We start from the raw sequence: 72089 nt of genomic DNA on the forward strand, positions 1-72089 counted from the left end.
AAAAGGAAAGCATAGTAAAATTGCAAGAAAAGTAAATCTACACTACTCAATTGCAAGGAATTAAACAACAACAGATCAAATGAACACAATTATTATGAATTACCTCTAATTGAATTGAAAGAGAATAGGAGAAACAAAAGTAGATCTACAACAAAACACAAGAACAACATAAAGGAAATTACAACAAAAGAATGGAAGAAGAATGAATGTAACAACAAGGAATTGAGAAGATAGAAGTAGAAGAAGATGAATTAAAATCTAGATCTAAGAACTAAACCTAATCCTAATCCTAGAGAGAAGTGAGAGCTTCTCTCTCTAGAAACTACTTCTAAAACTAAACTATGACTAATGGTAACTAACTTATCCATCCCTCTTCAATCCTTGACTTAAATAGTATCAGAAATGAGTTGGATTGGGCCCACAAGGCTTGTAAATTCGCTAGCCACGAGTTTGCATGAAGTGAATCACGTGCACCAACAGCGCGTACGCGTCCTTATACGTATAGCAACTATGGCAAATCTTATATCGTTTCGAAGCCCCGGATGTTAGCTTTCCAACCCAACTGAAACCGCATCATTTGGACCTCGGAAGCTCAAGTTATGGTTATTTAAGTGTGAAGAGGTCGGCTTGACAGCTTTCCGGTTCTTTCATTTCTTCATGAGTTCTCCAACTTTTCATGCTTTCTTTCTTCATTCCCTTGATCCAATCTTTGCCTCCTAAACCTTAAATCACTTAACAAACATATCAAGGCATCTAATAGAATCAAGGTGAATTAGATTTAGCTATTTTAAGTCCTAAAAAGCATGTTTTCACTCTTAAGCACAATTAAAGGAGAAGTTATAAAACCATGCTATTTCAATGAATAAATGTGGATAAAAGGTGATAAAATCCCCTAAAATCAATACAAGATAAACTCTACAAATGGGGTTTATCAAACGTCTGGAAGGTAATTGACTTATTGCTTGCTCCAATTGATGAAGGGTTGCATGAAATTGATCTACTGTTTCCTTGAAATGATCCCTTGACTCCTGCTCCTCCTTGATGATTACCTTTCCATGAAAACTCCCTTCACTTACTCCTTCACCTTCAAGGATCTCTTCTACCTTCACCTTTAGTGCCTCCTCTAGCTCCTTATGAGGTATGGGTTCGCGAAGACGATCCGCTCTCTCTTGTTCCATATCAATAGCATTATTGGGATCATCTTGCTCTTGGATTGATGGATGTGGGTGCTCTTCCATGGATGGTGGTGATGGGATGGGTGGATCATTATGTGGTTGAAAAGGAAGTGCACTAGAGCTTGAGGGTTGATTGTTGAAGGTATTTGGTGGTCTGAAGAACTGGAAGTCCTATCCTTATCAATTGTAATGAGAATTAGATTTTAATCCCACTTTGTTAACATTTACTAAACAAAGGAAAGTTAAGTGGACTGATTAGCTTGATTCTCAAGTCCTAGTCAACTCGTATGGAGAGACTAGCTTAAGAACAATCCTAGTGCAATCAGAATCTGCCCATTTCAATCACTGTTTTATTTGACAGCTCAAGCATTACCAATTACTTGACCCAAGCCAAAAGGGGAAAAAATCTAAATTAAATTAAAAGCATTCATATAAATAAAGCAAAGCAAAAGTAAATCTGAAGTACCTCAAATAATATTAATTAAGAAAATCATGAATGTAGCACAAACCAAATAGGCAACATAACTAATATAAGCATTAAAGTATCTGAAAGTAAGAGATAAATATAAAGTAAAAGGAATATTAAACCTGGGATCAAGAGTCACTCCTAAAACTAAGAGAAGTCCTAAATCCTAATCCTAAGAGAGAGAGAGAGAGAGGAGAGAACCTCTCACTCTAGAACTACATCTAAAACATAAAAAGTGAATTATGAAAAGCTTGATTATGAATGGATGCATTCCCCCACTTTATAGCCTCTAATCTGTGTTCTCTGGGTCAAAAACTGGGTCAGAAACAGCCCAGAAGTCACTTCCAGCGCTTTCTGGTCCGTACAGGTCGCGGAAAAGTGACGCGGCCGCATGGCTCACGCGGCCGCGCGGGTTGTGTTCCTGCCGAGTCACGCGTCCGCGTGACTCACGCGTTCGCGTCGCTTGGCGTCGAAGAAGCTATGGCAAATTATATATCAAATCGAAGCCCCGGATGTTAACTTTCCAACGCAACTGGAACCGCGTCGTTTGGACCTCTGTAGCTAAAGTTATAGCCGTTTGAGTGCGAAGAGGTCAGGCTGGACAGCTTAGCAATTTCTCCAACTTATTGTATTCCTTCCACTTTTGCATGCTTCCTTCCCATCCTCCAAGCCATTCCTGCCTTATAATATCTGAAAACACTTAACACACATATCAAGGCATCTAATGGTAATAAGAGAGGTTTAATAATAAGTAAATATAAGATCAAAGAAACATGTTTTTAATCATCGCACAAAATCAGGAAGGAAAATGTAAAACATGCGAATTGTATGAATAAGTGAGTAAAGAGTTGATAAAAACCACTCAATTGAGCATAAGATAAACCATAAAATAGTGGTTTATCAGTGATTTTTCTTGGTTTGGAGTTAAAGTGGTTTGATTTTGAGTCGGTCTGATTTTATAATTGATCTAATACTTGAACTGGTTTGATTTTAAAAAGAGTTTTATTATTGGAATTGGTCTGATTTGAAATAATTTGATATTGGAACTGGTTGAATTCTGGAAAAAGTTTGAGATTTGGAAATGGTTGAGAAAAGGCTTGAGAAATATTTAGATGGGACCCGAAAAGGGTGGCAGTGTTCGAGTTTTAGAGGAGATGCTGCCAAAATTTTATAAAATTGGAAGTTTTATTTTGAAGTAATTAGTTAAAAAGATTTGTTTTTAAACGTTATATGTTTTAAGATTAATTTATTTATCAAAGAAAGAATTATGTTTTGAATTGGGATTGTTGAAGGACGGAATGGAAAGAAGGATGATGAAAATTCTCTTTGAAATATGGTTTTTGAATGAATTTGGAAATGAGATTTGGATTGATGAATGATTGAGAATGATGAGATATGATCTTTGAGTTATTCATATGGCTTATGAATTTGAATTATCTGAGATACGAGGTTCCCTGGATAAAGTACCATGGCTTGCCACCACATGTACCAGGTTGAAAACTCGATACTCCGTTGACCCTACGACATAAATGTGACCGGGCACTATATAATTCCCGGGAATGTTACCCCTATTGAGCAATATTGATTATTTGAGAAAAAAGCTATGCATAGACTCTTGGAGATGCACGTCGGGGGACAGTCTAAGGACAATTCAGACTTGTCGGATTGGCTGGATAACCGACAGATGAGCTTCATCAGCCATAAGACAAGCATGCATCATATGCATTTGTATACTTTTTTTGGGTTTGAACTTATTTGGGTTTGCCTAATTGCTAAACTGTTCTTAACTGCTACTTAAACTATTTGCTGTAACTACTACCTACTTGTGCTTTCCTTGTCTGTCTTGCCTGTGTTTGTCCTGGCGTGCTACATTTGAGAATGAACTTTGGTGCTGAATTAATGATTGTGTTGTTAATTGAATTGTTGGTTTTTTATTGAGATTTTCTTTTAAGAAAGGAAAGGTTTCGTATTTCTGAAAGTTTAAACATTGTTTCTTTGAAAAGGTTTTGAACGATTACCTATTGGTTTTTAAAAGATTCATAAGGCAATAATAGTCACTGAACTTGAAAATAATTTTCTTATTAGATATCTTCTTATGACAACTTTGAAACTCCGTGGTGAGACCGTGTGGTTAGGTTCTCACCCCCCTACAGCTTTACCTTTTCAGGAACTGGATGAAGAAGCATTAAGAAGAGTTATACTGTGTTTGGTTTATATGTTGTTGTATTAATTAGATTATTTTCTTCCCTCGTCTTTGTTATTACAATTTTGTAAAAGGGATAAGAATTGTATGTATATATATATATATATATATATATATATATATATATATATATATATATTATAAGATATTATGTAAGAAGTCTTGTATATGAATTTATGCCTGCTTGTATTTTCTTAAGATATAGTATTTATTTCCGGTTTTCAAAGAAATAAGCGATACAGTGTCGAGTCACAAGCTCCTATTTTAATATTTAGTATATAAAGTAGTTGTAATACATCTTGCTATCAGAGTGGCGCAGCCGGAAGCGTGACTTCTGGTAGTGAGGGTGTTACACTGGTGGTTTACTAAATAGTAAATACAATGATGGAATTGAACTCCATGATATAATTTGAAGTGTGTGTCTTTTTGTGCTACATCTATGGGTTTAATTTTCCAAAAAAAGGTTGCTTCGGCAGATCAAGTTTTTTTGGGTAGTGTATTTTACTGGTATCACTTTATTCATGCAATGTGTACTCTTTTTGGTTAATGGGAGTCTCATGTTATATTTAATATAATAAGTTAATAACCATTATTTAAGATTTTTCCAAGTTAGCAAATCACTAATGATGGTTTCTAGGTGTTTGTTTAAATGCAATCGTATATGGCAAATTTTTCATCCAATTTTCTGTTGTCGGTTTTTCAACTGCATTAATTGGTTAAAAAATTGCTTTGGTTCATTTTTCTCTTTTATGGTTGTCCCTTCCTATTTTATTTGTTGCTCTGTTTAGTCTTGCTTTCTTTTCAGTTACTGGCTAAATGAATTTATATGTGTCTTTAAGGTTTTCTTAGGTGTAGTGTTTCATGATTTTAGTGACCTGAAGGTTTTATGGCATTATATATTTCAAGTGGAAAAAGATAAATGAGAATATGTTAAGAGAAAGGGAAATCTTTAATTTGAGTTTGTATATGGTGGTGTTTACTACTTGTTATTTTGTTGATACCTCGAAGTTGTGCACCGTGTGTTTGAGTTAAGCCCCAAATGATACCACTCCATTGTTTTCTTGTCTACAATTACTACTTTAGGAGGATATATTGAGTTACATGTAGTTTTATCGTTATTTTTTTCTTTGATTGTCAACAATGTAGCTTTTCTTTAACGATTTTATGCTCATTTAAATCAATCTTATGACTTGATTGTTGTTAGTGTATGCTTTGTATTTAGGGTGGTTGGAAAATTCCATTTCATTAATGATATAGCACATTTCTATTTTGACAGAGAAGGCAAACATAAAAATTGAGATTTATGTGTCATAATTTAGTATATGGAGTATATGATTGCATTTGTAATGAAATAGTCACCCATATAGTGCCAATGACTTCTATTTCCTTGAGTCCATCTTTTATAGAGTGTACTTATTTGTTCTAATTACTGTTCTAACTCACCTCCTGTCTTTTACTTCTTTTGTTTTTATATATATTTCTGTCTTGGAGAGAAGAAGAGGAGTGGAAAGACAGTGAGGGTCAAACTCATATCTACAGAGTGGACTTCTTCTGTGGTGTTTTTCTCCTATTATTGTTCCAATTCTCGCTCCTACTAATCAGACTAACCTTGGTTTTTTGTACTATGAAAATCTCAGAAATTGGACAAAACTTCACAATAGCCAGAAGCTCATGAAAATACTATTGTTATATGATGATATGATACCTATAGTATCATATCATATACCCTTAGTATTCTCGGGGGATTATAACCGGTGTGGAATTTTCTCTATCTTTTTAGATGTTCATAATATGAAAATTAGGGTTATTTTGATTGGTGGATTAGAGCTTCGAACAGTGACAGGATATGAAAAAGCAGACGAAAGTCAATGTTATTAACTTGCCACTGTTCATCGTGTATAATGGACGGTCCAAGTGAAGATGGTTGGAATAAAACTTCCGGTGGGAGGAGGATAATAATATTTTGCATAGAGAATTGAAATATGCTTTATATCCACTAGGATTATACTATTTTAAATAATTTATGTGTATCTACTTTTTTTTTATATTCATCATGTTTTTTTAAAAGAGATTAAGTTATATTTTTTATTGGAAATATACTTATTTCTTATATTTTTGGGGTACAATTGTTTGAGTTGTTTCTCTGAGTTATGCTGATGTATATATTTTGGTTTTTTTGTTTTTTGGTTGTGATTGGGCTGTCTCGTGAACGAAGAGATGCGCTGCACCACCTACAACCTCGCTCACTTTCTCAGAGAATCGCCCCTTTGTTTGGCCTACTTTCTCTCAAGCTCTCTATGATTTGCTTTGGTGCAAATCTTCGCGGTGGTAGTGTTGTCTCCAATGGTGAGGGGTTTAGTTGCGATGAAGTCTATTACAAATGTTCATTCAGCTAAACAGGTTCAGATGACTCATCATCATATTTTTCTATGGTTTCTTTGAGTTTATTTCGAATAACTAGAATTTACTATTTTTTGACTTGTCATCTATTAGTATTTGAAGATGATGATTCATCAGAGTATTTTTTATGTGTTCTTTGATTTTGTTTCAAAAAATATTAATTTACTTTTTTTTAATTGTGATGTGTCACGAAAAAAATTTGAAATCTTTTAATTGTGAAAAGATAAATCGAAACCTTTTTTTCCATGAATCTTTATGAATTTGTGAGTGTTCTTTGTGTGTTTTAAAGTATTTATTTTTTAATTGAGATACTTGTGTATATTTTATTCCGCTGGGTGATACTAATACTAATAATAGTATTAGTAAAATATTGGAAGTTGTCTGTGATAATGTTGTTTTAGCATAAGTTTATTGCAAATTGCTTCTGTTGTTTCAGTTATTTAAAGCACAAATATCCAATCTTAAGAGAACTCTCAAACCAGCAACTTCAATCCAGGATAAATAATGACGGACAATTAACAAATTTTCTTAAAAAATTGTGTTCTAAATCATAAGATTTTCCTTTTTTTAAAAATATCATATTTTATTTGTTGTATGCTACATAGTTATTTTTGAATTCTAATTCTAATTATAGTCTGCTATAAAGATAAAAATATGTATTGTTTAGGTAGATTACCGATATTTACAGTTTTTGGTTGCAGGAATTGTGTATTACTTAAGCAGCTTACCAAGCAACTTTAGCTCCAATAGGTCCTCAAATTTGTTATTAATGGCTAACTACTGGCTGGACATTGATTAGCTGGCTGAACTAGGCAGTCTGAAGAATCTTTGCTTCTCTCTGGGATAGCTGCTGGCCTGGCTTGGAAGAAGAAGCTCTTCTACCTTCAACTTAAGTTAAATAATTTTTCTTCTTACCTATTTTAAGGGAAATTGTTCAAACCTTGATATTTTGAATTGTATCCAATTTTATGGTGTCTTTTTTTTAAAAATGATACAGTGTATTGTTGAAAATGATATAATTAAGGTATTATTTATTTTTATGAATCAATATGTATTACATGTATTTTTTAATAAAATAACGATAGAGTCTTATTTATGAGAAGAATCGAATAAATGTGCCATACTATTCAATGTCTGTGAAAGTTTCTGTATTGGTTGTAACTGTGATTGGTTTATTGGCTTTTTGTTCCTTTCAGATCTTATTAAATTTTTTTATTTTTAACTTTATATTTTATCTTTTTTTTCTTGGTGGTTGTTTGATATTCCATATTTTGTATGTATTTTAATTTGAAAGGGTTTATTATTCGTGATTTTTGGTGTTACTGTTGGCATCAAGTTTATGTCTTTTTCTATCTTTAGATTTTTTTACAGTTGTGGTTTTTGTCTTAATTTTTATTTGGATATCTGTTTCTTTTTGTGTGTATTATTTAAGGCCATTGGAAAAAATTTGTTTTTCATCCATTTGTTTGAATTTTACTTTAAATTTTTTACTACATTATTTTGTTAATTTTGCATATGCTTTGGAATTAAGTAATTACCTGAATCAACCAATATTTTTTTCTTTTCAAATCTTATTCATTATTTCTTTTTTTTTATTACGTATTTTTCCTTTCCTTTTGTTTAAAGGCTTCTAATTTCTTCTTCTGCTTTTGGTTGATTTTGGATGGATATATTGGTTATGATGTTGATTGTAAAGATAAAGATTAATTATTACTCTCGTCTTTTGGATTTTTTAGAATTGTGGTTTTGACTTTATTTTTTATGGTATTTGTTTCTTTGAATTTACTACTGTGTAATTGTGTTTATTTTAGATTTATTATATATTTTGGTAATTAGCTTAATCATTTGATTTTTTTCCTTTTTAGATCTTATTAACTCCTTATGTATTTTTATTTTATATATTTTTTGTTTAAAAGCCTCTAATCTATCATTTTTCTTTGTTTAGTTTGTATGGATACACTAGCTATAATTGTGAAGATGAAGATGAATCATTGCTTCAACGGTAACCCTATCACTATTCAATATGTTCATTCTATCTTCATCATTTTGTATTATTTTTGCTCTAAAAATATTGAAAGAATTTGATTGAATGAATAAGAAGAGTTGATTTATATATGTGCTTTATTACAATATTGGTTGATGATTGATATTTTTATTGAATTGAATTAAATTAGGACAACGGTTAGTCGATAACTAATGTCTAATGTGGTTTCATTAGTGTGAGTGACTGATTTTGTGTCTTGGTCATGGTTGGAGATTTCAAATTTTGTTTGTATTTTAATTTCAAAAGGTTTTATTATTCGTGTTTTTTGATGTTACTATTAGTATGAAGTTCGTGCCTTTTTTTATTTTCAGATTTTTTGCAATCGTGGTTTTTGTCGTGCTTTTCTTGTGAGTAATTGCTTTTTTTTGTGTGGACTATTTTGGATAGTTGAAAAAAATTTCCTTTGCAACATCTTGGTTTAATTTTACTTTAAATTTGCTACTGTATAATTGTGCTAATTTTAGATATGCTCTCAATTTAAGTGATTAATTGAAAGAATTGAAATTTCTTTTTTTCCTCTAGAATCTATTTTATTAGTGTTATAAAATGCATGCTACTTTTTCTTTCATGGTGAGTATGATTAATTATATGCTGATTTTAATTTTTTTCTAATGCTTTAAGTTGTTATCTGGTATTATTTATAGTGTGATTTTTTGTCCTTTGTAGTTAGTGGGTCTAATACTACTCTTTGGTGTGGGCATTTTGTTTGAAGTATATTCTATCATAGTAGAATAGTCTTTTCTGAAGGATTTATAGCAATTGCAATGCTAAAGGTTCCGAATCATGCTGAACCTTTGTGATTTCAGTTTTTTTTTTTAAAGCTATGGGTTATGTTTGTAGAAGCCTTTAATTTGCTTCTCTATTTTGTGGTGCTTAATATGTTTCTTTTTGGTTTAATTTTTTGAAATGTCTAAATGGTTACCTTTTGTTATTAGTTATTTATTATTACTTTGCACACCAAATAACATAAAAAAGAAATAGGCAAACTTTCTATGAGATTTATTTATATTTTTACATGTTGGATCTAACCTTATTTTTCGTTGGCTTTTCAATTGTTGTTTGTTCTGACCATTTGAATGTAACAAGAGTTTGCATTTTTTGGTAATAAAGCAACTGACTTATAAAAATATATTATAATTTCGTAAATATTTAGTTACTCTAAATATATTTCATTCATTAACTAGTTTTGTAAATAGTTAATTGTTCAAAAGTAATATATAATAGGTGGAAGCTCAAGATTCCGTGCTATGACTTGTTTTCTGTTGTTATAAAATAAAATATTCTTATTGTTATTTTTTTGTTTTTATTGTTAATTAAGAAGGTATATTGGTGAAAGTATTTATTAATCTTATTATTTGTTAAAATTTTTTCTGTCAAATTGTTATTGCTATATTGGTATATTTGTTTTTTGTTTTTTTTTTTACTTTTAATTTAACATATCATTTTGCATTTATTAATTTTTTGCAGCATGTTTCTGCTTATCTTCCACATCATGCTATTTATAGCAAAAAATTATATACTCAATTTGATGATCTATCAACATCTACTAAAAAAGATTAGAAAGATGAATTCAGTACTTGGATGGACATAAGTGCTATTGACTACTATAAATCATATGTTGAAGACAACAAAAAAGATTGCATCTCCAACTATGTATTGTAACAAATTCAATAAATAAAAAATGACCAAGTGATTTCGAATATTTGCTTTTACGATTTTTTGGTTGTCGTCAATATGAAAAAGTTTACTCTTAATAATTATAACATTAATAGTAATGTGTTTTATGTGTTCAATGTTTTTAAAAAAATTTTTATGCATTATATTTGTCTGTAATTCTGTGTGATATATTCTACTGTTAGATGGGAAGAGATTATTTTGATTGTAACAAGAGTTTTCATAAGAAAAATCATTGAAAGTGAGGATATAAATTCTAATATATTGTACTAGTTTTAACGGTAGATTAAAGTACTCATTAATATTATTTCTTACCTGTTTATTTTACTTTAATTTTTTTATTCTTTCGAATATTCCTAGCAAAAATATATAATTCACTTAAATCAATACATCATGAAAAAGTTTATTCAAACACTGCAATATCAGAAGATTTTTTCCTGTCTCTTTACTTATTTTGTATATTTTTTTATTGTATGTTTCTTTTTAATATGCTTCTGTGATTATGGCTTACCATTTTATGAGATTTTATTTGTTTATAATGTGTTGTTGTTTTTTAACAAAATATTTTTTTCAAAGTATAGCAGTTTACTTATTTTATTTTATTTATTTTTTTTTAATCTTCCGTGGTGAATGATGTGTTGTTAATTTTTATAGGTCTCTCATGTTAGTTATCATGATTGATGTGATTGAGAGAGATATTTGGTATTCCCAATAAGATTTTATTTTTTATATGTTGTCTAACTCCTATATATATATATATATATATATATATATATATATATATATATATATATATATATATATAATTAAAATTTTAATAATTGTAGAATCTATTTCATAGGTTCAGTTTAGTGTACTATTTCTAATGCAATAATATGGGATACTTATATTGACTGATGTACTTTTGTTATATGAATTTGGTAGAAGTTCATAGTCTATGAGTTAAAAGTCTATGATGAGGTGGTATGGTTCAATTTGGTGTGGGTGGATTGTAGGATAATCTATGACTCTATAATAGCAGTAGATTTGTTGGATAATATCTTTTCCTATTGAATTAGTACTAAATAGTATATCAATATATTTTCTGTGTGTTCTTCCTTTTGTTTCAAATGAATATGAATTTAATTTAATTTAATTTTTATATTCTTCTTTAATTTATGGTGATTGCTCTCATACCCCAATATTTGGGATAAAACTCATACCCTGCATATGTGAACCAATACAATATAAACATGTGGCATCATTAATCCTAGTCAATTAATAATTAAAAAATTTTAAAAACTTAAAATTTAATGTATTTTAAAAGTGTATTGATTATTATTTGTATAAAAATATGAATACGCATATACTTTAATCATATATGATTAACTATGGTTAAGTATTTTTGTTTATTAAAATTAATATAAAATTAAAATAAAAAATCTCTTCCCATTCCCATCAGCGTTGTCTTCCTTCCAAAACACCCAGTAGTTATTGTTTTTTGTTCTAAGTTAGACTCCTAAACACCCAACCCTTCAGATCTGAACCTCTCCACCATCGTCGTTCACCGCCGCCGTTCACCATCGCTCACCGACACCGCCAGATCCCTTCTATCTCCCAGGCCTTTGTCTATCTCCATCTCCATCGCCCGTCGTTAGCCTCCGTGACCACGATTATAGCGCCCCCTATTTCCGCCTCCAACAGTAGTGTCGCTGCCGTCTCTCACATCCTGAGCCTCCGTGACCCCTGTGTTTGCCATCTCTGATCCATCAGCATAGTGGCGTTCTTCATTACCGTCGCTGACGTCCACACCCTTGACATTAGGTTAGGTGTTTATCTTCTAGTTCAAACAATAAATTTCATTTTTTTGGTTATCCGAGCTTGTTTCTTTGCATGTTCAAACCGTTAGTTTTATTTTGTTGATTTCTTTATGGAATAAATTTTCTGCCATTGATACAATTTCTCGAGCTCTATATCTACTATATAGATTGATCAATTAGATTAATTACACTATATGTTATAATTGACTCTGGAATCTGAAGTAATCACTCACCTAATTGGAATTATCTTTTCAGTTGTTGAGCCAGTATAAGTTCACTGTTTAATCCTAAAATTGCTATTTAAATTTTTCTTTAATTATCACCCCAAATTACAGAAGAAACAATAAATGATTAGCTCTGTGTATACCAATTCCATGAAAAGCATTTGCATTAGTCATTCCTAAAAAAGCATTTGCGAATTTAATATTTAATTTTCTCTTGAATGCAGCTGAGTTATGTTTGAGGTTTTGGAATTCGACCTATCATGAAGCTCGGTTAAGCTTTTTTTTGTTCATTTTTAATTGGAGTTTCGGAACTTGACAAATCATGGCTGTCTAATTCAATTTATTTTTTGTGTTTAAAGGCAGCTTCATCATTTACATTCTTAATTTTTTTATCTAATTTAATTTAGTTGTGTTTGTCTTCCATCTCTCATGTCTATAGGCATTTAAAATGTTTCATGTTCAGTTTAAGTGTATCTTTTCTTTGATTATCATGAGTTATGCAGAGATATTATTGGTTTCAATTCATCACATCTCCAATGCCAATCTACAAACTACACCCAAATAAAAAGGAGAGAGAATTAGCAAAATTGACCGTTTTCTTTTTAGTACTGTATAGAAGAATGCTGGTTTTACTTTCAGTCGGCCAAAATTGTCTACTTTTGTGAATTAGTCTGTATGCAAGACAGAAGGAGCATTGTGGGCTACGAGTTAGATTTGGAGAAAGAGAAGAAGTTGGGGATCAATTATTTTTTTGTAACGTATTTAAATGAGAAGTATTTGAAGTTATTCACTTTTAAAACTGATTAGTAACGTATTATTTATTTATTATATTATTTATTTATTATCATCATTATTATTAAGCACAATGATAAGGTAAAATATTATCTCATTTAAGAGTTTTTTCAAGTAACGTTGGAAAGTTAAATTGTATATTATTTACTTGAATAATAATACTAATAGTCAACAAATATTTTTAATATACGTGTAATTACTAACAAATATTTTTTATGTATTTATATTATTTTTTATATTTAACAAAAAAATTATCACATAATTTTACCAGTATTATTTTTTTGAAATCATTTTTTTGAAAAAGTATTCTAAAAACAAATAAATAATTTCTGTTTTAAAATTTGAATTGAACTTGATTAGTATCAGAATAATGACTGATTGTCATCATTCAAGTATAAAGGCAATAAATTAAATTAATGTAATAATTACAAATAAATAATCATTATTTAACATTTATTCTCACCATTCAAATATAAAGTGGTAACGTATTAATAATTTAATAAGGTATGTTTAAAAACAATAAATTAAATTAATGTATCTTTAAATGGAAATACTGAAATAGTTGTTTTTCAAAATCAAACAAATTATAGACATTAATTTGGGGCATAAAATCAAAGGCTTTAATTGTATTATGCCACTAAATATGCATGGATCATAATTTGAGAAAGGTGTGAATAGATTTAAAAAATTTTAATATTTGCATGCTTATCTAACTCATTATGAAATTGAATATGTATATATATTAATAAGTCATTCATTCAATTGAATGCATTCACGCATGAATCCATCATGATTTTGAGCCATTAATTGAATTGAATTTATTCACATGCATGAGTCTATCATAAAATTAAAATCGTACATGTATTAATAAGTCATAATTCATGAAAAGTAATACTCAAATTAAGCATTAATTTTTAAAAAAAATATTTATTAAAAACTTGCAAAATATAAAAATAAGGAAACTTAATTTCAAACTCCAAAAACAGATATTAAAAACTACACATAACAATCTCAACAATTCTACCACATTGTTCCAAAAAAATTTAAATTCAAATAAAATTACTTTTTAACTAAATTCTTATTTTTCTCTTCAATCTTCTTGTAGTTCTTTTCTGCCGCTTTCAAAATGATTCCTTGTTTTGTATTGTATGGTTTGATAACCAAATCAAGAGCAATGCTTATTCTTGTTGTGTCGTCAATCTAAAATTGAAATATAAAATAATAAGTAACAAATCATGAATTTAAAACTAATTAATAATTATTTAATAATATTAAAGTGTGCGTACCTTGATAGAATAATTGTCATTTTTAGTACAATCTTTCATCCAAGTTGCTACCTAAATTCCACAATCATTACTATTTTAATAGTGTAGAAAAAAAATCACATATAAGAAAGTAAACAACATAATATTAAGCGAAATAAAATAGAGATAAGACGTGATCATTACGAGCCAATTTTTTGTTCTCTTGTTTCTATATGCTTTGGATCAGCGAAACGAGAAACTTTAGGCCTAACAGTGGTTTTAAGATCATAAAATAAGTTATTTTGAAGCATCTCTTCAATGTACATAGCCTCTTAATTGGTTAAATTAAATTAGTTAAACACTACTCCTATATAAAAGCTTACATATGAATCATAGATGTTAACGTTGTAAATTTAAATAATTACCAGCTTCCTAATATTAAAATCCTTTCTCTCCATTTTTTCATAATTTGGCTTAGAATTCAACCAAATTATCTAACGTTCATGCATATCAAACACAACAAGATACCAATGAATGTTGTCTTTATTGACAGGCACAAATATCTAAATATAAAATCAAATTAAAAAAATTTTAATAGAAGTAAGTATTGAATATTGAGATTATATTTAGTTCAAGTTAAAGTATTTTTACCTTATGAAGAGTTTCTACCTTTTCCATAAAAGATTTTTGATACTGTACTATCATTTTGGAAGGAGGATTTTTTTCCATGAGTGCAAGTTTCTAAACAATAATAAAAATATATATTAACAATATGTAACATAATATATAAGAATAAAACAAGTTAATTACATGTAATTAATAATGAATTACTTACAGAAAACACAGTAGACATATACCAATGTCTTAGACACTCCAAATCTGACCTTTCCTCATTAGTTAGCATATGAGCATACACACATAGTATCTAAATAGAAATAGATCAGATTCAATTGGCTCATTTTTTTTAGACAATAAAACATGAAAATTAATATAATTATATTTATTTTTAAAAAAAAAGTGATAATTAAGAAAAAAATACTTACATCTTCGTCAATCCATCCCTTAGGAATTAAGTTGAAAAAACTGTCCCTATTTGCATCAAACTTGGAACCTCTTGCTAAAATTTCATGTCTGCCATGATTTTTTTGTAATAAAAAATGTAATTATTTAAAGTCTTATATATAATGTTATAAAACACTAAAAAAATGTAAATATATGTATGGTTGATATCATATCTACCTATTAATTTCATCTTCTTTGTCAGATCCAAATATCTATGTGGCCACTTGTATGTCTGTCTCATCTAATTCTATTCCAGCAGGTGGTCTAAATACAACTGGAAGCCATTGTAATTGAACTAATACATAAAAATAAATTAGGAAATTCTTATAACATTAAAATTTTAGAATGCAAGGGAGAGGTTCAGATCTGAAGGGTTGGGTGTTCAGGAGTCTAACTTAGAACAAAAAATAATAACTACTAGGTATTTTGGAAGGAAGACAACGCTGATGAGAATGGGAAGAGATTTTTTATTTTAATTTTGTATTAATTTTAATAAATAAAAATACTTAACCATAGTTAATCATATATGATTAACGTATATGCGTATTCGTATTTGTATACAAATAATAATTAATACACTTTTAAAATATATTACATTTTAAGTTTTTAAAATTTTTCAATTATTAATTGACTAGGATTAATGATGGCACATGTCTATATTGTATTGGTCTACATATCAAGGGTATGAGTTTTATCCCAAATGTTGGAGTATGAGAGCAATCACCTTTATTTATTCTACAGATTATTTTTTACCTTTTTTTTTGTATGTTGATTTTTTGTTGTATTTTTTTATATGCTCTTATAACTAGGACTTATCACCTTATAAAATTTTGTGTATAATGTATTATTGTTTTTAGAGAAAATATTATTTAAAAAATAGAGTAATTTATTTATTTTATTTTTTTCACATTACATTATGGATGATGTGTTGACTATTTTTTATAGGTGTTTGTTATATGTTGTGATGATTGATGTTATTGAGAGGAGTAGTTGGTATTTCTAAGTAGATTTTACTTTTTATATGTTTACTAGGTCCTATATGTATCAACTCAACTTTTTTTATGTAGAAAATTGGGACAGTTTGTGACTTTTCCTTCTTTGGACTATTTTAGATTTTAGTTATAGATTGCATCTATCAAATCGGTTAGGCAATGAACTATAATTTAGTTTATATATATAGTTACCATCTATACTGAAGATATGTTGTCCAAGAAATTATATTGAATTTGACTTCTAAATTAATATTAGTATTTAGCTATTTTCTATTGAGTGTTATATTTAGGTTGAATGATTAATTGGTTTTTTAAAAATATTAATAGTATTTTAATATTGCTACTCTTATATTTTTATTTTGTTTGTGATTGATTAATCTAACTGATTTGTTGGTTAATAATTATATTTATTATTTGTTGATTTCTTTTTTTTAATTTTTTTCTGTAATTGAAATTTTAAAATTTAGATGTTAATGGTTTATATTGAGTTAGTAGGCTCAGTTAGATATTAGTAGGTTATAAGATATTCTATATCTCTATGATAGTATGAGATTTATTAATCGGTTTTAGGAAATTCTATTATTGTATAATAGTATAATAGTATGAGATGAAATTTGCTAATACATGTCTTTTCTTATTCAGTTTGTTCCCAATGACTAGATTATAGGTGTTCTTGGTTGTGACTCATATGTATATGTACATGTTCAAGTAGATTAGATGTTACTGAATTGTAGGGTATTCTATTCTATTACTCTATAATGGTATGAAATTTATTAAAATCTATCTTTTCTTATTCAATTAGTGCTCAGCGAGTATAGCATAGTTGTTCTTGATTGTGGTAGCTACACATGTATGAATATGTATATGATAGATGATATATGATATGTGATACATATTTTTCCACCCTTTTTTTGAGGTATTCAAATTCAAATCTTTTGATGATTTCTTAACTTGTCTATAAAAAGGACTCATTAGTTGTATAGTCCATTGCATCTCTTTCCTTCTCTGAAATTTTTTGTTTTTGGTTTCTATTTATTGTTAGTTCTCTCTATTGTGTTTGGTGATTGAGCTAATGCCTCTTCCATTTGATTCTATATTTAAGATCCACCTTCCAAGAGAGACATGAAGACTTAAAGTTAGGGTACTAAGGACTTAGATTGTTCCTTCATTTGAAAATTATGATGTTGTAAATTCAATGAAAATTGTTCTTGTTGCTGGGTTGATTTTATTTATCATTTTCTTTCTTCGTGAATTCTAGTTATTGTAACTGTTTTTTTATGGTTATTTTTTTGCAGTCTAACAAAATAGATTTAAAGAAAATATTATTGAGGGTCAAACATACCAAATAGCATATTTTAGTGTTGTTCTAAATCAAGACAATTATAGGATAGCAGAACATGAGTTTAAGTTAATTTTTCTTAACCGTACAACTGTTGTTCCTATCCCTGATGATGCTATTCCCAAGACATGTTTCAGTTTATGTCTATTTGATGAGTTTTTGAAAATGACTGAAAATTATGTTTACTTAGTTGGTAGGTGACTTTGTATCTTCCTTATCCCCTTCATTTTCTATTTTTCTTTCAGTTTGTTGTTTTTTTTTTGTTAATGTTTTATAGAAATGTGCACTTTTGTACTATAATTTTATTGATGTTTGTTTTTTGATAGATGTTATTGGTTTGCTAACTTTTGTCGGTGAAGAGAAAGAGTATGTGAAAGACGGCAAAGTGATGAAGATGATCATTCTTGAATTATCTTCAAAAAAGTTTGTTTTATGCATCTTATCTTGATATTGATTATGTTTTTTGTTAGTTACCTATTATTTATGTTAGGCACTGTCCTGTGAGTTTTTTTGTGGTATTTTATATTGAATTGTTAATGAATCTAAGTTTTTAAAAATATTTTTTTCAGGTTGACATTACACTGTGCTCTATTTGGGGAGTACGTGGATGAAGTACATCATTTCTTAGGTTTTGGTTATATGGAGCAGCTAGTTGTTGTGATCCAACTTGTCAAAGTTAAATTCTTTAGGGTAGTGAATATTATGATGTTTAGACTTCTCAATTTCTTTTGAACTTTTTTTATTTTATATTTATTTTTTATTTTTTTCTCTTTTATTTATTCAGCTAGGTGTTTTGTAGGACAAGTCGGTCTCCAAAATGTTATGCATGCAACTCGCCTGTTCTTTAATTTTGATTTGGCTGAAGTTGTTGATTTCAAAAACAGGTTATTAGATAGTATCTTAATAAATGACATATTTTAGTTCATTGGTGTTCCTATTTATAGTTTTATATGATTTCATTTTATTCTCTTTATTTTTGTTTTAAGTTTAGTTGATCTTATTTTTGAGATTTTTTTCGATTTTTTTTAATTCTTCTATGATAATTAGTATGGTTGATCAAGGTATCAATAGAACACAACCATTGTTTATTGTTAATGAGGGCAAGGGTGTTTTTTTGGAAGATGATTTTATTCGACTTACTAGGAGATGCACTATTGAGGAACTCCATGATAACAATGAGGTTTATTAAGTTTTTGATGTCTTTAGTCAATTTTGACTTAGTTGTCTTTTGATGAAAAATTTATACAAAATTATGTTTTCCATTTGTGTCTGAAAGTTTATTTTTATGTTATAATAGGAAATGTCTTTTGTGATTTTTGGTATTATGAGATCTATTGTGGATGAAGGACCTTGGTGGTATTCAGCTTGTATTTGTGGGAAGTCAATTCAATCTCAAGGTGGTGCATATTATTGTAATTTTTGTCAGTAATATGTTACCAATGTGACTCCTACGTTTGTTGTGTTTATTTTTTTTGTGATCTTGTCTTTTTTTCCCTTTTTCCTTCTGTTGTTTCATTCTCCTTGTTCTATTTTTCTAATTATAGTTATTTTCTTGTGTTTCTTTTTTTTTTTGTTAAATTGCTTATTGGGTAATTGTTCTATGGTCAGATATAAGATCAAAATAGCCATTGAGGATGATAATGGACATGGTGTATTTGTCTTATTTGATCGTGAGGATGTTTATTTATTGAAAAAATCATGTGCTGACTTGTTTGGTGTGGTTAAAAAAGATGCAAGTATATGGTTTATTCTTTTTATCTGTTGTTAAGTTTAATAATGGATAAAGTCTCTTTTATTCTATATATAATTGTTTATTGACTGTGTTTGAATGTGTACTTGTTCCTTGATATTGCTAAGAACCATGTTTGAGTTGATGTTGACAAATATTTTGGAACTTTCTGTGTGAGAAGAGTTTGCGATGCTGCTGCTATTATTGCCATGTTTGAGTTGCCTAACTATGATCCAGATGATGAGTGTACTCCAGTCAAGGTTGCATTTTGATACTCGTGTATTTGATATTTACCTCTTTGATAATATTGTTTTAGTTTATTCTTTGCTTCTTCTTTGTTGGTTTCTTTTTATTTTTTTTATAAATTTTATTTAGGATGGTTATTTAGGAAAGATCCCTTCAAGTGACCATGAATATGTTGTTGACAAGAAGGATCTATGTCAGGTGCTGGTGACAAACCCCATTTTGACGGTTTGTCTTGCATTGATTCTAAGAGATTTTAATACCTTTTACCCTCATTTATCCATTGAAATAGCATGGTTTTATGATTGTCTCCTCATTTGTGCTTAGATGTGAAAACATGCTTTTCAACCCTTAATTTGATGGTTCTAATCTCCCTTTGATTCCACTAGATGCCTTGATATGTCTGTTAGTGATTTCAGATTGAAAAGGGCTAGGAATGGATCAAAGGAGTGAAGAGGGAAAGCATGCAAAGTGGAAAAATCATGAAAAGTCAAAGAAGTTGAATTCGCCCATGGACGCGCGCGCGCACCTGGCGCTTGCGCGCACCTGCGAATTACCCCATGGACGCGTACGCGTGATGTGCGCGTACGCGTCGGTGTTGGTTTATGATTTTTTAATGAAAATGTGGCCAACGAATTCTGGAGGGTTGTGGGGCCCAATCCTAACCAACTTTGGCGCCAAAGATGCTATTTAAAGCCAAGGATTGAAGAGCAAAGGGGATTCCAACTCATTAGTTCATACACACTCATTAGGATTAGTTTAGAGTTAGTTTCTAGAGAGAGAAGCTCTCACTTCTCTCTAGAATTAGGATTAGGATTAGGTTTAGTTCTTAGATCTAGATTTTAATCTTTGCTTGCTTCTACTTCTCCTTTTCAATTCCTTGTAGTTACATTCATCTTCTTCTATTCTTTTGTTATAATTTCCTTTATGTTGTTCTTACATTTTGTTGTAGATCTAGTATTGTTCCTTCTACATTCCTTCAATTCAATAAAAGGTAATTCTTAATAAATGTGTTTCTTTTGATTTGTTGTTGTTAATTCCTTGTAATTGAGTAGTGTAGATTTACTTTTCTTGCAATTTTACTATGCTTTCCTTTTATGCCTTCCAAGTGTTTGATGAAATGCTTGGTTGGATTTTAGAGTAGAATTTTATACTCTTGGCTTGGAAAGGTAACTTAGGAACTCTTGAGTTACTAATGTCCAAGTGATTGATGATTGGGAGCCATTGACTCTAGTTCTCACTAATTGAATTGGTGGAGAGTTAGGACTTATGGACTAGGATTGATATAGCTCATTTGACTTTCCTTTACTACTAGTTAGAGGATGATTTAATGGGATTAATCCTTGCCAATTCTCATATTGTGGTTAGTGATTAGGATAGAGATCCTTGACCACCAACCCTTGCCAAGACCTTTTTAGCCATTAGTTTACTTTCTTGCCATTTATCTTTCATGTTTCTTATCCAAAACCCCAAAATACATTTCTAACCAATAACAAGACACTTTATTGTAATTCCTAGGGAGAACGACCCGAGGTTTGAATACTTCGGTTATTAATTTTAGGGGTTTGTTACTTGTGACAAACAAATTTTTGTATGAAAGGATTATTGCTTGGTTTAGAAACTATACTTTACAACGAGATTTTATTTGAGAAATTCTAAACCATCAAAAATCCAATCGTCAAAATGGCGCCGTTGCCGGGGAATTGCAATGGTGTTATGTTATTGGTTATTGTATATATGTGAATAGTGTAAATACCTTGCTCTTTGCTTTATTTGCTAGTTGTAGAATTTTATTTCTCTTGTTTTCTATTATCTTTTGATTTTTGTTTTCTCTTTCCACTATGAATTCTCATATTGGCTATGAGTGTGATTACAACTATGTTGTAGGAAGTGGAGATTACAATGAAGAAATGTATCAAGGATGGGATAATCAAAGGTGGGAGGAGCCATATGCTTATGATCAATCCTCATGGCAACAACCTCCACCAATGCACTATGAAGAAGAGCCATTCTATGATGCATACCAATCCAATGGCTATGGTGAATCTCCTTGTGACTTTCAAGAACCACCACCATATGCCTATGAGTCATATCCTCAACATGAACCTCAACCACACTCTCAAGCCTATTTTCACCAAACACCTCCATATGACCATGATTCATATCCACTACACCAACCACCTTTTGAACCATATGAACCATACATGGAACCACAATTCCAAGATTACTACTCCCAAGAACCACCTCAATATACACCACCACCTTACCAAGAAGAACCATCTTCCTATAATGAACCCTTTCTCCAAGACAATGAACCCTCTTATCCACTCCAATCTTCAATGGATGAAATCCTTAGCCTTATACTTCAAGGGCAAGGAGAAATGCAAAGGGAGACACTAGAATTTATGGCTACTTTGACCAAGGTAGTAAGCAATTTAGTCTCCCAATATTTGAGTACTCAAGGCACTCCCATGGTTACATGTGGAGAATCAATTGAAAAGCATAGCATGAAGGAGAGATTGGAAACTCCGGTGGAGAGTGAGGAATGCTACTTTGTGTTAGAACAATTGGAGGAACCTATGGTCATTGAAGAAGAGGAAGAAGTGGTTGAAGACTTAGGAGATGCGGAACCCCCTTGGGAACTTAGAATTGAAGAAAACCCCTCCAAGAAGATTGAATTTGATGTTAAGGAGGAAAGTGCACAACCTCCAAAACAATTTTTGAATGAAGACTTGGAGAGAATGAAGCAAGAATTGAGTTCCCTTGGTGATGAAGATCATGCATCCAATTTTCTTGGTGGAAAATCCTTTAAATTTGAAAAACCTTCTCCCAATGAATTTGAAAGTGATGTGGAGGTAGATTTTTCTCGTCCTCCAATTTATGATTTGAGTGATGGAGAAGAGCTAGATGAAAATGATGAACAAAGGATTGAAAACGAAGAAGTTTATGAAGAGGTGGAGATTGACAAAGAAGCAAACAAGGGAGTGGAGTTTACTAGCACATTGGAGATACCTCTCCCCAAGCCACCACCATCTATCTTTTCATTCAAGTGGGTAAATTTCTTATACTTAAGCTTTATTATTCCCCTTGAATATGGTTTGCTTGAGACGGATGGTCAACTGAGACATATTTGTGGCTTTAAGAGTAAAAAGGAGATGGTTAGTGGTTTGAAATATCATTCTAGGTTCATCATGGTTGCATACTCAAAGCTTAATTGTAAGAGTTGGTGTAGAACTAGATTGTTTGGGTCTAGAAGGATGTTTGGTCACTCTATTGAGAATTCACCTTGCTCACCACCCACATGGATTAATAATAATCAACTTGGAGATGGGTGTGAAGACAAAATATGGGATCCGGGAACACATAAGGATCAACATTGGGAGCCCATGGTTTGTGAAGAACTCCATCAAAGCTTGGAGATATTAATCTTGAATGATGGAGCTTATTGGAAGTCCAAGCATTGGTGGAAGTTCCAAGATGAGTACAAGCACAAGACACCTTGAGAGAAGCTCCCCATAAGTCCAACTTAAGGACAATAAATAAAAGTGCTAGGTGGGAGATACCCCACCATGGTAACTTCTTTTCATTTTCTCTTTTTGTACATATTGGTAGAATTAGTTTAAATTCTTGTTTTGATTGTTTTAATGAGTCTAATTGGTAGTTTAGTGTGTCAAATAAGGTTTTATGGTATTTTGGTAGCTGTTTGGAGGTTATGAGTGCTTGGATTGGTGCAAAAACATAGCAAAATTTTTGAAAAACAGAGCACCATCCACGCGTACGTGCACTGCGTGCGTACGCGTACATTGAGCATTTTTGACCACCCACGCGAGCGCGCCGTGCGCGCGTGCGCGTCGGTTGAGAAGTTCCACCTTCCATGCATTAACCCGAGAGTTAGGCCTGCACGGTGCGAAAACTGGGCCTAAGGCATAACTCAATTCGCGCGTACGCACACCTGCCACGTACGCGCCCTTTTGGCAACTTGCGGTTTGACGCACAAGCGCACTATGCGCGCGCGCGCCGATAATGCCTTCTGCTCTCCTGGTACATTTTCCAGAGAGTTACGCCCATGCTACGCCAACGTTGTGCCTTTGGCACAACCCCACCCGCGCGCCCGCGTACATGACGCGTACGCGCAACTCTCGGAATAAACCATCGACGCGGACGCACCATGTGCGCGTACGCGTCGCGTCCATTACACCACCATCCATTTCTTTTCTTCTCCTCTTTCCATTTCTTTCCTTCCCCTTTCTTCTTCCCTCCTCCTACCCCTCATCCAACGCTTCCAAATACCATTGATAACCATTTATTTTAGTTAGCTAATTAGTTAGTTGGCTAGTTAATTAGTTAGTTTTAGTTTAGTTTTCACTTTATTTTTTTCTCTTTTCATTACAAGTGTTGGATTATTGACTTTGTTTACTATGCATTGCTTCCCCCTTATTGCCTAAATGCTAATTTAGCATTAATGTTTTTAGATAATCTTTGTTGGATCCTATGATTGAGGTTATATTTTGCTACTTGGTCTTGAGTTTTTCATGCTTATCATTTGAAAAATACCAAGTGATGAGAATTGCCTTCAAGCTTGTAACTCTTCTTGAATTACATGATTTGGCCACCATGTGATTTGAGCCTTATTTTGTGATTAGGCAACCTCTTGATGGATGATGTTGTGCATTTACCTTAATGCATTGTATTTTATGATTATATGCATCCATATGTGTTTGGCTTGAATGCTTTCATGCTTCTTTAATGCTTGTTTTACCTTACAAGTTCACTTAAAGCATCTCAAGCATAGTAGAATGAGTAAAGTGCATGCTTCTTTTGTGACATAACTTTTATGCTAATGTGTGTTCTAAACCGCGCAATTTAGAATTCACACACTTATTTGTCATTAATGTCACACTAATTCACTCACTCAATTCTAGTGATTTACCTCATTCCAACAATTATGCTTCCTTGCTTTTGTATTACCCTACCTTATGGTGTTATATTTTTATTTTTCATGATGAATGCACCACGAGCAATAACGGAAGCAAGACTAAGAACACATAGCAATCCAGAGAGTCGTCGTACCCCCTTGCTCATCTTTGAGTGCACCGAGGACGGTGCAAGCTTTTAAGTGTGGGGAGGTCGTCCGACCGTTCGACGATTTTGGGTGACAAGCTTCTAATCCCAACACTTCTACATTTCATTTTAGGTTTTTAGGATTTTTACTTGCATTTTCTTATTTTTGTATATGTATACACAATAAGCTTAGTCAAAATGATGAAATTTTTCAAGATTTCTATCTATAGGGCACCTCAATTGATTTGAGTGAAAACTTTTCATAAAACTTGCTTGAATTATATATATTGTGGATCATGTTTTGAGCTAAGAACACAAGCAAGTGAGTTTTGAGCCTAATGGTGTGGTTACATCCTATAACCACTTATTTTCCTTCTTGTGTGCATTATTCTCTTTCTATGATTGTAATCTTTGATTTGTTTGATTCTTTATGTCCATTATTTTGTGTATTCATACTTTTATATGATTGAGGCCATCATTTCATAGCTCACTTATCCAAATAGCCAACCCTTTTATATTCCTTTGTTAGCCAATTTGAGCCTACGATTAACCCACTTGTTCTTAATTTTAGCACATTACAAGCCTTAAAGCGAAAAACAATAAATGTCCTTATTTGGATCTTTGATTAGCTTAGGCTAGAGTGTGTGAGTATCATTCAAGTGTGGGAACCTTGGGACATTGGGTGAATAAAAGGGTAATTTTGTATTGTTATTGAAAATATTGGGAATTGGGTACATACTCATGTATTGATCAAATGTAAAACCTTATGCATTGAGATTCTTGTATATAAAAAAAATGAGAAAAACAAAAGAAAAAGATAAGAAAAAAAAACAAAATATAGAAAAAGAAAGAAAAAGAGGAAAAAGAAAGAAATAAAAAGGGGACAAAATGCCCCAAAGCGAAGCTCAATAAGATCAATGCATAAGTGTTGTGAAATGAAAAGGGATACATGAGTATGTGAAAAAGTAAAAAATGGGTAGTTAGGTTGGAATTTAATTGTATAGGATGTCATAGGCTAGGTGGGAAGTTTAAGCTTATCAAAGATTCAAATTTCAAGCTCACTTGACCAAATATGCATCCTACCTTGACCCTAGCCCCATTACAACCAAAGAAAAGACCTCATGATACTTGTATGCATGCATGAAATATATGTCGATTGTTAGAAGAAAAACAAATCTTAGAAAGCATGATTAGGAGAGAATTGAGTGAAACAACCCCAAACACTTGAGCGAATAGAGTGCAAACACTACCGGTGAGGGTTTGATGCTCAATTACATGTTCCCACCTATGGTCATCTTTTCATGCAAGTTTGTAAAAATATTTAATAACTCAATTCAATTGTGGATTAGACTTGCTAGTCCTTAGCCCTTGTGCATATATGCTTCTTGAGAATTGATTTATTTTGACCAAGCAATTGCATTCATTTAGATAGTTGCATGTAAGTAGATTGCATTTAGTTAGTTCCATTGAATAAATGCCATACCCTTTACTTCATTCTTGGTTTAAGCATGAAGACATGCTTGGTTTAAGTGTGGGGAGGTTGACAAACCCCATTTTGACGGTTTGTCTTGCATTGATTCTAAGAGATTTTAATACCTTTTACCCTCATTTATCCATTGAAATAGCATGGTTTTATGATTGTCTCCTCATTTGTGCTTAGATGTGAAAACATGCTTTTCAACCCTTAATTTGATGGTTCTAATCTCCCTTTGATTCCACTAGATGCCTTGATATGTCTGTTAGTGATTTTAGATTGAAAAGGGCTAGGAATGGATCAAAGGAGTGAAGAGGGAAAGCATGCAAAGTGGAGAAATCATGAAAAGTCAAAGAAGTTGAATTCGCCCATGGACGCGCGTGCGCACCTGGCGCTTGCGCGCACCTGCGAATTACCCCATGGACGCGTACGCGTGATGTGCGCGTACGCGTCGGTGTTGGTTTATGATTTTTTAATGAAAACGTGGCCAACGAATTCTAGAGGGTTGTGGGGCCCAATCCCAACCAACTTTGGCGCCAAAGATGCTATTTAAAGCCAAGGATTGAAGAGCAAAGGGGATTCCAACTCATTAGTTCATACACACTCATTAGGATTAGTTTAGAGTTAGTTTCTAGAGAGAGAAGCTCTCACTTCTCTCTAGAATTAGGATTAGGATTAGGTTTAGTTCTTAGATCTAGATTTTAATCTTTGCTTGCTTCTACTTCTCCTTTTCAATTCCTTGTAGTTACATTCATCTTCTTCTATTCTTTTGTTATAATTTCCTTTATGTTGTTCTTACATTTTGTTGTAGATCTAGTATTGTTCCTTCTACATTCCTTCAATTCAATAAAAGGTAATTCTTAATAAATGTGTTTCTTTTGATTTGTTGTTGTTAATTCCTTGTAATTGAGTAGTGTAGATTTACTTTTCTTGCAATTTTACTATGCTTTCCTTTTATGCCTTCCAAGTGTTTGATGAAATGCTTGGTTGGATTTTAGAGTAGAATTTTATACTCTTGGCTTGGAAAGGTAACTTAGGAACTCTTGAGTTACTAATGTCCAAGTGATTGATGATTGGGAGCCATTGACTCTAGTTCTCACTAATTGAATTGGTGGAGAGTTAGGACTTATGGACTAGGATTGATATAGCTCATTTGACTTTCCTTTACTACTAGTTAGAGGATGATTTAATGGGATTAATCCTTGCCAATTCTCATATTGTGGTTAGTGATTAGGATAGAGATCCTTGACCACCAACCCTTGCCAAGACCTTTTTAGCCATTAGTTTACTTTCTTGCCATTTATCTTTCATGTTTCTTATCCAAAACCCCAAAATACATTTCTAACCAATAACAAGACACTTTATTGTAATTCCTAGGGAGAACGACCCGAGGTTTGAATACTTCGGTTATTAATTTTAGGGGTTTGTTACTTGTGACAAACAAATTTTTGTATGAAAGGATTATTGCTTGGTTTAGAAACTATACTTTACAACGAGATTTTATTTGAGAAATTCTAAACCATCAAAAATCCAATCGTCAGCTGGTCGAGGGTATTTCTTTTGATGGGAATTGTTCCAATATGAAGACAAATTGTGAACCTTTTATTGATTTCCTTGGTGAAAAGGATGTTGAAGTTCCTGGATTGGATGATATAAGTAGTGAAGTTGATATTATAAAAGAGAAAGAAAAAATTATTGATGAGAGTATACCTGTTGATAGGGAGTGCAGCCTCAAAATTGAGGTCCTCTTGAATTCTCCTCCCAGAGAAACTATGATAATTTATTTATTGACAGTGATTTAAATTATGAATGTGTTGGTTGGTTAAATTATCTGCTGTATTTCACGAATTAGGGATGATAATAAATTTTTTTTGGACTGGAAAATTAAGATGATGTGCCTCTTTATATGGTTGCATCTTTTCTGCCATATACATTTATTTAATTATTCCATTATTTTATATGGCAGAAAATACTTTCTGCTGTTCTTGATGGATCTCCTATTCATGTGATCAAGAAAGAGATTGTTGAGAATCCTCCTATGAGTGCAAAGGTTAAGAGAAATCTGAAGAAAAGTTTTGGTGACGTTGCTAATGAGGAGTTTGGCCCAACTTCCAAGGTTCTCAAGAACCGTGATTCTTGAGATGTTTTAATGGAGTTGCTGGTGTTATTGTGAAATAGCCTACTAATCTAAGAAATAGTTAAGTTATAGGCACTGAATCCAATGTTACAAATGAATGTGAAGATGTTGTGTCTGTCCCATTCATTTTTTTAGTTATGTCCAAAGACTAGCATGATTTGATAGTTCTCTTTTGTTTGTTTCTACTTTACTAGGGATATTGTACACAGTGTCCTATATAAATGATGTGATATAGTCAAGTTATGGATTCTAGCTTATTTTGAATTTTCAACTATGATGTTTATGTATATGTATGTTCTCTAAAATTTAAAATATGTATATTATGTGTCTATGTGAACTTGTTAGTTAATCTATGTATTTGCCATATGGTATGAATAGTTGCTGTAAACAAATGTAAAGTATTTGATTATCTTTTTTTCTTCCCTTGTATTAACAATCAAATTAGTATGATATTTTTTTAAAACTATAATATTAATATCAGATATAATTTTTTGTCCAAGATATCTTGGGTATATTAAATGATTTCATTTTTTAAAATATTGACAAAACTTTGATCCTGTGCAAGTGTACGGATCCTCATGCTAGTATGCTCTAACATAAATAGAAATAAAACAACACTAACCTTAAATTCGGTTGCCCCTACGATGTGTCATGTCCCATTCAGTCGGTTGATGTCCGAATCATGTGCATCTGTACGCGCCATGCTCGCCGAGTAAGTCGATAATATAGTTAGAAGAGGGTAAAAATTGGATAAAAGTTTAAAAAATGGGTGAAAAAAATCCAAACGGGTTTAGTTTTATCTCGTTTACAATGTAAACGAAATAAGATTGCACATAACTCGTTTACACTATAAACGAGATAAGGTCGTTATATACCACGTGTATAAACGTGATACGACCACGTTGCTTTGTACCTTATCTCGTTTATACGGCAATCTTATTTTGTTTACACTATAAACGAAATAAATGATGTGATGAATTTTGGTAAAAATACTACAAAATGTCTATTTTAGTAAATAAAATATTTTTTATTTATTTAAATAAAAATCTCACTCCCCCATCATTTTTTGTTGGTGAATGATTTTATCCATTTTAATATTTAAATAACATTTTTATATTACAAAATATGAAAAGTAAACAGGTAAGTTACTTCAGAACACAATTAGAGGGGAAAATGGTATCATTTATTAGGTATCACTCAGATGACGAGTGTGATTTTTCATTTTCTATGAGCAGATTCATCATATGCAAGTTTGAAATTGTTTAAGAATAATGATATGGCCTTCTAAATGTTTCTCTAAACATCTATCTAATTGAAAATTTCGGAAAACATATAGGTGTTTTGTAATAAAATGATGTTACAGACGGGACTTAATTCCTATTGAAATTTGAATTCAATTATATGATTTGAAAAGAATATAAAAATAGATTGAACTCCTTATTTAGGCAATTTTATCCTTCATTCGTTAAATAATGTATGTGTTAATTATACGCTCAATTATTGATAAAACATCATAGCTAATCCAAATTACACAGAAGTGTTCTACGATAAACGGTGCAAAATGACATTAAAGACAACTTTGAATATGCACCAAACACAAATATTCATTTTTATATGTCTACATTAGTTTATTCAATAGAAGGTTACATAAAAAGGTCAAGCTGAAGACAAATCCAGCTGTCAAGTGAAGGAAAGAGCAATCGGTAATAACATGCACCATGTTTTCAATTCAAGAAAGTAGTCTCTAGCAATTAGGTCATAAGTTGGCGACTATTGTTAATAAATCGATAATGATATATCCACTTAAAACATTCTCCAAAAGATCTTCCTAATGCTTAAGAAAGAAAAAAGAATTGAATGTTCGGAATTTAGGATATATAAGAGTGTAAACCCTTATTAAACTACTCGTTAGAGAAGGATTCTGAGAAGGCTACAAGACTACAATAGAGAAATGAGCATGACTAAATTGAAGGCAGCAGAACATATACAAGGAATTCTGAGACTATGATACCTACATTCTTTATCTATTGAATTTGAGAATGTCGATGTTCCTTTTCGTCCTCCCATAAGAAAGACTTTAATTTCCTTTTTCCTTTGCATTCCTTTCTCTCTTTGGGGCCTGGGACAAGGAAGTAGGTTCCAGGGATATGCCAAGTTCTGAGGTCATGTACAAAAACCACAGAATCTAAACTCAGGTACTCTGAAATACAGAGTTTGAAGAAGCACCAGCTAGTTCCTTCAGAAATGCAACAACGTCATCTGAAGAGCCAAGTGTATACCGAGCATTCGTTTGCGTTCGTCCAACGGCGCAAGAGAAGTAATTCTCCTTCTTCAGGTCAAGCACATTCCAAGAGATCTTTTCAGGCGCAGGCCGGCGTGGTGCACGGCAGACATGGTTGGTTGGTTTCTTCTCAGAATTTGGAGCAGGCCGTTGTGCCTTATTTTGAGATGACTTTGTTCCATTTTTGTTAGGAGGGATCTTCAAAGATGGCTTCTCACCTGGAAACTTGATTCCATCTGTTACCTTGCTTCGTGAATGAGCCGCACCGGAAGAAGGAAGCTCGGGCTCAAAAAACGCATATATGTCTTCATCCTGCTGCAATCAGTAATGTTAAGTTCAGTTCCTACCATTGTGTTCACCACTCAGTTTAAGAGCAAGTCTATTCATCAAAATTAAAGTAAGAGAGATTGAATATATAGGATTATTGACGGATCAGACTTATTTTTCCCAGCTCCCAAACAAATGTGTAGTGACTTTTATAATGTTTGGATTTACAATAGTAAAGAATTTATCTGCGGTTTCTTTCAAATGGTCATCAGTTAATTATAAAGTACGAAAAATGGATCACAACAACAGGGTTTGAAACACATTTTAAACCAAAAATACATAATGAAAATCATCTAGAGCTTGTAAGATTTTCTTAGCATATGAGTAAACAACATTAAACATACATGCATATGCTGATAGAAGTAAACAAATAATTGGACTTAATAATGAAAATCAAACTCACCTTTGCAAGAAAATGTCCTATACAGAGGACATAATCAATCGGTGTTGTCATGGATTTGCTGTGGACTATCTCACCCAGGATGCGGTCAATAGCTGCTCCCTGATTAATCAGGTAATAGGTACAGAGCTTTGAGATTAATCATCTTGAGAATTTTAAGGTGAAAACATAACAGAGAAGTCAATTAACAGAGAGAAGAATTCACCTTTGTAACTCCAGCAGCTCGCACCTCAACGGATCTGCTACCTTGAACAACTTCAACTGACGCATTAGAAATTGGGCCTGTCCAAAGATGCTGCAGCATGTCCCTTGCTTGAACTCTTCCAAACTCAACATCTATGATGGTTGTAAGGAGTTAACAAGTGAAAAAAAAAAAGAGGCAGAACAGAACATAAAATGTCCCCTCAAACACAACGAAAAACAACCTGCATGTTTGTAATTCCATACAAGTGAAGCTTCCCTTTCTTCGAAACGCGACCGCGGTGTTCTCTCCCTGAAGTACAAAAAAACATGCTGGAAACACAGGATCACCAGAATAAGTCAATATCATGAATAGGCACACTCCAAAGAATTGAAGCTTCAAAATGAGAACCTTCAAACTGTCAACCCATTCCATATTCAGCTGTTCTGGCATTGTTGTCATCCATTCTCCCTTTGAAGGGTTTAGAAACATCCCATTCTCTGCTGCCAGCCACAAGTCATACTCTTTGAAGTTCTGTAACAACAATAAGTTAAAACTTGATCGAATATTTTGCAAAGAAGGGAGTAATGTGACGAGAATTACTTCATCTAGAACTGCTCGACCACTTCCACTTAGCACAACAATTGTGGTCTTTGGGTCACTGCAAAGTTCTTTCAAGGGTTGTTTCAGTTCTGGATGAACAGTGAGCTCCATTTCTTTAAACTGGTCACCTCTTTTCTCAACAGGTTCAGTTAAAGTTCCATTAAACCCCTACAGTCGGTATGACCATGTCAAGATAACATGCTTAAATACAAAATGAATGAAACTTTTCATGATTTATTATTAATGAAAAATTGTGTACATTCCTCAAATGAGAAAATTCATCTAAGCACAGCACACTTGGCCAGAGACCATTTAATCAAAATTCTAGTCTTGACTGCATGATTCATTTCCTCAACTTGCCTCTTCATTTCTTTACAACTTTTAGTCTTTGTTTGAGAGTTAAAAGTTTGGAGGGGATGGGAGGATTTTGGAGGACTTGTAGCTTTCTCTTCCCCTCCGACTCCCTCCAAAACTTTACTCACAAACAACCCCTAAAAGATTTGGACGGCTATTGTTTTGACTTATTGAGGTGCTAAAACAGTTATCCTTTATCCACCAAGCATCTTGCTGGTTTTCCTATTTGGTTTTAATTTTTAAACTGCTGAAATATTTCTGTTTTGAAATCACAATTTTTTCCCTTTCAGCCAATTATTCTCACTTGAGTAATAACGCTTCAGATCTATTCTCCATTGCAACTTTCCTAGTTTTCAAGAGAAAAAATAAATGTATTGATAGTTTGCAATCAAGTGCTTTTCTGTCTTTGTAAAGTAGCAACAAGGAAACATTCAAACAAGAATTAAAATGTTTGGTTTTAAACCAGAAGATCTAAAAGGGTTCCTGAAAGATCAATAAGTCACAAGCTTCATAAGACAACATACCAAAATGAGCAATCGGTTACTTGACTGCAGATAACGTTCGATTGCAGTCTTGGTTGGGAGTCGGGGTGGAGCTTGTTTTGTCCTTAGCTGTGCCTCAACAACAGTATCATTCAATTCACTGCAGATATTAAAAGATGAGGTGCATTATGGTACTCTTGATCTAACATAAAATCCCGAGCATAGCATCTATTCTTTGCTAAATTATTTTAGTTCAGAATTTAAAAGCAGACATCTATGGTATAAAAAGTAGTGGTTGAAAAGAAAGTATAATCCAATCAGCAGAGTTTTATAACTTCCCCCGAGTAACAGAAGGTTTTGAACAAAATCAAAGATAGGATATTATTGTTGTTGTTATTATTGCACAAGAGTCTAAAATGCAGGCTAAAAAGAACAGGCTCCGATAAGAAACGTCACCCTCATTATAAATTGCAAACTTCCAACATATAATAAGGATAAAAAGATATTTAGAATGCAATGTACCTGACAAAAGTTTCTGCCCATTCCTGAGCAGTGTGCTGTGTTACATGCTCAAAGTTATGTTCGTGTCTGTTCTTTCTTTCCACTGGTTCCATATTTAAAGCCTTGTCAATTGCAGCGGCAACTTCTGTGATGTTCCAGGGGTTGACCAGAATTGCCCCAGCACCAAGAGACTGCGCAGCACCAGCAAACTGGAAGAATTCCAGCAGTCAGTTACTATATCAACAGTGTACATACATGTTTAAATAATCCACTACACATATACATCTAAATAAGAGAACCAAATATGCAAAAGTAAACTTTTAAATGCCAAGATGAGAAGCATCAATATCCTTCTACAAACAGAGATTAAACAAATAGTCTACAATTTTTTCAAGAAGCAAAGATGAAACTTAGTATATCGTTCATCCAATTGCAGACAATTGCAAATTGCAAGAGATTTGGCATTTGGGAACAAATGGTGTTCGGGAACATGGCCCTGCCTCTCATTAAGCAAGGCCATTTGAGAGCTTTTTCAAAAGATGCAGGGAAAAGTAACTACTGATTGAAAATTGAAAGTATTTCATAGAAGGAAATTAAATAAGAGAAAATTTTAAAGATCATTTGAAGTTGTAATGGTGACTAAAAAGTGGCCTTGGAAAGATATGAAATAGACACAGCATGTAGCTTGAAAATTCTTTTCAGGGTAATATTATCATCTCTACTCCCTAGTTAAAAGATTATCTGCAACAGCCTAAAGCCAACTGAAACCAATGTTTGATAACCCAAAATGTAAGAGTACAGAAGCCTAGATGTTTCCATTTTCTCACATTAGAATCTATTCTCCGCCAAAAAGTGATTCAACTTTAAAATATCCCGGAAAGAAGAAGTATAATAAAATATAAATACATTAAGTTTCTGTAATTACTTCGCTAAGAATGAGAACTCCTTTTTTTTTAGCTTGGCAAGCGACAAATTCATAACTGACAAGATTCATTCCATCCCTCAATGATGTGACAAGTGCAACATCTGGGAAAGAAACAGAGAGAGTATGAACATGCTATTTAGCAGAAAAAATTACTGCAATAAATTGAATATCGGCAAAAAAAATAAAAATAAAAGGTAAATATGCAAACCACATTTTGGATTTGGAGGCAAGTGTGCCTTCTCAAACTATAACTTTATTAGAGCAGTTTCTCACCACATAAACACATATATTTAAAGAGAGAAACAGGTGTACACAATTCTCATGAAGAGCTTGAAAGGAATTGCAGATGGCAATTAAATTATATGAACTCATGTCAAAAAGGGCACTGAAATTTCCATTTATAGTGTACACAAACACATGACCATTTCTTGAGGCTAACTATTTCCACCTAACAACTTGACATTAAATTATTCACAGGAAATCTTCAGAATAAAAAAAAAAATCTAAAAAATCACAAGATTGTACCTGTAACAGCATACAAAGCACATAATGCATAGAAGTCAAGAGATCGATCCTGCAGGCATAGAAAATTCATTAAATCAGCTATAGCAACGTGATTAATATTAAACAAACGATGTATGTCAATAATCAGAATACACATGTAAAAATGATTTATGTTATTTAGGTATGGTATGCGGCCATTAAAAGTTCATAGTAATTAATACAGCCCTATCCTTGGCCATTGTTAGCTTCATAAGCAAGCTTCCTAAGGCACACGATAATCAGTACAAAATTTAAATTAACCAAGGCCAATTTTTTTTCAATGATGAGAAAATCATAACTTTCAGTATTGTTGCCAATAGTTAGTTGTTTACCCAATTGGACTTATCATGTTTTAATTGGTTGGTAGCTGAAAGTCTGTTATACACAGCACTTCCAGATCTCTAAAAGCAGGCCATTCCTCTAATTTGCAAGGCTATGAATAAGAACCAGAACAGTACTGTATATGAGAAAAATCTAGCATATGGAGCTACTTACAATATATATATAGACACACACACAAACACACATAATTGTTAAATAACAAAATGTGTAACAAATTTGAATGCTTTAAAGTTAAAAGGAGTTCGATATGTGTGGTTCATTCTGGGCAGTCAGTGGTAACAGCTAAAGAAAATGGAGAAAAAGGCAGTACCTATTTAGAGTGCATGATAAGTAACATTTCCAACATACTACTTAACTATTCTTACATGGAGAAAGAGTCCAGAAACAAAATAAAGAACCAGCCTAATGTTATAACATCAAGAAGAAAATCTCAAAATAATTATTGACATTTCTATCGCCTACTAATCAATCAGTCTATGTTGAACATTTTCATTGATTGACAAGTAAATTTTTATGCATAATACTGTTTCATATGAGCTGGTGCATTAAATGAACCAACAAAGGTGCCCAACCTCCCATATTTTACCCTTTAATTCGACAAACAAGTTAACATTAATTATAAATTCATCGATCCTAATAAAAGGTGTAAAATGAACACATCACATGGCAGAAACTAAGAAAATTATATGCAATCAGTACTGATGAATTACATACTCCAGTGAGATTTTAGGAAGATTCACCGAAAAAATAATCCTGTTTGATATGTGATGACTCTATCAGCATTAATATAATTTTCAACAGACGAATATTAAAGGAACACACCAGGTGATGTATAGGAACAGCAGTCAATGATCCGAATCTTCCATTGATGCGACCAACAATTTCATGAACCTGGCTTGTAAGCTTTTGATCTGGTAATACGAAAGAAATAAAAGAATGAGTGCATGTTTCACATTTCTGTTTATTTAGATAATAAGAAATACAGATTTAGGTTTTAGGAGAGCTATTACTTAATGTAAAATTGAAAGTGAGAGAGCAGTAGAAACCATGCCTAGCAATGAAAACATGAAGTAGATAAAATGGAAAGCTAATGACATGACACACTTGTTGCATGTTGCATGTATAGTTTTTTTATTTCTTTCCTTTACTTTTATTTATTTCGATCTCTAGACCCTTAAATGTTGAATATATATTTGTCAATATAATACTGTAGGCTATAGCAATAGTGCACACAAAAATTAGATCAACCTTTCAGATATAGGAAAATGATCTTCAACCTATCAAAACAACAGGCTTACTCTAACATAGACTAAAACAGTTGAAAAAAGGAATAATTATGCAGCATACACTCAGGAACATCTGTTCTTGTTGGGACAGCAATTTGAAGCAGAACAACTTTTTCTCGCCACTCAGGATTCTCTTCTAAAAATTTTTCAAATGCCAGAATTTTTTGAGGGATTCCTTTGATCATATCAAGGCGATCAACACCTAACATTACCTGTCAAGGCATAAAGTGGTAAAGTGATGATTAGATTAGATCAAAATTAAAGAAGCACGATGCTACAAGATAAAGAAGAATATCTGGCTGGCATCCCATAGCAAAACAAATGCAACTTATAGTGAAAGCAACTCTGTAACAATAGCACTCCAGTAGTCCTTTACTAATGCCTAATTACTAGAAGAATGCACCATAAGTTGAAATTTCATAGTTAAATCACAATCATGACAGATAGTTGCCAGATTGACATCGTTAGCTTCCTCTGTGACAAACTGGCAGAAGAATCTGATTAAGAAATGATAAATATATTATCAGTAGACAATTCCAACCCTCTTATAGTTTATATACTTTTTTAAAAGAATTTTTTCTTTGGAAAAAGAAAGACAAGAATGAAAGTCTGTTATAGACGTGGTTATCCCCATAAATCATTATTCCTTTAGATAAATATATTATCAATAGAAGAATCCTGCCAAAGGTGCTTAGTCAAATGAGGACAACGGAGAAGACTAACAGCAGTGATAAATATGGAAAAATGGTTAGTTGTCAGATTAAAAGTGGCAGAGGAAAGCTGATATGATCATAGGAACCTAGGGGAATTCAGCCAATCATAGTAGTCTCTAGTTGTAAACTTACTACAAAAGTTTCTGCAGTACTTGGAAAAGAACAAAGGCGAGTTAGGGTTATATGATGGAACTATGTAAGGGTGGTGTTTTCATCCATTTCAGGCAAGAATTAAGGTTCAGGCTTGCGAGTACTGAGCTCTCTATACTTGCTCAGAAACTACTGTTAGTTCCTGCATATCTTACAGATTTCAGTCATTCATTCTATTCCTTCTATTTCTATTTGTTTCCATTAAAAGGCGCATAAAAGTGTAGCAGAGTTCATTAAACAAGACGTTGATCTAATTTTTTGTTTTTTCTGAAATTTTGTTCTTACATAGAGTACAATGACATTTAATCCCGCAGATAACCCCACCATGTAGCACGAGGACAAGATAAACTACTTGTCCTCAAAATCCAAGAAACTCGATTTCATAATAGGCAATTTCACATAAATAATCCAATACATTTAAAACTTAAAAGAGTCAAGGAATTCCAGAAATTAGGCTCCAAAACAAATTCAACAAAGTCTATAGTATAGTTATTAACATTTTGAAGCAACAGCAGTTGAACACCGAGGTAATTGTGCCAGATTATATTACTGCCTCTACAAGGTGTATAGTAAACGAATTGAAGTTCAGCTAGATAATAGATTACAGGAGTAATGGGTTGTGTGGTCAGCAATTTTGCGAGTCTTAATGAATTTTTCGTTTCCTCTCTGTCTATCTAATTTGTTCGAAATCACATTAATTTAAGCTGGTGGAACTAATACGACTCTAAGATCCTCAATTTATAGAATGATGTAATATGTATGAAATGTAAATCCAAACAATCTGAGTTAATAGCACCAACAAGCATAATAAATTATATATATAGTATGATATAAACAGTAAAAGCAGCTGATTCACAAAGTAAAAGATGTACCTTTCTGTGTTTAAATCTTTCTTCTAAGTCTTTGATGTGCTTCTGGACTTCAGGAAGTTCAAGTGCTCGTTTAAATCGGTGAGAGTCTATACCAATTGGGAACTGACATCCAAGGAAAACAGAAGTAAAAAAGAGTTCAAGGTTTATAGTAATCATATTTAAGAATAGTTTCATGTGTTGAAATGTCAACAAGTAATTTTGACTGAAAATTTAAAGCATGTGAATATAGACAAATTCTGTGAGCACATACTGCAGCAACTCGAGTCAGCTTCCCTTGATACTCAACCCCTTCAGGAGTGCCCTCAAGTCCAAGGATGCGTGTACATGCACTAACGAAATGCCGTGCATAATCATAGGTGTGAAAGCTGTCAGCAAAAGTTATACTTATCCAGGTCAGAAGCAATAACAATCTCAAAAAATGAAAGGACAACATTTAGCATGAAGTAGGGGAATCACATAGCACAGAACCTAAAAGAAACTGGAAGAGAAAGAATGTCAAACTGAACAAGAGAAGAGCAGCATACCACCATTTAACCACAAGATCTGTCAATCTTTTTACACTGAAAGGTTTTGGGCTACTCTGGCCATTTATATGACCACAGCAATGAAACAATTAACACTTTGATTGCATTTTTGGTAGAATTTGTTTACATAAGCTTCTTGAATGTTACTAAAATTTTGTAGTTATAAGTACTTTTGTAGATTGAGTAAAAACAAAGAAAGCATACTACTCCTTATATTCTTTACAAATTTATTGGATAAACAAATGTGTTTTGGGGATTGCAATACGCCCTGTCTTTAGTACAGAAAACTTGATTTCTTTCAAATAAAGTATTCTGTTTTCTGAAAGCAAGATCAATGCTCGCATTAAATTGTTTACTGCCACTTGGTTTGGTCAAGTAGTGGTTTTGGCTATGGCCCAGAAGTGAATTCATCACTGGAATTCCAGACCCAGAAAACCTTAACTTTAACAAAGCCCACTAGGTGAGATCAGCTCGACAAAGTTTTATGTTGGCTGTGAAGGCCTAGCACAACTTATGGAGGTCAAATATCTAAGTTTCATAGCACAATTTCCATTCCCAAACTGTCCCATGGTGACATGAGAGAATCTTTTTAATAACTAAGCATGTTTGTATCAAACATATTCAAAAGTAAAGCAAGGAAAATTAGATGACTGGTAAAAAATAAATAAATGAACAAACAAACAAAAAAATGTGATCCCTAAATGGACTATTAAGTTGAGCTTACCCAACTAGGTCAGCTGCAAGAACTGCATGCAAGAGCTCCGATCGAGATGGCAGAGTCCTGTGAATTTCAGAAGATGGAAACGGGGTGTGTAGAAACCAGCCAACTTTCATGTTGCTATTATATTTCTTTAAGCATTGTGGAAGAAACATAAGATGGTAGTCATGGCACCAAACAACATCACCCTCTTCATAGTGCTCATTAACAACATCAGCAAACATTTGATTTGCTTTCTGATATGCTGTAAACTGAGACTGGAAACTACGCGTGGTGGCAAGGCGGTCTTCTTGTGGAAGTCCAAGGTAATGAAAAAGGGGCCACAAGATGTTATTGCAATAGCCATTATAATATTGATGAACAATCTCTTCATCAAGAAACACTGGGATACATCTCTGCAACACAGGTCAGAAGCATGAGAAAGAATATATCATAAACGTACTAAAGAAACAGGAGAATAAAATACACAATTTCTTTTAAACATTGTGAATGAGAAGCTCATTACTTTTTCAGCCAAGGCTTTAGTAAGTGCCTTCTGTCCAATCTCATCAGGCACGTTGACTCCAGCCCAACCTATCCACCTTGCCTCAAATTCCTTCACACCTTTGTCAAAGATCATAGTCGTGTTAGATAAAACTATATTCTAAGCGGTAACAAACTCATTCAATCAAATAATATGAAAACTTAGGAGCCTCATGACCACATACCTAAGAGAGCGCTAACAAGGCCACCGGCACTTATCTCCAAAGACCATGAATCCTCACCTCTCCTAACAGCTGAGACTGGCAGCCTGTTGGCAACAACCAAAAGCCGTTGCCTGAAAGGTTTCCCATCATCCCTTTCACAAAGAGACTTTGATGCTGCTACCCCTTCTAGGGAACGTTCAACACAGTAATTATTTTCTTCTCCCAAGCGCAGGTCATGCTCAAAATATTCAGCAACGCCATTAACATTATAAATATTATTTTTTCTTAGCTCTCTTCCTCTGACGAGTCGTTCAACTCGACCTGGAAAATTATTAGAATTACCGTTACACTTGCTCCCAGGCATGTGTTCACTACTCTGGAATCCAACCATTGGCGTTCAAAATCAATGTCACGAGCAGTTGAACTGCCTCCCCTGCATTCCGTTTGCAAACAACATTAACACACTGTCAAAAACAAATTTAGTTTCAAGCAGAACAGAGTATAACGCTGGTGAGTACTGAGTAGTGACAAGAACAAAAATAAACAGAGGAAAATTTTCCAATCAGTGAAAATCAAAAGGGAAAATTAGTACCTACAAAATTACAAAAGGCAACAGGATTTGCCAATGAGTTGGAAAAAATCAGATTCATAAAGTTATACATCGGAATGGAATTATCAGCATCCCTGGGACTGGTATTTGAATGGAATATGAGCAAAGCTGAGAACAATGGGAACAGAGATGGAAGTGGAAATCACGGGAAGTGTTTGACGAAAGAACACACATTGCGAAGAAAAGAAGAGGGTGTATTGAAATTAGTCAAGAAGTCAATAGAATAGAATAGAGAAGAGAAAAAAAAGAAAAGAAAAAAAAAATATTACGGGAACAAGTTCACAGGCCAGCTCACAAGACACCTTCAAACTCAGCAGAAGCTGAAAGTGAAAGCAAGAGACAGTTGTGGTTCAACACGTCAATCTCCAGCTGGGTCAGGGTGAGAGGAGTAAATACAAGCAAAGAGGGTACCAACAGAGAGTGGGAAATCTACAGAATCTGAATGGCAGGGAATTATCATGGTGAGAGAAGAAAAAAAAGTGGTAGCAGTGGAATCCTCGTGTAAGCTTCATAAGGCACATATGGCCTCACTGCCATGCAGGTGACACCCAAGAGTTTGTTGAAACCAGAAAGAAAAACATTTTACTTTAAAAATAAAAACTCATAAACAAAGGGTTGAAAATATTCCAGAACCAACCCAAGCCCCAAGGTCTCCAACTCCAACACATATAGCTTTGCTCTGCCTTTTTTCTCCAAATCTGTTGTAAATAATTTATTCTATTTTTAATATTAATACTATACTATTATTCGCTTTGGTACAGATTAATATGTAATATGCACCAATAAAAATATTTTTGTGAATTCACAACACAAAAGAATGATAATGTTCCATTCCATCGGAACCCTTTTCCTACCTCTTTTAACCTTTCTATTGAAATCGCAAGAAAGACAGACCTTTAATAACGGGATTTGTATGACCAAGACAATCTTTTTTAAAATAGTTAGCCATGTAATTAAATTAGAAAAAATTTAAGGAGCAGTATTTTTATTAAAATTTGGTGAATAGTTAATTAATAAAAAAAAAAAATAATTTTATATTATTAGATATAATTTTACATAATTAAAAATATAGTAATTATAAATCACAAAATTTACTAGTATTTTAGCATTCTTCGCTAAATAAATAAGGTTTTAATATTTTCATTTCAGGTATAAGACTTCAAAATTTTTATAAATATAAATGACCTCAGTTATCATTTATTTTAAAATAAGGTAAAAACTTAGATGTAATCGACTTCAAGTGAAGTTGATGGTTGAGAGCTCAACTAAATTATCTAATGGCTCTCAACTATTAACTTCACGTGAACTCGACTGCACTGAATTTCTAGTTTCTACCTTAAAATAAATATTAAATGTCCTCCAACAATATGTAAAAAGTTTTTGTTGATATCCTATGGAGTAAACTCCATATTCTAGTTTAATTTACTCCATTCAATAGAATACTCAAATTTAACTTTTTTTTTTCTTGAACGTAAAAAAGAATATATTGCCAAATAACCAGTAGTATTTGCAAACAAGCATAGGCCTAGCCGCAAGGATTATTTTCTTACATTAAAGGTGACAGTTACATAATAATTAATAATTATCTGGAAAATAGTTTTGGCCTCATGATATGAGATGTATTCTTAAAAGTTAAAACTTAGAAGAATAACTCTAAATTTCAAGCTACATTTTGATACGAATTACTTTTTTCTCCAAAGTTATGTCCATTCCATTACGTTCAGTCAATAATAATATTATTATTATTATTATTATTATATAAACACTAACTACTTATGGTTGTTATTCGGCTTCAAAAGCCTCTTCTCCACTCACTTGATTCTCATTCCGCCTGTGCGGCTGTGCTACTACTGGTTTTGCAGTGTTTATGCAGATTCCTATGGGGTTTGGGAGGTCTACGTAGCCAGCAATTTGTATAGAAAATATTCTCTTGCTTTACAACTTACGGCATCTATGGCATCTATCTTTGCACCTAAATGTGCTTTTGGAATACGTGATAGCCTCATAGTCATAGGCCATTGTTCTTCTTGCTTCAAAAATTGAACTTCAATGATCGTGGTCGGAAGCCAGTTAAAAGCTTACGATTACATTTAGGGAGATCGATTTTTTAAATTTGTTAGGAAAATAAATGGACAACTTAATTATTAGATCGGGAAAAAAAAAAGGAAAAAACACCGCAAAAAGTTATTCGCCAAAGTGTTCAATCAAAACTTGGATTATTTATCGTTATGTTCACCCCAAAAATAATTTTTGTTACGCCACCTTGACGAGGACCCATGGATATAGTGCAAAAGCATTGAAAGAAAGAAGCAGGAGTGGTGGTAGTGATGTCAACGAGAATTTGACGTGTATATCAGTCGTGAATCGTGATATCCGAAGATAGGGGTAAAAATATCTTTGGGATATAGATGGGATAAAATCTTTGTTTGAAATTTCAGAATGGAACTGGGACTATAATTGTGCAACAACTATAATGTTTGTTTTAATTTTAAAATTTTATTGTATATTTTATTTATAAATTACTAACTTTGTAATATAATATATTTATTATTATTAAGATAATATATAATTAAATGCATAAATATAAAATATCTTTATACCGAAAAGGATGCAACTTTAGGAGATTGTCTGATTGTGTGTAGTGGGAGTCAGCTTTTGGGGCAAAGCAAGGCGATACGCCATATCCCAAGGATGTGAGGCTCAGGTCCCCAGCTCCTTGAATCTACTATCTTCTCGTTCTTGTTGTTGCTTTTAGCTAGTATTGTTGCTTTCTGCAATATTCTATGCTTTTTTGATGTGTTGTTTGGAGGATATATTTGGATCGGTAAAAGGAGATAGAATATAAGAGAATGGAGCGGGAATAAGTTATTTTTTCTCACCACATGATCTTTAATATCAACAATTTTTTTTTTTTTTGTGTAAACATTTCGATACATGAAAATGATTTGAAATTTTAAAAATTTTCTATGTCCAAAGCTCCAAGCTGAGAATCAGATACTCGACCAGACGTTATGGACATCAAATCAAAGTTAAAAGGCAAAAAATAAAAATAAAAATAAAAATAAAAATAAAAATAATAAATAAATATCAAATATCAACAGCATGATTTAGAGAGATAATAATCAAATTTATTTTTAAAAGATTATTTATTTTTTAAATTAGTTTCCGATAAATTCTTTTCATTAAATTTATTTTTTAAATATTTTAAGTTGGTCACATTAATCTTTTCATCACTTTTGCTGTTGATAGCATCAGAGTTTGTTAATATGGCAAGTTAAGTAATACTACAATATATGTCTAACGGTCTTAATTGGTTTAACTTTATAAAATTAAATCAAATAAATTTTAAATTGAGGTATTTCAATACATCAAAGTCTCCTTCAATTTGAAATTAATTTGATATAATTTCATAAATTTATCACGTTATCATTAATTAGAACTGTTAGATGTGTGTTGTGGTCAATGTATCCTATACTCATGGTTTAAAATTTGGTAATACTATTACTAGGGACATAATATCTAAAATTATCTTATATAACATAACATATATAATTTTATATATATAATATCCGTAATTATATATTTATTATATTTAAAATTGCACAATTATTCTAACAATAATTAATAAATACTAAATACGATAGTTTTGGACTATTTAGGCTATTTTTTATTATCTTCCGTATATTATTGTTAAAAATTGTATATAGCTATTTTTTATTGTTTTTGGCTACCTGCATCCCACACCACTATAAATAAAAAAGAATATTAGACGGACATTAGAATTTATTGTTTTTAATCATCAATTAGTCATCAATATTTAAAAATATAGGATAAAATATATTATTAAATTACTAAATTAAAGAACTAGAGTAAAAAAATTGAATAGATGACTAAATAATAGCCAAAAAATAATAAATTTTGATAGATTCTAGTAATTTTCATAAATGAATTGAGATGTGAGGTCCTTATTCACAAGAATGTTTGAAATATCTGAAGAGAAAGTAGAGAGGAACAACACTTTTTCTAAACAATGTAACTAACAAATTAAAAAAATAAACCTAATTTTAATTTTAAAAATCAAATTTTGAATTAATTAGGTTTAATAATAATTTTGAATATCTTTTTTATTTTTGCTGCAACCACTCTCTCGTAATTCTGTGCCACCGCTGCTGTTGCTGTATCGCGACCCCGGTATCCCGCAGTTATTGTCTCGTTACTTGTTTCTTATCAACTAAGTCGGATGTTCATTTTACTATGTATGCGGATGGTTCTTTTCATTTTAAAGTGGACATTTATTTGGGTATATCATTGATATTTTACTTGATTTGTTTGATTCTGCATGCACACGCTCGGCAAGATGTTTATTTTACTATGTATGTGGATGATTTTTTCACTAAGATATGGATGTTTATTTGGATCATACCATTTAGGTGAATGAAGACGGGACGAAGTAGAGACGCGTCGCATCGTTGCGGTGCGAATGTATGACTAGCGGCCTTCTTCCTCGGCAGGAGTGCGCGTCGCAGAAAAGCAGTAGGGCAGTGCGGCTATGCGCGACACAGTGGGACAATGGACGGTCATTTCACTCGTCGGGAACAGGGGTAGAGCTAGCGACGGAACTTTGCAGGTTTCAGGGGAGATGGAGATGCGACGGCGCAGCGTGAAGGATAGGTAGCAGTGCAACATGGAGGAAAGGCAGCAGTGCAACATGGAGGAGAGACAGCAGCGTGGAGCAGCAATGGAACAGCGTGGGCGAGGTGGCGACAGTGGCGCACCACAGCTTCTTGACCGGTGACGGTGGACAGCGTTTCTGAGGAGGTGACAGTGGGAGACTACATTGAAAATAGAGTTTAGAGTTTGGTGTGGATGAAAATAAGCAATAAAAAAGGTAAAAGATAAAAGTGAAATGAGGTTGAGATTTTTTTTATAACTATTAGAATTGGGAGTGGTTCACATTCTTTGTCTATCTAGCGAAATTAGATATCAAAAAATTAATATTACCTTTTCTATTTGTTCTAAAACAAAAAAAAATGAATTTCACGATTTCGATTGGGCTATTTGTTTATTAATAATAAATAATAATTAAAAATAAGAGAAAAAATTGATACTCTAGTTTTTGCTTTAGTAAAATTATTTCTTAGTAACAAAATTGAGGATTTGATCTCACTCTTTTTAGGATATTAGGCACATTAATTCCCAATAAAATAAAAAGAGAAGATAGCGTGACAGCAGACCCTCTTCGAAGATTTGCACCCGTTTGTTTGTGAATTATATTATGCAGAATAATGTACTTTTTTTTGTAAGTTGTAACTTACATTCTCTTTTAAATCATAATTTCAGAAAGAAAAACATATAACAAATAGAGTAAAAGAAGAATGGTGTAAAGATCTTTTGGTGGAGGTGGATGGTGTCCTGGCTGTTTGGATTATTTATAGAAGAATAATTGTTTTTTTTTTCTTTTTCTTTTGATATTTTTTGAAAAAGCTTAATATAGAGAGAACTTTTTAAAAAAAGTTAACTTTTTACTTTATTATTTTACATGTTTTCTTAATATTCAAGCTTTGTTTTTTAAATATAATTTGTAAATGTCTCCACACACCGAGTTGAGACAATATATTACATCACCAACTTATAAAATTCATAATATAGCATAAAAGCCAGTTAGTCACTCAATCATGTGCTTATAATTACATGACTTTTGAAATATTAAGTGATTATATTAAAATATTTTTTAATTACTTGACAATATTTAATTGGATGTCTTTGAGCAACAAACAAGTTCCACATTTATGAAAGTCATATTTATTTTCCTCAAGCCACCAAACCTTTGTCGCAACAATAGCAAAAAAACAAACAAGCGAACAAAAAGGAAAAGAAGAATAACAAGAAGAAAACTAATAAATATTTCACGGAGAAAAAAAAAACTAATAAAGAGAATGCGCCGCTATTAATGCAACTTTGTATTTCACTGTGATACATACTAGTATTTACTAATGAAAAAGTTTAGGGCCAGTAACTTTTGTATTTTCTGACCAGCATTTAACTATCAAAATAAAAGTGAGTGATTTTTTTTATTAGATGTAATTTCGCACTATTAAAAATACTATTGATAGCCAATTGATGATTAAATATCAAAATTACCGCTCCTAGCATTTCTCTTTACTAATAGCTATAAAATCTTTTTTTTAACAAGGCTAAAATGATAGAGAGCAAAGATTTATAAAGGCAAAGAATACGAAAACCATGATAATGAAGCATAAAGCATATGACTAAATGAATGAAGTCCACGTAAAAGCGACAAAATTAGTACTAATTAACATAAAAAGGCTTTTGCATCCTTGTTATTTGTTTTCCACTCCTTATGAATGCGAGGGAATTTTTTCCATGGTAATGGAGAGTCTTAATTTATTTTTTGTTATATTTTAAATTTCTGAATGAGTAAAAATTAATAAATATATTTTTAAAAATATAAAAACTTAAAATTATTTTATTTATAAAATAATTGAAAAAATTAAAATTAAAATATTTTTTCTTCTATATTATTGCCGAGCCAGACAGATACGTGAGATTCAACTTTTCAAAGCAGGGACCCATGAAAGATACACAATGACCAGGGAGTTCCATCAAAACCATAAATTTGTCATACATGCAGCTAACTAGGGTCGGTGCCAGTGCCACAATGTTCACGGGCCCCATCCCCAAAGACATGTACACATAAATATATTAAGGGTTAACTTACCATGTGATCTCTAAGAACCTATGTTAAAAGTGTTTTATTTTGGACAAGTATACTAAACGTGGATTACAAAATTAGTTACATTGAAAAGATGGGATTTACCACATTTAAGCTTTTCTTCTTCCCATGTTTGGGATGGCCATTTCTCCAGCGGAGCGGATATCTGAAATTTACCCGCTAGAGAGCAGTCTGGGAAGTATTTTGTTGCGGGTGACAAGTACGGATATCAGTATAATAAATGGAACGAGGACAAAGACAGAACTACTGGTTGGGTATGTATCTATTTAATATCCGTAAATATGAAATTATAAAAATCATTTCATATATATATTATGTCAAAATATCTTAATTTTTTTAAATTACGATCTCACCAGCCTCTCTTATTCGATTACTTCACACACACTCTCACAATTTTACTAGTTTCTCCTTCCTCCTTTTCACTACCTCACCCGGTCCTCTTTCGTAGGCCCTTATTTCGTTGTTGTAGCTGCTCACTTTTTTCTTCTTACTGCGTCACTCACTGCAACTTCGTCGTTGCCTCCACCTCTGTTCCGCGACGAAGCCTTGTATCCGCAATGTCCACTTCAATTCTGCTCCAGCAACGCCTATGATCCACAATGGCAACGACACTTTTGTTCAACGATGAGTCTCTCCACGTCAACTAACCACGACAACTCTGTTTCGTAGTCGGCCACTTTGCAATAAGTTAGATACTTTTGTTAATAATTTTGCTACGTTATCAACAATATTTCTGTCAACTTCTACTAACTCTTGTTTATAACTGTGCTTAATAGAAGTATCTTTATAGATGTGTCTAATAAAATTGTCTTTTTTATAGCTGTATCTGATGGAAGTGTCTTTATAAATGTATTTCCTGAATGTGTTTCTTTATACATGTGTTTAAAATATAATAATTAATTATTGTTGACAATAAATTGGCAAATAGTATATTAGTACCCTATACTTTTCCTTTTGTTAATTAATTAAATTGATTTTTAATATATATTTTAATTTTTAATTTATCGATAAAATTGCTATGAAATTAGATTTAGAGTTTAAATTTTGTTAATGTGAAATTTAATTTGGGTTTAGAGTTTGAATTTTATTACTGTGGAATTGAGATATTAGGTTATAATACTGAATTTATTATGAAATTCTAAATATTTATTATAATACTGAATTTGTTATCATGCTGATTTTGTTATATTACTGAACTTTATTATAACATTGAGTTTGTTGTGAATTTGCTATAACATTGAGTTATTGACTTTGTATTATAATTTAAATTTTTTTTAAGCCATAGATATTTGTAGATATTCAAATATCCAAGGGATATGAAATTTTTAGTACCAGTCATAATACGAGATAGGGACAGAGAGTATTTTTGGAGTACATATTTCTATTCCCGTAAAAATCCGTTGCCAGCCCTAGGATAACATTAGTTTTGAAGAAAGCCCCAACTTATCATTATAACGCCATTCCTCTACAACATTCCACTCGAGTTAAAGAAAACCTACGAGGTATGTGTTTATAGGTGTTCACGTTTCTTTTGTTTTTGCCAATTTTGGGATGAGGGGAATTATCAATATAAAGACGGTGTTGACGTTCCCAATGTAGTAATCTAGCTTACCCAGTGGAAAATATCTATGATAAATCCCCATGCAACAGTGGACAGTGGACAACATGTCTCACTTTCAAGTTTCAAAGGTCAACAACATACGGGCATACGGCTATCTATATCCACAATTATAGAAAGCACGTGTCTAGACCTGAACTATAAATAAAATACAACGTACGACATAAACCATTCCATTTTTGGTAAAGATAGAAGTACTCGTTGCCTATGTATCGGTTTAATGTCCGTGAATATGAAATTACAAAAATAATTTCATATATATATATTATGTCAAAATATCTTAATTCTCTCAAATTACGATCTCACCGGTCTCTCTTGTTCGGTCACTTCACACACTCTCTCACAATCCCATTAGTCTCCTTCCTCCTTTTCACTATCTCACCGGCTTTTATAGGCTCTTACTTCATTGTTGCCACTCACTTTTTTCTTCTTGTTGCGTCACTCACTGCAGCTTCGTCATTGCCTCCACCTCCGTTCCGCAACGAGCCTCATATCCGTAATGTCGACTTTAATTCTACTCCAGCAACGCCTATGCTCCACGATGCCAACAACACTTCTGCTCAACGATGCCTCTCTCCACGACGACTCTGCACCACCTCTACTAACCACGATAACTCTGTTTCATAGCCGGCCACTTTGCAATAAGTTGGATATTTTTGTTAATTGATAAAATTGATTTTAACATATGTTTTAATTTTTAATTCATCGATAAAATTGCTATGAAATTAGGTTTAGAGTTTAAATTTTGTTAATATGAAATTAAATTTAGGTTTCGAGTTTAAATTTTATTACTATGGAATTGAGATATTAGGTTATAATACTAAGTTTATTATGAAATTCTAAATATTTGTTATAATACTGAATTATCATGCTAACTTTGTTATACTTTATTATAACATGGAATTTGTTGTGAATTTGCTATAATATAGAATTTTATTACCGTCATGATACGAGATAAGGACAGAGAATATTTCTAGAGTACATATTTCTGTTCCTATAAAAACCCGTTAGCAGCCCTAGGATGACATCAATTTTGAAGAAAGTTCCAACTTATCATTAAAATGCCATTCCTCCACAACATTCTACTCGAACTAAAGAAAACCTACCAGGTGTATGTTTATAAGTGTTTATGTTTTTTTTATTTTTGCATTTTTGAGGTGAAGGGGATTATTGATATTAACACAGTGTTGACAGTGTAATAATCCAGCTTATTCAGTTGAAAATATCTAAAATTTTATTACCGTCATGATACGAGATAGGGACAGAGAATATTTCTAGAGTACATATTTCTGTTCCTATAAAAACCCGTTAGCAGCCCTAGGATGACATCAATTTTGAAGAAAATTCCAACTTATCATTAGAATACCATTCCTCCACAACATTCTACTCGAACTAAAGAAAACCTACCAGGTGTATGTTTATAAGTGTTCATGTTTTTTTTATTTTTGCATTTTTGAGGTGAAGGGGATTATTGATATTAACACAGTGTTGACAGTGTAATAATCCAACTTATTCAGTTGAAAATATCCCCATGATAAATCCCCATGCAACAGTGGATAGCATGTCTCACTTTCAAGTTTCAAGGAGTCAACAACATACGGGCATATGGCTATCTATATTCACAATTATAAAAAACATGTGTCCAGGCCTGAACTATAAATGAAATACAACGTACGGGATAAAGCATTCCATTTTTGGTAAAGACAGTATAAACCATTTAACAAGCATACTTAGCCGAAGAAAAAGGAATGTCACACGATGAAAAATAAAATCCCACTACTGTCCTATTTCGATACAGGTTTTGTGGAGATTTATCCACCAAGCATGAAAAAGCGGTTTTCTTGGGAAAATTTTACAACCATGCTCCCTCAGTCCCGCTCACCAATGATAAGTAAGAATGACGTCAACATATAAATGAATAACAGAAGAAGAGTGAGCTGGCAAAATTAAGAGGGGGTGCGGCTGCTTCCTTGGGAAAGATATGTGATTGACTTTTAGGAGAAACATGGTGAGAATTGTTAATTAATATATTTAATCCAAGTATCTGTCGCAGCACCAGTGCAGGACAGTTTTTTGCACAATAATCAAAGTCAGAAAGTTTCGCATACGACGGCCAAAAAGAAGGGTGGAAAAAATAGAGGCCGCTCTCCTTTATTTAGTTTCCATCCGGATATACATGCATTATAATCTGGACTAAATTATGGGAAAAAAAATTTAGAAAAGGTCAGGACCATCAGGTATTATATAATATTTTTTATAAAACATTTACATTTCTCTTGTATATATACTATAAATGAATACCAATTTTGATGAGGAGTTGATAATTTGTCAAAGAAAAATTATTAGAAGTCATAACTCATCTTTTTAATTTCTTTTTAATTTTTAAATATATTTTTGAATTTTTTGGTTTTTAATAATTTGAAAAATATTTGTATTTAAATCTATTTATTTAAATATTAAAAAAAATAAAACAAAAATTATTGAATTAAGACTCGTAATCATCGTTTATTGTTAAAATATGGTTCTTTTTTATCAATATTTTAGTCCTTCACTTAACATAATTCGAAGCAGCAATTCAGAGTTTTCTTTTTCTGTTATTCATCATTTTAGGTATTCTTTAAAAATTATACAATATTTAACTTTTTGTTACAATTATTAAAAAAAATAAAATAAACACATTTAAATAAATTTAGTATATTTTTAAAATTGAATAAACATCTAAAATACAAATTAAATAAAATTAAAATTTAAAATTTAAAATTTTTGTTTCTGTTTTATTATTTTTAATTATTAACAGATTATTATTTAAATACACTTCTAAAAATATAAGTTTAGTAAAATTAAAGATTTTAATTCGCTCGTACGATTATATTCATCAGCATCGCCGCGTCATCCCCAATGCCATTCTTCCGCTTGGCCGTTTCTCTGCAACGCTGTCATCCGCCTCGCTCGTCCTTGGCGTCGCCTTCCTCCTCACCGCTCAGTCTGCATCCTCGCTTCGTCCTATTCTTCGTCGCGTTAATCTTCGTCAGCGTCGCTAATCCTTTTTTGTCGGGGTGGACCTCAGGTATTTTGAATGTGTTTAAGAGAAAGTGATTCATAGTTAACCGTATGTATCTGTTTAGTTATTCAATCACATTAATTTTGCATGCCATGTACAACATCCTATTTTACATTGGAGAACGGTTTAGGTAAAAGAACAACTTAAAGAATTACAATCCTCAAATTGTCAACACTGTTATATCTGCAATTACGGCCACTGCAAAAATTTAAATTTTTTATTCATGATTTTGAATGTGTTTTAGAAATATTTTGTGCATCATTTCATAATTTTAGACGTGTTACAATTGTTTTTTAATGTTTAAATTTAAATTTTAAATTTATGATTTTGGATGTATTTCAAAAATATTTTCTGTATAAGTTAATAATTTTAAATGTGTTATCATTAAAAGAAATTATAAACACTACAAAAAAGAAGCGGAGAATGAGATAAAAAAAATCGTGTTACAGATAAAGAAGAAACATAAAAACAAAAATCAAAAACTAACTATGAAACGAGTAGGAAATTAAAAAAATTTTAATTTTTAAAAGTTAAATTAATCTTAATTATAAATATGAATCTAAAAAATAAAAATTTATTTTTATTAAAAAATAATTAAATAATATTAAAAACTGTACAAATAATATTTTTCTTAATTTATTTGACAAGTGATTTTTCTCATCCCTCAAAACTCAAAACATTGACAGAGTAGTCGTTATAGAATTTTTATAATATTAAAATTAAAATAATTTTTTATTATTAAATCATAATTTTTAAATCTTAAAAAAACTATCAAAATATAAAAAAATATAATTTTAATTTTAACAAATTTTAGATAGTTACCATAATTCCCGTAGTATATTCATATTAAAATCTACATTTTCATAATTACACCTTAGGAGAAATTGTCTCGCCCTCGTGAATTTAAAACAAAACGCAAAAGTTTATCTCTGCATGTAATGATTGTATTCTATCCACAAAATATCAATTATTAAATAAAAATATTATTCACATATTAAAATTAGTTATTAAAATCAACTACTAATATATTTATATATAAATATATATAATTTAATTTATTTTTAATATATATTTTATACTGATAATTTTGATATTTGATTTTGAGGTGGATTATTAAAATAAAAAATAACTCAAAATACGGAGTAAAAGAGGTCCTAAAAAGGCAGAGTTCATTTCACAATATTTAGAAAGAGCTATGACCACGGTCAAATACACTAAGCTCTGGAATTATGTTGGAATTGAATAAATTTAACTAAAATCTTAAAAATTAGCTCACTAATGAATTGAGGACCAAATTTCTATCAATAGGTCTTACATATCTAGGTCATGCAAAACTCTAACAAAACCGTTGAGACTAGAAATGAGGAGCATAATTTTCTTAATTAACTCTGGTTATCAGATAATTAGGCTAATAGTAAATTTTGTGAATGGCTAATCTCATCCTCGCCATATACCCAGGAGGACTATGCTGAATGCTAATTCTGATTACTATACTTCATCCTATAATGACAAGGTTGAAGTTGACATACTGTACTAAAGTATTAATTATTGTGTTCTAGAAAGGCGTCCCCATTACGCATAGATGGGTAAAATAAGCATTGTCACATGGAAATTGATCCGGACATGTTGTGGAACCCTAAGAAAAGCTCACTACATCTAGCAAATCTATCGTATAGAGAGGAACAGAAGAAACTTTGAGAAAACAGTTTCAGGGTCCATTATTCCGGGTATCCACAAACTCAACCACATGGGTACCTGATTGAGTCACATGTGCTGCTTTGATCCACATAGAGAGAGATGAGAACCATCTTTAACTGAAAAGCCTATCTTTAGAAGAAGCCATGGCCCCAATTCAATTCTACCGCTTCTTTCCCTGGCCTTTACATATATTATAACAATACTAATAATAATATCATTATTTATGACGTTTTCTCTTTACGAATTTCCATTCCACTCCACACACACAAAGGACAGGGAGCGAACTATGAGCCAAAGGACTTTAGAAACCAATTTCACAGGTTGAATTAAAGTTCAAAGTTGCCAAAGGGCATCCCTACGGAACGAATGAGGGGATTTTCGTAGAGAGCTTTCAGAGAAACAAAACTAACAAACACCTAGCAGGGGGACCACTAACCCGCAAAACGGTTGCATCACTAGTAGTAAGAGAAATTCTTAAGATATTCCAACCGAGCAAGTAAAAAGGTCATGCACTCGTACACCACCTAAATATGCCAAGCCATTTTCTCCTACTTTAACTACAATTTCTTTTTCTTATTTTTGTTTTTTTTTTATGGCCAAGAGATGATGCGAGACAGCACGAGCTCCTTTCTTCTTTTTTCTAACCCAGAAGCACTTCAGCAACTTGCATTCTGCTTATGTCCATTGACTCCATTAAAATATCTTGAAAAATCTCTGACAAACAATTCGGTGCGTTTTGACCATAACTTCTTCCTGAATTCCAAATTTCCACAGTAGAAAGGCTGCTAAAATTACGCGCCAATAGTGTTTCTAATCGGATGAATTTTTTCTTCGGACATGGACATAGTACTTAAATATAACTACTACAGTACTAATGATAAATCTTTAAAATATCAAAAAAAAAGGAGAAAAAAAATCAAATCAAATAACTAAAAATTCGACACGCATGGGAAAACGAGAGCCATTCGAGCCGAACTGAAAAGAGCAACTTAACGAGATCGTTTAATAGAGAATTCTTCTCAGCAACTAAACAGAGAACTTATTATCGTTCTTATTGATTCAACACGTATCACACCAAATCAAATTAAATAAAAGAAAAGCAATAAAAAAACAAGACAATCACCGAAATTCAAATGCGCAAAAACAGGCGAGCTAAATCAATCAATAGCGGTTCATCCTCAGATCTAAACACTCCGATTCAAGCAACTAGTCGCTACTAATTAATAACATCACATACCAACACAGAAAAATTACAGCTACGCTATTTGAGTGAGAAACCAAGTTGAGTGAGAAAGCTAACCTGAAGGGCGTGAAGTTTCGTGAAGTGTGAAGGGCGTGAAGTTTCGTGAAGTGCGAGTGGTGTTGTTCTCTCTGGTTCAAATTTGAGCATGCGAGAGAGAGAGAGTTTGTTGTGTTGGTTCTGAAGAATGAGAGTGAGAGAGAAACCGAATGGGTTTAAATAGGAGGAGAAAGAAAGAGGGCGCATAATATTTTTGGCGGGGCACAGAGGACCTGGCTGGCTGAGAGAGAGATTAGGGGGGGGGGGGGGGTCGCGGACAGAGTTGAGTTGCTTTGCTCCTCCCAATCACTTTGGAGGGAATTTGTTCCAATTTTTTTATTGCCACTTCTTTTTAATTAATTAATTTTGAATTTTCCTTTTAAATATTTTTAAGTACTTAGAATTTTAAACATTTGCCGATTAAGAATATGGCTAAGTTCTGGAACTTTGTCAGTACACTCTTGATTTATGTGGTTACAACTTACAACTTACAACATTTAGATCTATAAGAAAATTTATATGTATATTTTTTAGTAAAATTCCATCTGACACTTCACATAAAGACAACTCACCCAATTACAGTTTAACTTTTAGTTATCATATTTTTAGACAAGCAGTAGGCCTTTTTGCTAATTTTATTGTGGTATCTTAACGATAAAATTCTAGGTGGCATGTTAGATACTAATATGTTGCTCAACTATTGATTGTGAGACAAATAGCTCTTTCACTAAAATAATGTTAGTTTTTTTTTATTTTGAAAAAAAGATAAAGAAGTGTTTGATTTTTTAGTTTGTAGACATTTAAATTTTTTAAAATTTAAAAATATATTTAAATTTTTTATTTTTTTTAAAATTTAGATATATTGATTTCTATTGTTCATTTGAGTTTGTTAGACCAATAAAAAAATCAAACGTGATTTTTATTATACTAACTTCAGTAACTTAGTCGATACAAATATCCAGTGTTTATATTTTAAAGAAATTAAAAACTTAAATATGCATAAATTTAAAAAATCAGAAATTAATTTATTTTTTTTAATAATTTTTTTCTTTTTTTTTCTTTCTTATTCTTATCTACTTCTTTTTTATTGGTAGATATAGAAAAAATTAAACATAAATAATCTTCTCATGTTTGGATATCTCCATCTTAAATAGAACAGAAGAAACCGACAACCCTACTAGGTAAGATTTTGCTAACGTACTAGGTAAGATTATTCTAAATTATTCTAAATTTCTATTAAGATTTTGCTATTAAGAGATCATAGAAAAATTAACAGAAAGGTCTGTTTATCTGATGAAAATAATAATTAAGAAGTCAAATTATCATTTTCTAATCGACAAAAAATTAGTTGTTCTTTCATAAAATAAATCAAAGTTGGGATGATATTTTACTCTGTTTCTTCACATATTTTTTACTTTAAGTAAAAGTAAGGGATTAAAAAAAAGAGAAAATATTTTTTATACTACAAAACATGTGTATAAAATAACAAAAATATTATATATATATATATAATAATTAAATTAGTTAATATATATTATTTTATATATTTTAAAAGTTGACCTTTTGATAAACTCTAAATCTTCTTAACCATTAGTCTTATATATAAAAATAAGAATTTAAAATTATATAGTTTCTTATGGTATTATACGATCAAAATTTGCTATTCCCACCCTTGATATGAAGATTATTTTTCGTTTTATATAAAAGTTTATTTTACTATGAGAATATTCATTACCGCAACCAAATTATAAAGAAATAACATTGAAAATCTCGTATTCATTTATGTTAATGTCTATTTGGCCATACTGGATTTATGTTTATGTGGTAAAAGAAAATTATGTTAGAAAATTATTTAATTATTTAATTTGTTTATAAATAATACATATATTAATTATAATTATAAATTATACTATTTTAAATTAAATAACTTATATATGATAATGATTATAATTAACTAAGATATATTGGCTTTTCTAGTTGGACAGTTATATAAACACCATATGTTTGTGCGAACAAATATGGTAACCGTAAATTTTGTGTGACAGAAATATGGTAACTGTAAATTATATCACTACTACAAGCCTACAATGCTATTGTTGAAAAAATTATTTCTGTGCATGCAATCCTAGGTTCAATGATTAAAAATATTACTACAATGCAGTTTAGTGATTTATAGAAACACCTTATCTTCCTACAATAATGTATGGAAGATAATAAAAAATTAATTTAAATAGTTTAAATTAATTTATTTAATATTTATTAACTTTTATTAAAATAATTGTATAATTTTAAATATAATAAATATATAATTATAAATAATATGTATATAAAATTATAAATATTATATTATATAAAATACTTTTAGATATTATTTTTAACATTATCGATATTTGTGCAAACAAATATGGTAACTGTAATAGTCACCAAAAAAAATATGATAACCGTAAATTATTTCCACAACTACAAGTAGGGCTGGAAGTGAGTCAAGTCCGCTCTCCGTTCGAACTCGACTCGTTAATAGCTTGATAAACTAAATTTATGAGTTAGTGAGCCAAATTTGAGTCTGAAATTGAGCTCATAAATTGAATGAGCCGAGTTTGAGTTTGGATAAGTTCAGTTCATTAGATCGTGAGTTGGCTTGATTATATATATATATATATATATATATATATATATATATATATATATATATATATATATATGATCTTAATTATTTAAAATTTTATATTTATTTTTATATATAATTTTGATATAGGATATAAATAAAAATTTATAATTTATTGATAGATAAACAATATATAAAATTAATCTTTTTAAATATTTTTTAAAATATACAAGTTATATTTTTTTATCAAAGATATGGAGACTCAAACCCGCGACCTCTTAAGTGAGTATGGAGAGATTATGTCATTTTAGCTATAACTCATTGACATATATAAGTTATAATTTATTGATATAGAATTATAAATTATACTTCTATTATTTGATCCAGTTCGTGAGCTCGAGTCAGCTTGTGAGCTCTCAGTAAGTTGAATTTGAACTTAAAAAATAGGCTCAATTGTTAATAAATCGAACCGTGAGTCAAGCTTAATTTTTATAAATCAAACTTAAATTTAGTTTAACTCAACTCATTTCGACCAACTTCCAACTCTAACTCCAAGTCTACAATGCAATCGTTACAAAATTATTTAATGTGCAATCCTAGTAATTAGAAATTATGGTTGCAGTAGAATGATTTAAATGGTGGGGGATCTACGCACCGATCAGGAAAAGAGTTGATCATATTGTTAAAATTTTTTAAAAAATTTTAATTCTAAAATTATTTATATTAAATTATTAAAAAAAAACATTTGAAATAAAAGTATATTTAAATTTGTGAGTATGATTAGAAGAGTTTGATTTTTTTATTTTTTTATTTAAAGTCTTTTATATTTTTAATAGGATTAAATCGTAATTCTTCCGATGAAAAAAGAACTACCCTAAAATCATTATTTATATTTGAGTGTGTCATTCATTAAACCTTAAAACTTAAATACAATAGTATCTTCGGTTTTATTCTCATTTATTTTCAAATCAAAAGTAATAATAACTTATTCCATTAATATTTATAACAATAAATGAGATAATCATATCTTATAAACTTTATGTCTGAATGCTATTTTTCTAATTATTTTAACCATCTGGTCCTTCTTATATATTAGTGAATATGTTTAAAACGAGCACAACAATTATGTGCTTATTGGATACGCCATATTTATATAGACCATTAAATTTGATTAGATGAAAATCAAAGGCTAATATGAAAGAAGAGCATTGATGGACTCTAATAAATATAGAATATTCTAATACATAAATAAATATTTTAAATGACAATACATTAATACACAATACTTTAAAGGATAACAGAATCTTTTATTTTTAAATAATTAAATATTAAATATACAAATACAAAAATATGAGTTCTTTATTCAATAAGATTAATTATTATGCAAAAAAATTTTATGATATTAAAAATTATATCAAAATAAAATTTTAAACCGTAACATAAAAATATAAAATAATTAAAATTTTATTTTATATTATTTAAGAAATAATTAAATTATTATATTAAAAATTTATTAATTAACTAATTTTGTTAAAGATATTATTATATAAAATAATTTTTCATCACAATATTTTAAAAATATAATTTATTTAAAATAGGACAATTTACCATAAAAAATAAACTGGTCTCTAAATTTACCAAAATAAATATTTTACAAAATGGATACCAAAATACATTTTTTTATAAACTATTTAAACTGCGACAGTGGTATGAATGTACGTAATCGGCTACAGGAGTGTCACTATTTGCATTCGAAGCAAAACATCACATAATTCGCTGTAGGAGTGCCACGATTTATGTGTGATTTACAAACATGCATAAACCGCTACTCATTTGGCATCTACATCTCTCCATCTTCTTGCTCTGCATCACCATGCATCACTATGCCTGACATTAATCCCACTGCATTGCTTATTCTCCCATCATACTTTTCAATTCTCAGGTTATTTCGCGTTTTCTTTATATATATATATATATATTTTGTTTCTTCAATGACCTTTTTGATGATTTTATTTCAATTTTATCAAAAGATCAATTTTTTTTAGCCCTGAATGTTGTGTTTATTTATTTATTTTTGTTTTCATTTTTTTAGGCTATGCCTTTTCTAACTATTGGCTCATTTTATTGTCTAAGTTTTTTGCGATTTGATCAAGAAAATCTCAATTATACTCCTGATTCTTCCTTCAAGTTTAAGAACAATTTATTTTTATATAATATCAAAATATAAAATAAATTACAATCTTAAAATAATTAATTACATTTATATAAATCAATTGTTAAAAAATAAGACTAGTAAATTAATCTATTATTCAGCATAACTCTTTTAATTGAGGTAGTACGTACTCAGTACTAAATAAAAAATTTATCAAATTGAAAATATTTTTATTATAGACCGGCTAAACATATTTTTATTATTTTCAACCTTTAGAAATACGGCATCTTTAAAAAAAATTAAATGTAAAAAATTGAAAATAAAAATTATTTTTAAAAAATAAAAATAAAAAACGAAATCTAAACCTGTTCTCAACAACCCCCTTCTCTCTTCCCACGATGAGATGTCAGACATGGGTGAAGCACTGAAATTGGTAAAAACTATGCTAAGTTTGAAGGTCTAGGTTGGAAAAATATTCAACAGGGAGTAAAACACACATGTACACAGAAACCACCCGCGACGGTTTCTAGCCATTTTGCATATCAACATAAACCGCTGTAGGGGTATAACGGTTTATGCACGTTTACAGTTCACACACAAACCGCGACACCCCTATGGCGGATTATGTGCAGTTTGGCTTCGAACGTAATGCACCAGACCCCGGTTTACGTTCATTTATAAACCGTGGGTCCCTTGTCACGGTTTACATAGTTTATAGAAAAAATGCATTTTGGTATCTGTTTTACAAAATGTGTATTCTGGTAAAATTGAAAGCCAAATTATTTAATTTGGTAAATTATTTTTTAAAATATTATATATAATACATGAAAATATTAACATTTTTCATTTTTTTAATATTTTTTAGAAAAACGGAATAAAATTAATATAATTTAAAATACATGCCTATCACATTATATATTTACTTATATTAGTAAGACCTAAACTAATCAAACTTACCTAATTAAAAATATAAAACATATAAATACAAAAAAAATAAATATTTTTTATTTATTAAAATTATCATTTAAAGTTTCATATATATAATATTTAAAATTATATATTTATAATAAGATATTTTTTATTTTTATTATTTTCAAGTATTTTTTATTATTTTAGTTAAATTTTTTATTCTCTAACTCGACCAAATTTATATATATATATATGAAAAATTAATATAAATGTCATAATATTTTTAAAATACTTTTATTTTTTTTATTTATATGTTTTATATTTTTAATTACGTAAACTTGATTAGTTTAGGTCTTACTAATATAAGCAAATATGTAATATGACAGGCATGTTTTTAAAATTATATTATTTATTCTGTTTTTAAAAAAAATTGAAAAAATAAAAAAGGTTACTAAATGTATTATATATAATATTTTAAATAAATTATATTTTTAAAATATTTTGATGAAAAATTATATTATATAATAATATCTTTAATAAAATTAGTTAGTTAATAAATTTTGAATATAATAATCTAATTATTTGCTAAGTAATATAAAATAAAATTTTAATTATTTTATATTTTTATGTTATAATTTAAAATTTTATTTTAATATAATTTTTTAATATCATAATTTTTTTTAACATAATAATTAATCTTATTGAATAAAGAATACTCATATTTTTATATTTATATGTTTTATATTCAATTATTTAAGAATAAAAGATTCTGTTATCCTTTAAAGTATTGCGTATTAAAGTATTGCTATTTAAAGTATTTATTTATGTATTAGGATATTCTATATTTATTAGAGTCTATCAATGCTCTTCTTTCATATTAGCCTTTGATTTTCATCTAATCAAATCTAATGGTCTATATAAATATGGCGCATCCAATAAACACATAATTGTTATGCTCGTTTTAGACATACCCTATATTAGTTATAGAATTACCGGAGCTTTTATCACATTAGTGTCGCGATGAAACTACGATGATCACCATACTAATATACTCAACGATATAGATCAAATTTGGATAAGAAAGTTTAGAAATTACATGCGAAAATGATCTCAAACATGTCTATTTTCAACTGGTGCATCTTTAATAAACTCTATAATAAGATTATGAGTTAGAGTAAAAACAAAACTGAATACTTTATTCCTGTAGAAACATTTATATCATAAATTTATCTAAACCACATGAGCATCCGATTGCACACTCCTACTGAAACAACATATTATAAAATGATATGACAGCTTAATCGAGAGTTACCTGAACAGTAATTTAGGCTTAAACATGACATCTAAACTCCTTCTGAGGTAGCATCCGACTTATGCTAATGCCAAGGTGCCGCCCAGGCACGGACATATGCTTAGCAATGGGGGCACTTGCCCCCACTCTCATTTCATTTTTTTAAACAAAAAAATATACATATATAATATGCCCAATTTTAAATTTTAAATGACTCCACTACAAATGACAAATAAACTAAGTCCAATTATTAAAAGCCCCAAACTCATTTTATCTTTTTATTATTTTGACTATTTTTTAACTTAATCAAATTTAGTCTTCTTCTATTCTCAAATCCCAACCGTCACTCATTTATTCTCTTAAACCCTTTACTCAGTATCGTATTTTTAACCTCCTTTTCTATTTCTTATCTAGTGATCATCTTCTTTTCATCAAAAGATAAATTTTAAATTCTTTATTTTGTTCTATATAGCTCTCTATGATTTTATATATCTTTCAATTTTATTTTTCTCTTTTTGATATTTTTAATTGTAAATTTTAATTCAAACAATTATAGTTTAGGTATTAATCTATTTTTTATCCTTTTCATGAATTTATATATTTTATTTTATTCTCAATTTAGTGATTCTTATTATTTATTTGTTTATCTTTCGTTCTATTCTATTATATGTAATTATGTTGCATATAAATTTCTAAAGTGAATTGATCAATTTACTAATTTAGAATATATATATATATATATATATATATATATATATATATATATTATTTTTAGAAATAGTAATGGAAAAATATTTCAAAAGAAAGTTACCACTAGAATCTGAAGTCACTCCATTAATATATCTTTTGATAGTAATGTATATTATTTTTGCCCCCAACATAAATTTTCTGGGTCCATCACTGGTACCGCCGTCCGAGTTCCTGATGAGGAGGTGGAGGTAGTATTTGCAAGAGACTCCGATGCTTAAGTTAGCAAGGGCTTTAAGCATGTTTTTAGTAGATTAGATTCTGGATATACCTGAAGCTCTGTCAGTGTATTTATAGTAAAAAGATAACCACTTTTAGAGTAATTCCACCTTTGATGGTGGATGATCTTCTCTTTATATTGGGAATTAGTTGAGATCTCCCTTCTAGATAAAGTAGAGAGATAGCAGAAGATATTTCAGAAGGTAGTTACTTATTCAGATAAGTAGGATTGAACCACCCTTGTCATGCCTGATCTCTATGGGTGGACTTTTATTCTTATTAGGCCTGACTTTATATTTTTGGGTCAGGGTATGAATAGTGCCCCTACTTGAGTCTAAACTTTTATGAAGTCGGGCTCGAGCATTTGTGGCTTTAGTTTCCTTCGTCGGATATACCGTCTTCAAGAGGTCGGGTACTCGACGTGATTTAAAGTTTTTGAAACATTATGCCGCTTAAAGACATGATCTGCGTTATGTTGTAGTTTTTTGGAATCCGTGCACATCATTAGTGATGGGTGCGAAATGTCACTTTTTTCCCTAGTGTATTATAAATACTTCATTCTTCCCTCATTCTTTCCTTTTCCCTTCTGAAACATTAGCATCCTTTTCTCTTTCACTTTCTTCTTTTTTGCACTTTGTTTCAGCATTCAAGATTTTTCTGTCTTAATTTTTTTTTAGAGAATTTTGTTTGCGCTTTGGGAGAAGATCGTTCGGGTTTTTGTAGTTTGTATTGCCATTCTGTTTTCACACTCCTTTAAGGTTGGTGCTTTTATTCCCCTTTTGTTATTTTCTCTGTATTCTGGGTAGTATTCGTGTTCGAATGAATGGTAATTTTGAAATGTTGCTTATGATTGTAACTTTGACTTTGGGATTTTGCGTTATGAAAATCTTATTATGGTTGTTGAAAGATTTTTACTGTTGTTGTAGTTCTAAACGTGGGGTTCTATGTTGCCCCCAAATGATGCCATTTTCATATAGGAGATGGCCTCATTTCTATATGTGAGAGATATCACATAATTTTTTGTGCTCTGGGAGGGTTTCGCAACGTTGACCTGACCTCTTTTGAATTTGTGAATGCTTGTTTTGCTTCTACTTTACATTCAGGATGTTAGTGTCGATCTTTGAAATTGACCCAACCTTCTGATTGCTTGCCTTGTTTTGTTCAATTTTTAGTGATGAGTTTTTGTTTTATTGTATTGTAGGTGTAGCTTGTATGTCTCGTTTAGTAGTTCACAGTATGTCGTCTAAGGTCCTGTCTAACTTGAAATGGGTAGATTTAACTATTCTTACCCCTGTCCCTATGATTGGTAACAAATATGCCGAAACCTTTCGTAAACATCATAAGTTATATTTAAATAGAGAGGATGAGAGGAACTATGAGATTGTTGTTGCTGACCCTGAGGAAAGGGTCTGCTTTTCCCAACTTGAGAGGTTAAAATGGCATTTCATATATGTCTATGATTATTTTTTTACGAAATTAAGGGTTACCTTTCCTTTTTCTAAGTTTGAGTCCGAGTTCCGTAAATTTTGCAATATTGTTCCTACCTAATTACATCCTAATTCTTGGGGCTTCTTGAAAATATACCAACTTCTTTGTCGAGAACTGGATGTCCGACCTTCTCTTAAAGTCTTCTTTTACCTCTTCGTTCTCACCATATCTTTTAGATCTAAAAAAAAGGTTGGCTCTCTTTCTGTTCTATTTAGAGTAGGAAAGTTTTTGCTATTTTTGATAAGTCCTTCCATGAGTTTAAAAATTATTTCTCTAGGGTCCGAGTTGTAGAGGGTATCCGACCTTTTTTCTGAATGATGAGGATGAACCCTTTTCCCTTTGTATTGGGAAAAAAAATCTTGTGATAGTCAAATATAACTTGGATGACTTAGATGAGGTATAAGAGGGTATAATCGGTGTGTTTCAGGAGTTCTAGGACCGAGCTCCTTATCTGGATGCAAAAAGGTATTTAGGGAACTCGAGCCAGCTTTAGTGCGAGCTAGGTAGTTTCTCTTCCTTTTATAGATTTTGCTTGTAAAATTGTGTTGATGATTAATGTGCCCTCATTTGGGTGTTGCAGAAAGGATGGCTCCCAAGTCGACTTCCATGAAGACGCTCCGGGCTACTAGGAAAAACATTGCAAGGAGCATATAGTTGAAAGAAGCTGGTGAAACCGTTGACCTGTCCTCACCCTTGAAATCAGACTTGGGCACGTCAGCCTTGTAAAGGTTATTACTGACCCGACCACTCGGTCAAATCCTCCTACTCCCAACTCGGCTAAACCAGCAGTTCGTCCTCTACCTTCTACCTCTGAACTGAATCCTAAAAAATGAAAGACGTATAAGTCAAGGAGTATATATAAGTAGGGTTTTGACGACCTTATTTGGAGTGAAAAGCACATCCTTTCACATAGATATATCAACATGGATGATGCAATCATCAGAATCCACCTCCAGCTCTTAGCTCGAGGTGGAGTTCGGACAGTTTGTGCGGCCTTGGCCAGGGAGTTGAAGAAGACTGCCCTAAATACCACTCAGAGCTCCTTGGTGGCCTTACAGTCTGAGGTGGCCACCTTGAGGGAGTCCAAGAAGGATTTAGAGGAAGATAGGGACTCGCTAATCTCTGACGTTGATAAAGCTCGGGCTAAAGTTAAACAGGCAGAGGCTGCTTTGGCCATGTCAGAGGGTTTGAAGATGAAGGCCGACGAGAGTTATATCTGGATTTTCGGAGAAAAGCTTGATTTGGTGGATGAGGTTACTAAAGCCCGGGACAAGTATGCGGAGCTTGAGGAGTCTGTGGCTAAGGGTATGGACGAGATGGTTGCAAATCTGAAGGCTTAGTTTCGAGTTGTTGCTCCAGAGGCAAACCTCTCCCTCATGAATCTGGGCAATATAGTGGTGGGTGAAAAAATTATTCCTTCTCCGGATGATGATGAGGAGGATACCCCTGTGCCCGATCTTAAAACCTTGGGGGCGCAGCTCGGGTAGACTTCTCAAGTTCCCGATCCTCAATTGGGTGGGGAGCTCCTTCCTTCTCCAACTCGTCCAATTCCCGTGGTGTTGATGTTTAAATATGTCCCGACGTCTTCTGATCAAGCTAAGGATCACAAGAGAGCAGCTCAATCCTTTGTGATTTCTTTTGGCTTTCGTAGTTTGAATGGCTTGACCTGTGGTTTTTAACCTTTGTAATAGTTAGTTTTAAACAATTTCTGTTTTCGGCCTAGTTGTAGTTTGAACAACTTTTATATTCTGTTAAGAACCTTCCCCCACTATTTTAATATTGAGTTTTTGATATGAATGATTGTTTCATCTGAAATATATCTTAGTTAGTACATCTATTTAGTTGAAAAAAATTTCATTATTTTGACAACTTCTGGTGCTGTTTTTCGCTAAGTTAGAAAAGACGTCGGCGAGGTAGATCTGTCCGTTCTGAACTTTTATATGCAAGTATTGTTTTTCTCTTTGTGAGTTCTGACTTCGTGTAATCGGACTTTTGCCAAGTTACTTTTACATTTTTTTTGTCTGACTTATTTTTTAGGTCGGTTTACGAATTTCTTACATTAATTTGTACCTCATTGTTTCATCTTGCCAACCATATAGGTCGGTTAACGATTTTCACAATTTTTCGAACTTAAATTAATGCATTTGAAAATGGGAAATCTGATAGAAAAATACTTTATCATTAATAAGAGAAAAAGGGTTTACATAAATGTGTTTGCTACTAAAAAGTTTCTTATAATCTCTTGCCCTTGTTGTGATGCTTTGTTAAAATCTCCTTCAGAAAAATTCTTTTTGGGAGAAAACCATGAAGTCAGGAAAAAGAGTACACTTAGGACCAAGGTATGCTTCTTTAACTGTAATACCTTTTTAAGTTACATGCGTGCCACGATCTCAGGAGCTCGTTTCTTTTTAAGTCAGACACTTTATAGTAACCCTTTTCTAAGACCTCGGTGACCTTGCAAGGCCCTTTTCAGTTTGCTGGCAGCTTTCCTTCGCCCGACTTCTAAACTTCGATGCCATTTTGGATCAGTATAAGGTTGTTTGTAGTAAAGCTTCTGGGAAGAGATCGAATTCTTCTTTTTGTGCTCGGACATTGATCACTTCATCATAGAATCTAATTCCTGGAGATTATTCAGCAATCTGTACAAGAATCATGGCTTTTATGCCATAAGCAAGTCAGAAAGGTGACTTTCCTGTTGTTGAATAGAGAGTTGTCCGATATGCCCGCAAAACCTGAGGAAGCTCATCTATCCATGCTCCCTTTGAATCTGGTGTTTCAACACGACCAGTATTATTTTTTTTGCAGCATCAGCTTGTCCATTGGCCTGAGAGTGTTCTACCGATGTGAATTGGTATTGATCTTAAGGCTGGGCACTAAGTTCCTAACGGTTGAGTCGGTGAATTGAATTCCATTGTCTGTGGTGATGGAGTGTGGAACTCCAAATCTTGTGACAATGTTCTTATAAAGAAATTTCCAACTTCCTTGAGCTGTGATGGTTGTTAATGGTTCCTCCTTGATCCACTTAATAAAATTATTAATTCCCACTATGAGATATTTTACTTGTCCTGGAGCTTGTGGAAATGGTGCGAGGAGGTCAAGGCCCTATTTTGTGAATGGCCAAGGCAAGGTGATGCTGATAAGCTCCTCTGGGGGTGCCACATGGAAGTTGGCGTGCTTCTGACAAGATTTGATGAACTCGGTGGCTTCCTTTGGCAAAGTCGGCAAAAAGAAGCCGGCTCGGATCACTTTCTTAGCTAGTGATCATGCTCCTAAGTGGTTTCCACAAATGTCATTATGAACTTTTTCTAAGACCCCTTTGGTATAAGAGGACATGACACACTTCAGTAGAGGTGTAGATATCCCTCTTTTGTACAGGACGTTGTGGACTAGGGTGTAACTTTGTACATCTCTTATGAGTCTTCATGCCTCCTTTTTATCTTCAGGAACAATATCAAATTTAAGATAGTCGACTATGAGAGTCATCCATTCTAATCTTTGGTTGGATATGGTCATTATTTTCGAGTTGTTATCTCCCTTTGATACTGATGGTGCGTGGAGAGTTTCCTGGATAAGGCTTTTATTATTGTCCTCCGGCTTGGTGCTAGCTAAGTTAGATAGGGCATCTGATCAGGTGTTGGATTCCTGAACTATATGTCGGACCTTTCTTTTCGAGAACTGTTCTAATCATTCTCATGCTTTTTCTAAGTATTTCTTCATGTTGTGGTCTTTGATTTGATAAGTGCCATTAACTTGGAAATTTATCACTTGAGAGTCACTAAACACTATCTATCTTTCTGCTCCAACTTCTCTAGCCAGCTTCAATCCAGCAAGCAAGGCTTCATATTCTGCTTAATTATTAGAAGCAGGAAACTCGAACCTTGGTGATAGTTTTATCCAGTTCCTTGCTCATTTTTCAAGATGACTCTTGCTCCACCTTTGCTTTTTTTGGATAATCCATCTACATATAGGTTCCAGGTCGTTGGATTTCCTTGGCCTTCAGTGTATTCGGCAACAAAGTCGGCCAAATACTGGGACTTAATTGCTGTCTGAGTTTGATATCTCAAATCAAACTCGGATAGTTTCACAGCCCATTGTAGCATCCTTCCCGCAATGTCCGTCTTTTGTAGAATATGCTTCATGGGTTGATTAGTTCGGACTTTTATGGTGTGAGCTTGAAAGTAAAGTCGAAGCCTTCTGGAGGTAAGGATAAGAGCATATGCAAACTTTCTATCTTTTGATAGTTTAGTTTTGCCCCTTGTAGGGCATTGCTTACGAAGTAGATGGGTTGCTGTCCGTTCTCATCTTCTTAGACCAAGGCTGAGGCTATAGCTCAGTTTGCAACTGCAAGGTAGATGATGAGTTCTTCTCCTGTGACAGGTCGGGTAAGTATCCGGGGTTAGCCTAGAAACGTTTTAGAATTTTGAAAAGCTTGCTCACATTCCTGGGTCCATTTAAATTGATTCCCTTTTTTGAGTATCGAGTACAAAGGTAAAGACTTCAATGCTGACTTTGCCAGGAATCTAGACAATGTTGCCAACCTTCCATTTAATTGCTGGACTTTTTTGAGATAGATCGGGCTTTTCATCTCTAATATTGTTGTGCATTTGTCTGGGTTGGCCTCTATGCCTCTTTGAGTGAGCATGAAGCCTAAGAACATTCTGGCCTCCACTGCGAATGTGCATTTTAAAGGATTCAATCTCATCCCATGCTTCCTTATTGTGGAGAATACCTCGGAGAGGTCGGACAAAAGGGTAAGGTTACCCTTGGTCTTGACGAGCATGTCGTCCACATATACTTCCATGAGTTTTCCTAGGTGAGAGGAAAACACCTTATTCATCAGTTGTTGGTATGTGGCTCTAGCATGCTTTCATTCGAAAGGCATTATTTCGTAACAATAGTTAGCTTTGAAAGTGATGAAAAAGTATTTTCCTGGTCCAATTTATACATCGAGATTTGATTATTTCCCGAGTATGCGTCCATAAAAGATAGATACCTATATCATAAAGCTAAGTCAACCAGGGCATCAATACTAGGGAGAGGGTATGGATCCTTAGGAAAAGCTTTGTTGAGATTGGTGTAATCAACACACATCCTCTATTTTTCGTTCTTCTTTTTTATCAGAACCACGTTAGTCAGTCACAAAGGATACTTTACTTTTCTTATGAATCTGGCTTCTAATAAGGCTTGTACCTGTTCCTCTATGACCTGTGTCCTTTCAGGACCGATCTTTGACTGCTTTTGTTGAACAGGTCGAGAGTCCAAATAAACGGCGAGTTTGTGACACATGAGGTCGGGGTTTATACCTCGCATATCGGAGACTTTCCAGGCGAAGAGGTCGGAGTTCTTTTGTAAGAGATCAATGATTTGTGCCTTTAGACCTTCTTCTAAGTTGTCCTCTATACTCGTTATCTTTTCAACATGATTCCCAATTCGTATCTTTTATCTTTCCTTCAGGTTGGGGACGTAGCTCTTCCCAAACTAGGACACCACCCAGCTTAATAGTGTTGATTTCTTTGCCACTTATACTGCCTCTTAAATTGAGGCTTTTATTGTAACATTTTCTTACCAATTTATGATCTCCCTTTATGGTAGTGATTCCTTCTGAAGTTAAAAATTTCATGCATAGGTGGGGTGTAGAGACAACTACCTCTAGTTGGTTTAAAGTGGTACGCCCTATTAGGACATTATAAGCGGACATGACGTTGACTACGATGTAGTCAATGCTTAATGTTCTTGACCTCATGCCTTTACCGAAGGTGGTGTATAACAAGATGAATCCAAGAGCTCAGATCGGTGTGTCGCCCAACCTGAAAAGATTGTATGGATATGCCTTCAGATCCTTTTCTTCTAGGCCAAGCTTGTCAAAAGCGGACTTAAACAATATGTCCGCCGAACTCCCTCAGTCCACCATAGTTCTATGGAGATTTGCATTGGAAAGGATCATTGTTATCATTACTAGGTCGTTGTGGTCAGGTGTCATCCCTTGTGCATCCTATTTGGTGAACGAGATTGTCGGTAAGTCGAGAATTCTGTTGTCTTCCCCGACTTGGTATACTTCTTTAAGATGCCTTTGACGTGAGGATATAGAGATTTCTACTCCTGCAAACCCTCTATTTATCATGTGTATGTACCTCTTAGGAGTTTGTGGGGGTCGATCTCGTCGTCTTCCATCGTCATCATCTCTTTTCCTCTTTCTTTGGTCATCTGACCTTTCGGCCAGGTACCTTTTTAGCCGACCTTCCTTGTCCACCTTTTCTATGACATTTTTTGAGTCACAACAATCATTTGTAGAATGTTCATACAGTTTGTGATACTCGCAATATTCTGTCCGACTTCTAGCCTTTTTGTGTTTGATAAGCCGAGGAGGTGAAAGCTTTTCGGTGTGACATGTCTCCCTGTAAACATCTACAAGAGAAACTCGGATGGGGTGTAGTTGTGGTATCTTCGAGACTTTTCCAAATTGTACTTCTCCTTTTTCTTAGCTTCTTTCTCCTTGTCCCGGGCTTGGTAGGGCAAGTTTGGCCTCGAGGGAGGCTCTCTAAGTTAAGAATTCTCCTCCATGTTGATGTACTTTTTTTCCCGCTCTTGTCCTTCATACATAGAAGTCGGGTGTCGCCTGGATATGGATTGAGAGAATGACCCTTCATTAAAGCCATTAACTAAACCTATTATTACTGCTTCAGGGGGTAAATTTTGTATTTTCAAGTAGGCTTTGTTGAATTTCTCCATATAATTTCAGAGTGTCTCTCCGACTTCATGTTTGACCCTAAGCAGACTTGGATCATGCTTGACTTTATCTTTCTGAATTGAAAATCGAGTAAGGAACTTCCTTGCCAGGTCGTCAAAGTAGGTTACCAACCTGGGTGGTAAGTTGGCAAACTATTTCATTGCTACTTTAGTCAGTGTTGTCGGGAAGACCTTGCAACGAGTTATGTCGGAAGCATCGACTAGGTATATCTGACTTTTGAAAGTACTGAAGTGATGCCTCGGGTCGGTCGTTCCGCATAGAGATCCATGTCGGGGGTCTTAAAATTTCTGAGAACCCTGGCTCGTAAAATCTCTTCAATGAATGGATCTTCCCCTGCAAAAGGGTTTTTCCTCCTGATCTGCCCAATTGCTTCATCTTTGCATGTCGGCTTCTAGCTTCAAGAGCTTTTCCTCCAGCTCTTTCCATCGTCATACTTCTTTTTGTAATTCTTTTTCTATTTCTCATTGTCGTTCAGCCTTCTGTTCGAGTTATTCCAATCGGCCACGATGACCATGAACTAATCCTAATATCTCCATTGGATGGGGAGGTTCTTCGTCTTCAGGTGGGTGTACTTCTGAGAGAATCCATCGCGAATATTGGTTTCCTAATGTTCCCTCCCTGTGGAGGGCATTTGCTCTCTCTCGAGGTGGAGGCAATGCAAGCGTCAAGTCATCGTTATGGGGCTCTAATTCCAACTCAAATGCCATATGACCATCTTCATACTAGTTGTTTGCCATACATAGGTGTAGACTTTCAGGTATCTGGCAATGGCGTCAATATTTTAAGGTTTACGTAAAATGGTGATTTGGGCCTGAACGTAAGGTCTAGACTCCTTTTGAGGTGGCATCCGGCTTATGCTAATGCCAATGTGCCACTGTATGAGTTCCTCGTGAGGACGTGGGGGTAGTACCTGCAAGAGACTCCGATACTTAAGTTAGCAAGGGTTTTAAGCAAGTTTTTAGTA

The 72089-nt window shown here is 32.2% G+C and overlaps 1 protein-coding gene across 5 annotated transcripts; it reads right to left on the reverse strand.

Annotated features, from left to right (window-relative positions):
• Positions 1 to 29809: 29809 nt before the first annotated feature.
• On the reverse strand, positions 29810 to 55199 carry LOC130941832 (alpha,alpha-trehalose-phosphate synthase [UDP-forming] 1). 5 transcript variants are annotated; one of them, XM_057870434.1, is made up of 18 exons: positions 54988 to 55199; positions 39968 to 40379; positions 39766 to 39863; positions 39267 to 39655; positions 38269 to 38383; positions 38019 to 38120; positions 36345 to 36495; positions 35820 to 35908; positions 34638 to 34686; positions 34113 to 34213; positions 33209 to 33396; positions 32729 to 32846; positions 31851 to 32018; positions 31659 to 31781; positions 31492 to 31579; positions 31272 to 31402; positions 31070 to 31168; positions 29810 to 30654 (listed from the first exon to the last, which is right to left on the reverse strand). In XM_057870434.1, exons 2-18 carry the CDS (start codon positions 40335 to 40337, stop codon positions 30250 to 30252), a joined length of 2784 nt encoding a protein of 927 aa, XP_057726417.1. In that variant the 5' UTR covers positions 40338 to 40379; positions 54988 to 55199; the 3' UTR covers positions 29810 to 30249. The 5 variants fall into 5 exon arrangements, with proteins under 5 accessions (XP_057726417.1, XP_057726418.1, XP_057726419.1 ...); XM_057870435.1 differs by having other exon boundaries at positions 39968 to 40410; positions 54988 to 55125; XM_057870436.1 differs by lacking the exon at positions 54988 to 55199 and adding an exon at positions 43157 to 43339.
• Positions 55200 to 72089: the final 16890 nt, after the last annotated feature.

The sequence above is a fragment of the Arachis stenosperma genome, chromosome 7 (assembly GCF_014773155.1).
Source record: "Arachis stenosperma cultivar V10309 chromosome 7, arast.V10309.gnm1.PFL2, whole genome shotgun sequence".
Lineage (NCBI taxonomy): Eukaryota > Viridiplantae > Streptophyta > Magnoliopsida > Fabales > Fabaceae > Arachis > Arachis stenosperma.

Coding starts and splice junctions, on each gene's coding strand:
- LOC130941832 (XM_057870434.1), bottom strand. CDS start 40,337: ATGGTTGGATTCCAGAGTAGTGAACACATGCCTGGGAGCAAGTGTAAC. Junction 36,496..38,018: donor AAAGATTTAAACACAGAAAG/GTACATCTTTTA, acceptor ATGCCTTGACAG/GTAATGTTAGGTGTTGATCG. Junction 31,403..31,491: donor ATGGAATTACAAACATGCAG/GTTGTTTTTCGT, acceptor CAACCATCATAG/ATGTTGAGTTTGGAAGAGTT.